Raw genomic sequence first — 60,948 nt, forward strand, 5'->3', positions numbered from 1 at the left:
GCCCACGTCATTGCAGTAATGTCTCTTGCCTGGGAGATCACTTCCCACCAGATTCTTGCATCGTCCCTCAGCATGTGAGTTGCACAGGCTACACTGTCATTTCATTCAACTCGCATGAAGTCTAGAATTGACCCCATCATGCTCATCCATTATTCTGCCTTCCATGGATCAGCACCCCCCTCAAACACTAGAGGATGTTGCTTCCGGAACCTTTCATACAATGGCTCCAGGTGATTGCCAGCTTCAGGAATAGCTACAATTGGTGCTAAAGGCTATTGAACATCTCTGATTAATGGCGTTGGCTAAGCTTGTTGTTGCCTCAGCTGTCTCAGTTCTCTTAACTCCTCGGCTTGTTTCCTCATGTCTTCTTGCATGGCCATAAATTGCGCCTCCAACCTTTGGTAGGCAATATGAGGATCTTCCTTGCACCTATTTCCCCCATCAGCTGGTGGAGGGTTGCCATTGTGGTTAGCTCGCAACTGGGCCTCACAACACGTTGGTCGTCAAGGTTGCGATTCACCCCAGCATTCCTTCGTACTGATCTCCTAGGAGCCATGGTTTCAACTCATTTCTGAAACCAACAGTGTGTCTTAGTGTAACTCTTTCAAATCGGAACCAAAACATACTTTAAATCCATCAAACAACTAATCTCCATTTATTCATAAAACCATAAATATCCTTAAACATCCATCATTCACCAAAGTTCACAACCCAAAAGTAAAAAAAACAAATCAATTAAAACCAATCCATTTACACGAAACGTCTACAACCACATCCTATGCATAGGAAAAGAACTTTTGAGCTTATCTAACAGCTCTACTGAAATTCCTTGATCAGATGGTTCATTGGACATTGCGAACCCTTGTTGTCTTACGAAGGCCTTAAGTGTACACTTGTACTTAGAACCTTCTTGAGCTCTGTCTTGTACGTGCTTCCACACTGCCTGAAGTTCTTCCTGGATCCTTCTTGAAGAAATCGTATCTCTGAATACTTCGTACTTCTTCTTGCAACTTAACAGTCCTCCTTCCCAGACCACATCTTGAATTCGCTTATTGACCGTCACACAATGGTCCACTAACTTTTTTATACTCCATTATGAAAAACATTGCATCCTTATCCTTCGTAACTTTTTTATCCTTCTTGCTAGCTTCCTTCGTTGAGTCTTGTTCAAATGACCCTTAGGAACTTTAAGCACACAAACCATGATATCTACTCTATACATGCAGATAAGGCACTAAAACACGTAAGTAAAATAGTCACATAACCAAAATAAACTCAAAGCTTATAGTGCGATAAGTCGAGCTTGTCTTCAGCGGCGAGAGTACATGTCAGGATATTCTATAGGAAATAAAACAATTGCTTTGATACCAACTGTAGCACCTCAATTTTTTAAAGCGTTAATTTGACAATAACAGTAATTAAGGTTTAAAATAAAAGTACTCTTTTATTTATAAAATCAATCATAAGCACAACTCAAACATTTAAAAAAAAATTGAAACTCCAGAGTTTTGTGGATTTCATAAATAAATAAATAAACAACTTAAAATTCCAATCCATAAAACTAAAATATCAAACTTGAAAATACTTAGTAAATTTCCAATGTAGGCTTGATCCTCTATGATCGTTAAATCCTCAACATGCACACCCTCCGCCAAAGCTTTCCAACTTATTGCCTAGTAATCACATCTTTTGTAACGACCCGACTTTTCTTAACTAGACCCACCGAACATGACTATGACTATCCGGGGTCAACTGGACCCTTACGGTCAACTTTGGTAAAAATCGGACGTTAAAAAGTAAATAAACTTTAGAGTAAGCTTTAGAAAATTTTACATTGGAGTACTTTGAAATAAAATAGTATTTGGATGGGATCCCATAGTTTTAAAACGAAATGTAGTTTAAACATAACTTAAGAAATAGTCTGTGGCCATAGGGCCTTCCTTAGGTAGAACTAATAAACATGAAATTGATAAAACTGTTTCTAGACTTAGCGGAAAACTTAAGAGAACCCTGACAACCCTGCAGGTCAGTTGTTTCACAGTATGCATACTTCAGACAGAATCCCCTCCAGCTCGTTGCACTGCTCCTTAAGCCTTGCCCTTACCTACACACACAGAGTAACTGATGAGCTATAACGCTCAGTAAGGAAGCTAGCTACAACTCATGATTCTACTATTCAAAACAAACTTTTCATAACAGAAATGCATATCTCAAAACTGCAAACTGAGCTACACGTCTAGCATATTCACATAAGTCAAAGTGCTGCGTAACATACTGAAAACATATAACTAAGCCATCATGTTATCTGTGGGGTTTTAATCCCAGTGTGGCCTCCACGGCCCAGAGCAACCTCACCTCCCGTACCAAAGGGGTACACTCCGCTAAAACACGATGACTCTACTGACTTGGCAGATAACCCCACTGTACGGCTGCATGGCGAATCCGCCCTCACAAGGCCTTGTACTGAGCCATCGAGTTATCTGTGGGGTCATGATCCCCGGGTGGCCTCCACGGCCTAGAGAATACTCACATCCCGTGCCAAAAGGGTAATCTCTGCTAAAACTCGATGACTTTACTGACTGGACGGCGAACCCCACTACACGGCTGCATGGGATCCACCCTCACAAGGTTTCCCTTGACAGTCATAAACATTGCACATACATTCATGATAACTTTACTGCACTAAGCACATTCAAACCCGATAGATGGGTACTATCATGCGCATCCAGCCATATAATCACACACATATATAGCATCTAGAATTTAACCAGCAATCTACAAACATGCAAACAATTCACTAGAATCACAACAAGTTAAGTTACTCTTGGTGTATACTTCCTTACCTCTTGTCCTTAGCTTTCGCGAATTATATCTTGGTGAGTATTTTCGATCGCGTTTAGACCCTATAATCATATTGGGACAATATGTCTTAGTTTATTCTTACTAAGATTCTAAAATATATGAGGGAAATTAAAAAAACAAAACTGAAATTCCCGACCCTGGCCCAAACCCGAGCCCACCTCTTGACCTTGAGACTTAAAATCAGTAATATTATACTTCCTAAAATATTTTCTAAGCCCTTGAAAATATTTCATAAGTTCTAAGCCACCAAATTTAATATTTGGAACTAATCCCCGAGCCTAGAATTTTCTTGAAGCTTAAGTAATAATTTCTTAGTCTTGCTCATAATTTATTAAACTTGGGTATTGCTTGGATAAATTTTCTAACTCCGACCCTCAAAAATCAGGTCTTAGATTTTGGAGTAACTAATCCCGAGCCCCGCGACAAAATTCTAAATTTTTGGGACCAACTACAATTTTTGGTCACTTTGGTTACAAATCTGTAACCATTTGTAACCAGTTGACATATGCACCCACATGCACGTGACCACCCCAACTTCCATCATCCTCACACACGTTCACCACCATGGCCAGCCGAACCTTGCTTGGACCCAAGGTTCCCCACCATGGCAGCCACGGCTTCAATCCCTACACCACCATGCCCATCCTTCGGCCACCACTACCTCCACCATCACCACCACCGGTCTACCTCCGTGACCACCAAAGTGGTATCCTCCCACGCACGGCCAGCCACGCTACCATCTCTAACCATCACCAAAACATCCCAAACCTCAAGATCACTCATTTTAAAACTATCCCCAATACCTTAATGAATGTTTCTAGTCCCAAAACACTAATTAAATCCATACAAAACAGCCAACAAATTCATAGCCAACCTAATAACATACACAGAAAATAATCGGTACCGTAAACTACGAAGGAAGTTCACGGATTTGTACCTCTTACTGTGGCTGGTTTCTTGGGGTTCCTTCTTCTCCCCACTTTAGTCCACAATGCTATGAACGTAACCAAACCATTTCACATGGATTTAGTATTCATAATCTAAGAGAAAAATCAACGCAAAGGTAGGTTCGGACTTACGTTTTTCTTCTGATTATTATTGTACCGAACTCCCTATAACACCCCCTTCTTTCTCTTGCTTTCTTCTACAATCAAAACAGAGGCTCTAAGGATGTGTCTAAAGCTTGTAACCCAAAGAAAACCAAAGAAAAACTCACCTTGACTTCTCCTTCTTGGACCCGAAACGGTCGTGCACTATAAGAATACAATGTTCTCTTTCTCCTATATCTTTCTCAGTTTCTTCTCTCAAGTTCGACAATGGTTGAAAGAGATAAGGAAGAAAGTGATTCTAATTCCCACCCTTCTAACCTCTAATAACTGCTGTGAATATTCAAAAAATTCCCACCAGCCGAACCTATGCATTTGTTCAGAAAATGCATTTCACTATATCTACAAAATAATTAAATAAAAACTATAGTGTAAATACCCAAAATGTCTCACTTTAGCTTAAATTTATGTTTATGATTTTATGTGAATCCTTTCAACATAAAATCACAACTTTAATCCCCTAAAATTCATCTTGAATTATTCATAGACTCTTGGTGAATAAGTCACAAAATCATATTCTAAAATGATTTTAAGATTTTATGTGGATTCCAAACACATAAAATCATATACTTAAACTCTTTGAACAAGATGTCCATCTTAGATTTATTTCACATATAAGTCCCCATACTATGGTCTAAAGCGATCAACTCACATTTCTTTAATTAAAATAATATTCACCAAATATTATTTTAATTATTATTCATACTCTTAAAAAAAATTAATTCACAGAATAATATTTACACAACACAATTAATAATAAAAAAAAAATTCGGGCTATTACATCTTTGCCTTCACCTACAGCACAAAGTAACCATGAGCCAAAGCCCAGCAAGAAGAGTTGTGTAGGACACAACCCCATAACCTTAACTGAGAATTTGAATCAATAACAGTAACGATAATATAACATAAATCAAAACTCATGAAAAGACGTAGTCCAAGTTGAGTAGGACAAGTATCGTATAACGTAAGCATGCATTTTCAACGTATCATAAGCATGCATCTTTGTAACGTAGACATGCATTTTAAACGTAAGCATGCCATACAATTATCACATACACATACTCAACACATAACCATAATTTCATATATGCTCATTAAACATAAACATTCACTAACAAAATCATGCATAACATAAACATATCACATAAATAGTTTCTACCATAGAGTATGTCAAGTGTACACCTTGCGTGTAGGTGTCCACTCTTCTTACCTCAAATGCAGTAGCAATCCACACACCCTAACGCGTTTCTTCAAGTATCCTCGGCGAGCCTAAACATAACATATAACATCAAAGCTTTAAAACCCTCAACCAAGCAAAAGCATAATTAGACCCACTAATATTCTTTTTAAACTAATTCATCCCCATATTATCCTTGAGCAAGTCTTAAAACCCATCTGCATAAAGTCCCAACAAATACAAGCTTATATCTAAAAGGTACATAAAATCCCAAAAAAAAACACATTTCTAGACAATTGGCGCGGTCGTGCCAGTGCCTAGGCATGGTCGCGCTCATAGAGCGTCAGGCCAAACTGGACAGGTAGCGCGGCCGCGCCAGGGCTAGGCACGATCGCGCTGGACGGGTAGTGCAATTGCGCTAGGCCCTTTTCTGGAAATCACAGATGTAACGCCCTGGTTACCCCAGAACAGTTACGGTGAACAGTGAACCGGAAATTTGACTCGCTACCCGAGACCTTTGGTTAAAAACGTGATCTAAGTGCTATTATCAGGTTAAGGTGAAAAACCAGTAAAAAGGAAAGGATATATTTCATTAAGTAAATAAACTGCTCATGAGCCTTTCAAAATGTTTACAAGTAGTTTGTAATACAAAAGAGTCACTACTGTTTCAAATTTACAGTCACCGCCGGCCTAAGCGGCAAAAATAGGGTAAACCCCTAGTCCCTCTGAGAACTCCTTGACCGTGGTGGCCAAGCGGCCCTCTATGTACACAACATCGCCCAAGCTCTCCACTCAGGGTTGGGTGAGCTTCTCTTTCCCTTTACCTGCACCACAAAGCACCCATGAGCCAAGGCCCAGCAAGAAAACACAATAAAGCATGATATAATATCAACAATGATCATAATAACCATTCAGGACTATCAGTCCAAACAAATAGGTGACAATAGCCAAAAGTCACAATAATGAGCATAGCTCCCTCTAGCCATGTGATGATAGGGTCACCAGGGCTTAACTGGTAAGTGATTCCTTCATAAGTTTGATCAGGACAGGTGCATGGTGATTGGTCACCAACATAACCTTCCTCTCGACTCTGGAGTCGTAACTATGGAAAACGTCCCCTAGCCATGTGACAATCAGTCACCGGGGTCATATACCTTGGCTAAGTACATCTGGTCTTAGACCAGGCAAGCGCTTATATGTTCTTCGACCTTAGGGTCGATCCCGCATTAATGCCATGGAGCCATTCAATGCATGTTCATCGACTTTAGAGTCGGTCCCTGACTAGTCAATGCCATAAACTAGTAATCAGCATTCACTAGCATCTAATATGCAATCCATGTCCACATATATCAACCAACATGCCCCAATATCAAACCATGCATGTCATATACCTATACAGGGTGCAGCTGTATTCATACACTGTTTTCTTACCTCTGGTTCGAGTGAGAAGTTATTATATGAACGACCCCTGAGAACGATCAACCTTTAAATTCCTTGATGGTCACCTGGTCATAACCAAACTATAGGATTCATCAATAAAAATGATAACTGAGGGTTCCCAAACCAAATCCCAGCCCCCGAGACGTCAAATACTACCCAACCGGGTACTAGGTCCAACCCCGAGGCCTAAGGTTTGAATTCCCAAGCTAAAAACCACATTTTGGCAAAATTGACCTTAAGGGCCACGGCCCTCCCCTGCTGCGCCACGGCGCGCCCTCAAACAGAGAGGGCTCTCCCCCTACCAGACACCAAGGGCCGCGGTGCCCAGCCCAGACCAGTAATACGCCCTCACACGAACCCAGTTTTTCCCCTGTGTTCTTTCCTCTCAAACCAGTCCTTCAAACCATCTCTAATCCTCCTCCAAACATACAATTAAACCCCCAAATAACACCCATAGCTCACCCTCATCAAATCCCAATCAAACCAACACAAAAACTCCCTTTGATTCCCACTTTCCACATCAAAAACCATGAATTGAAAACTAAAAGGGAAAACAGAGTAACACCTGAAACCAAAGACTAAAACTCACCTTGAAACCGGTTTTGGACCTCCCTTACAAGCTGAACCAAGCCATCAACCCAGCCTTTAAGTTTCCTTGGTTGAATCCCCACTTAGAACTCAAAACCCCAATGAAGGAAAAAGAGAAAGTTGATGCACGGGAAAGAAAAGGAAGCAAGTCTCTGTTTTTGTTCTGTTTAAGTCTACCACTTTCTACAGCCAACAGCCACTTGAGTCACATTTATCCACCCTTAAATGACCAAATTACCCTTGTGTCATCTAAAGCTTTACAAACTATTCTAGGGGTAAAATTGGTACATTTCGCTTAACCCGTTAATCATAATTAACGCTTCCCAATTCCCGCTAATCTCAATATCCTCCAACACCAATAATTCATATACCGTTACCCTAAAATCCCCAGTAACGCTATAACCATTAATATCACCCCGAGACTCACCCCGAGCCAATCCACATTATAATGTGGTCTCACAATATACCATTAACACGCAAACAAATATTCAATTATACCCTCAACGGGCCAAATTACCGAAACACCCCTGTAAACAAATGTGGACTCACATGCATGCATTTAACATCATATTATAATATAATTCTCATAAACATGCATAAACACATTTAATGGCATAATTAAACAGTTATGGCCCTCCCGACCTACTAATCCAGCCATTAACCATAATAGGGAATCCGGGGCATTACAACAGATGTGATTTTTAAACCTAGGAATCGACCCCAATCGCAAAACTTCGACCCTAAATCCACAAAACAGGAATCCTAACATGTTTCTAACCTCATAAATCCAGATATTATCATCTCTAAACCTATATTAAACATTCACCAACCCAGAAACAATAACAAAGTCTCAGAATTTCAAAAACATCAATTGACAAAAAAACTTTGAACAGAAGTTGAACACTTACAAATCAAGATTCAGCCACAAGAACTCAGATCCTTGCCGCCTATGAAATTCCTAGCCCTTCAATAGCCCAGACTGTTGATCTCCTTCAACCTCAAACCTTCACAAACTCATATCAAGAACGAGAGATTGTTCTTGTTCTTGGTCTATCGCCCAAAACCAGAGTATGAAAATCGTACGACATCTAAATCTATTTTCCTTATTGATTGATTTATTTAATCTGACTTAATTCGTGAAAAACCAAATGGCCTTTCTGTCCCTAACCTCAAATTTACCTTTAATGATCACTTAAGACCCTTATTGTAATTTCCAACCAAAACTAATAGTTTTAACTTTTGATAATTACACTTTCTATTATAAAACTCATAATTCTACTTTAGCCCTTAATACTCAACTTCGATTACACCTTGGTCCCTAACACTTGAAGAAACTAATGTGTGTGGATTGCTTGACAGAATACATAAATAAACATACATTATAATTTATGCATATCATAATTCTTATAATTAAACACATGATGTCATACAATTTACCATAATACTCTTACTAGTAAAAGCGGATATTACAGATGCACACCGCATCCCTGTAATGGTCCCACCTCTATGACCTACATTACGCATATAATGCCGATAATGACCTCAAGGCCGATAACAGTCTCTTGACCGATAAATCACAAACATCAATCAATCATTACCCACATTTATAACAATAAAATTTAATATAGAGCAAACATTTACTTTAAACAAATTCACAACATGTCATACCCGTGTTCGATAATCAAGAGCTCAAGCCTACACTCGATGCATGTGTCAGTTTTCTTACCTCAAGTCCTGAGCGATAAGGTGAAGCGACAACTAGCACGATCCTTTCCTCCCACGCTTTAAGATCGAGCCCAATTAAAAGCTTTAAGATCGAGCCCTAGGTCTCGGGACCTTGAATTCCACTAAATCTGGTAGTGGAATCATTCCCGAGCCCTCTACTCTGGGTTCCCAAAGCCCAAAACCAATATACCCTAAAAGTTGCTTTAGCATCGCGATGCCCCCTGACAGAGTCGTGGCCCCATAATGGACTGAAACGTGTCCTAGGAAAAACCTGCATTTTGAGTTGTGGCGCCCCCATCAAAGGGCCCCGGACCTCAACTAGGCAGGAGCCCCACGCCCAAAATCCCTGCACAGGCGCTGCAGCAAAGCTCACCAAGCATCGTGGTGCTAAGTCAGTTTGAGGCACCTCCTGCCTTGCTGAGTTCATGCGGGCCGTGACGCCCCAAGAACAGCACCGCAGCGCGATCCCGCAAACCCAAAATCCAATGATTTCAAAAATTGCAAACCGACCCAAAACCTTACCAAAACAGCATTCCAATCCATTTTTGACCACCAAACGACACTTACTTCTCAGATACTCAGCAAACAGCAACCAAAACTCTATAAAACATCCCCAAACTCAAAAATCCAACAATTCCCAAAAACACCAAAAAGGAAAACTAAAAGAGTTTCAACACCATAATATTACCTCTTAGAAAATGAATCCCTAGCTTAATCCCCTAGCTTGGCAGCTCCTAATCCTTAAGAACAAGCTTCAAAATCCCCAAAGGTTGGCACTAGACTTGATATTCTAGAGAGAATTCCTCAACACCTTAAAGTGAGCAAATAAGAAGGAGAGAGAGAGAGAGAGAAAGAATGTACGGGACAGAGCTAAGTGCTCAGCACTTAGCTTATTTCTTGTTCAAGGGTCCCAAAAAAAAACAAAATGCCCCAGCCTCTTAAGTCCCACACCAAAGCCCACAAGGACGTAAAAGTCATCTAACACCACTTCCCGCAAAACCTTAAACTACACTTAAAATTCCCAATTAAATCCACTAATCTTCCAAATAAATCTATTTTCTCCAATTACATCTCATACCCTCAATAATTCCCTCTAGTCCCTAGATTACCAAAATACCCCTAGTCTCACCCCGAGCCAAGTATTTAACCCCGTTGTGACTTTTCTGCCAAATTGCTCACTAGGATCGCCTCGTGCCGAATATCTCAAAATATATCCACATAATAATGTGGTCTCACTCATAAGCATAAATAATTAGAGATATACCCTCAGCGGGTCAAAATTACAAAAATGCCATTTTCAACAGAAACGGGCCTATAAGTACATTTAATACACTTAAACATGCATAAACAATCATATCATGATATAACTCATATAATCCACATCATCACATATTTATTTAATTAATTACCACATAATTACCGCATGTTCCCTCCTGACACGCTAACCAAGGCACTAAGCCTTATTAGGAATTTTGGGACATTACAAAAGTATAGTGTCAAAATGACGTGTTGTCATGATATGGTTATGGGTAGCAATTGTATGAGAATGGTTAGACTTTACAAGATTGTTCTAAGGATAAGGAATTGAATTATTTATGGGATTAAGTTTTTTTATGTACTTGAGAAATGACAAGAAAAGTATTAGGCAACCGATTTTGTCGTTATTGAGTGAATGGCCTAAGGTGATTCAGTATGGTAGACTGAGGATAAACGATAAGAAAAGACTTGTTATAGTAACTCATTGTCTTTGACTTGGGAGTTAGTAAGAGCCAACTTGTAAGTATTTAATGGATAAAATGTGTCAGGTGATGTTAAGAGGAAATTAGGCATGTGTATTATGTGGTGAGGCCACTATGTCCCATGTTGACCGAAATGGTTTAAGGATGGGCGTAATCCTTTATCACCCTACACTTATGGTGTGTTTTAGTATGTGTGTTATATGTGTTATTTATGGTTTTGCATGTATGCTTTTTGTTGTTGTACTACTAGCTTTTGTGTAGTTAGTTGGTAGATTCTTTTGTATGTTTGATTGTTGGTTGTCAATAATTTATGAAGTTATGTTGTGTTCGGATTAGCATGTCTTGGTCAGAGGAGTTAGCCAATTGAGGCAGAGAATGCAATCAATAGATCTTCCTTGAGGAAGAAAGGATGTTGTTTCGACATTGAGGGACTACTAGAGCTCTGAATGAAAGGTTGAATCATCTAAGGCGAGCTACTCCTCGAGCAAAGGTAGAGCATGATCAGAATGCCCTTGATATTATCCTAGCCACATAGACTATTGAATGTCACTCGTTACGATTTTAGATTCAATGATCTCCACTAATCGAGAAAGAGTCGAGTTGTTGGGAGATGAGGGATTGGTTGGCTAGATGGCAACCATGAACTAGTGACACAAGGACTAGCAGATTGGAGAAGGAAATCCTAATCGTGCATACGATAGACACAGAGGTTTTATCCATAAAGGATGTTGGTTCACACTTTGAAGCGGCACGAAAAGCGAATGGGAAGCCAACAAGTACTTGGTATAAGTATTTTCACATAAAGTTTAAGATGTAGTATTTAGTGAGCTCGGAGCTTTAATTGAAAGGTTCTGAGAGTAAGTTGGATGAACACATCGAGTAGGACTGCCATAGTCAGTTAACTCGAGACAAGAAATGAGCCAAGACTGATAAAGGATTTGGTGAAGATAGGGAACAAAGTTATTGATTAAATTCAGCCCTGCAGGAGAAGCTGAAAACTAGGATGTTGAAAAAAAAGGATAGAGTGGAAAGAGATTTAACTTTTAAAGGATACGACACGAATTTATGAGAACAAAGACGACCCAAAAGTTTGTTGACGATCAAGCAAAGATCGGATATGATATGAGGTAGTGGAAAGATTCCCATAACGATGGTAATTCTTTGTATTAAAGGAGTTCACGTGGTGAAAAGCGAGACTACCAACCAACAAATAATGACATTAAGTATGAAAGATGATTGGACACCTCTATTTTAAAAAGGATATAAGAACAAGGTAGAAGTTGAAACCTATAAAGAATGACAGATATAGAGTTAGATTGATAGAGATTTTGTTGGAAAACTATTCAGCGCATACAGCGAAAACTTTGCGTGGTGGGCCCATTGTTTGTTTATGAACAACAGAACAACAACAATAAAAAAAATCATTAATCATATAAACAATTTATATGACCAAGAAAACAATCCATAAACATTATCATACAATATTATTAATCATGCAACAAATATATATATATACAATATATTTATATTTATATAGAATATATAAACACAAAAAATTAAGAACATAAATTTTTACCTCTTGAAGTCTATTAAGTGTCGTTGAGTCTTTTCGTATTTTTATCGATCTTCCTATCCAAAGCTTTGAGCACTCAAACCACGATCTTCCGGAGTGTTCTCTACACCTCAAGCTATGTGGGCACATAGAGAACAAGGGTTTGTATTTTAGGAATCACAAGTATTTCTCAACACATGAGAACTTGGATTTTGGTCTGAGAATGGCTAGAATAAAGAAGAATAAAGAGAGAGCTTTTGTCTAACAAAAAACTCTGAGAACTATTCCAAATTGTCTCTGTATTGTTGTGTGTTTCTATGTTTATGTCTTGTGCATTTGTGTATCTTTCTCTTCTTCTTCTATATCATATATATAGAGATTTATATTACCTTATTATTCCTATTATTAATAGTAATATAATATAATATAATATAATGTAATAATGATAATAGGATTTGATTTAGGTAAATATCTAACTTACTAAATTTGAAAAAACTATTTTCAAATTATTAAATAATTAAATAAATAAAATAAAAACTACACAGATACAATTATTAGTCCTTGGACTGTGTCAGCCATGTAATGTTATTCCCTTTTCTGGGATTTTGCATTTTTCTTTTATTTAATCATTTAATTAAAATCAATTTCCCACAAAATAAGGTGTTAATCTTTTTAAGGAAAAGATGACAGCCATATTTCAAAATTTAAATTCAAATTAATGATCATCATTATCATCATCTTTCAAAATTCAATAAATCAAAAACTATTTTTGACTTACCAATTTTATTTTCTCCCACTCAAATAAAATAATTAATTTCAAAAAATTATTTATTTATTTATTTATATATATATATATATGAAATTCGAAAATTTATATATTTAAATTAATAAATCTATTTTTGAAATTAATAATTAATTATTCAACATCAATTATCATATAATTGCATATTTGACCCGAAGAATAAAACTCTTCTCAATTTACCAAATTATAGTTATACCCTTGTATCAACTCTAACCTTGATATGGTGTTAATAGAGCCACCCTAGAGACCTATGGACCTATAATATCAAGCTCCAATAAATATTACATTATTAATCAAAGCTCTTTGATTAAATAATCATATTTATTAATCTCATGATTACTCTACTAAAAATATGAGATTGAACTCTTGATAATTATAGACATATATTTACTGAGTACTTTATTAAGAATAAAGTGTCCATTGATATAATCATTACATACAGCATTAATCCTCTATTAATGGTTCATAATTAAAAGGGAATAAAATTACAGTTTTAACATTTTAGCTATATCTTGTTCCTAGAGTACCATTGACTTTACTAGTGAAGGTTGTGTCACAACAAGTTTGCGACGTGAACGCTCATAACCTTTTCAGTTCCAAAAGTCAACCCAATAGGGAACCATTATTCAATCTATAAGAAGATATAGATTCCATATCTGTTAAACTACGTCCCCATCCATATACATCATTGAGTCCCCAAAACAATTGTTCTTAGCCTGATCATTCTGACAAACCTTAATGCATGAATCAAAGGATCAGATGACATATATAGGAGTTCATAGTAATCTCAGGATTAAGATCATCGTGTATATGATCATCATTTGATTAATACTATGAAACAGTGCTTAAACAAGTATTAACAAAGCACATCTGGTCTAATTCTACATACTCTCAGCATGCAAAGTACCTCCACTAAAGCGTCCTACTACACTAGTAACCCGGATCTAGATCGCATGTATTCATAATACTAGTGGACCGTACTAGCAGTAATTATTCTAAAGATCCATAACTTTATTTTACTGTGAACTATTTAAGTTTATTATCTTTATCTCGATCATCCCATACCAATATGAGATTAAGACCACATATATAAACTTTGGAATTTTATGATATTCACTTAATATTATCATATAATATCGAGCATAGTCTATATATATAATAATTCAATTCAACTATTTATTTCATTTAAAATATTTGTCAACTACAATTTCTTTAAGGGTACTATTCCCAACAATCTCCCATTTGCCCTAAAGCAAATTGAGGCATCTCTTTTAATATGTCAGTCATATTCTCCTGACCGATTTTGTCTAACAAAGTCTTTGTAACAGTTTTGTAAGAAATTGTTTTGAAGTTATCTTCAAGATTATTACATCAATTATGTAAAATTGTCTTGTATTCAATGATATTTCATTTCATGTGCTTTACCCTCTCATGATTTCTAGTTCTTCTAGAATAGTTGTATCTCCATTGCTTTCGCAATGAGATACTAGTTGTTTATTCTACTCTGAAAACCCGTTCCAGAATGACAAAGATCTTAACTAAGTCAAATAGCCTATTTATCTGCTCGTAGCTATTATATATCGAATTTGTGGTAAAACATACTAATCTAAAATGTCTAGTACATTTCTAGACTAATGTGTCTCCTCCACAATTATGGAAGCAGATTCTGATATCAATCTTTGAAGATTTCTATCTGGTTTAAAATTAGTTCATCCTTTGGGATTTTAGGTCTCTGCCTAAAGGCACATACATATAATCACTATTATATTTAAGATACTCCAAAATTAAGTCCTTATAATTATTCAATGACTCAATCCATAATGGATTGATAACTGCTGACTATTCCCACCATTTAGCAAATGTCAATTCAAAAATATAACATTCAATACATTAAACAGTCTATAGGAATGCTTTCTCATGTCCTCTTTTCTAGTAAAAGAATAAATGTAAATTTATTATTTAGATAATACATCCTCCTTATCGGAAAGGCAAAAAGCCTTTCTTGGATTTTGTAAACCAAAAAATTTAAGCTTCTTATCTATATAAGTTGCTTCAAACAGAGCCTAAGGATTGTTCTTTCAATCTCTATATAATTGAATGTACATAACATTCTTGGCTTTTCTAAATCCAATATTTAGAAATGTTCAGCTAACCATTTATTTTCTATTGACGACATCTCTACATCATTCCCAATGATTATAACATTGTCCATATTAAGAATACAAATCACAACATAATCTTTCTAGTCGAGATCTTCAAATTATTTTGTCATGTCAGCCATTCCAGTAAAGACTACTTAGACATTCATTTAAATCAATCTCATAATCCATGCATAAAGCAGTGGACAAGAGTATGTAAACAGATTCAAGTTTAGTTACAGTAGAAGACATTTATTCCAAGTAATAAATTCTTCTGGCTGTTCATAGCCTTTGGCTATTAACTTAACTTTGAAAAGTTTGTACTTTCCTTTGTTCTCCTCTTCATCTTGAATATCTTGTTTCAAACTGAAGTTCAATGAACTTTAGTTGGATGTTCAAGAGTCCAGATGTCATAGAATTCCAAATTCCATTTCTTGATTCATGATGTTTCAACTATTGTTTTCTCCAAAAAAAATTCATTTCATATACTAGTATGTGAATGAAGTATAGTTAGATTGTGCTACACACAATTTAACTATCTTTACATTTGTAATGGAGTAGTTACTAACTAACGCTCCCACTCCCACTACAACTATGTTTTACAGAATTTGTGATATTCTTTGGTTTTATCATTGTTAATTATCATTAACTCTCTTACTTAACTTGTAGTCATTATTTCTAGTACAACTTAACTAGAAAATATAGTGATTATAATAATCATGCTTCATTAAAGTAGCATTTAAAGAGATACAAACTCTTTTGTAATCTCTTATGATTATTAAACTACTTCACTAAATGACTTCATGGAAAATTTTCAATTTTTCATTCACATAACCACTTGTGAATCCCAACTTCTAAGCCTTTGATGTTGTACAATTAACCATGTACAAAGTATAACAAGTGTTAAAATTATAGAAATAATAAAGACGATAATGACTACTCATTATCTATTTAATCTTATCTAATATGATTATATTCCATTTCCAAAATACTAATTATGCTTAGCATTCTAGTTGTATGTGAGTTGGGTTTGAATTCCAAGTTCACATGCAAACTACTTGAATTCCAAATTTGAGTTTAGACTTCCTTTTGATCAGATCAAACGAGTCTCTAAGTGACTTTACTTTGAATGTTGCATAAAAATTTCTATAATTTTTTTTTTTTTTTTTTTGCATTTGATCAAAGTTAAACATATCTAAAATAAATGTTAATCAAAGGATCCAATGACATATATAGTAGTTCATAGTAACCTCAGGATTAAGATCATCGTGTATAAGATCATCGTTTGATTTGTTTGATTAATACCATGAAACAGTGTTTAAACAAGTATTAACAAAGCATATCTGGTCCAGTTCTACATACTCTCAGCATGCAAAGTACCTCCACTAAAGTGTCCTACTACACTAGTAACATGAATCTAGATCACATGTATTCATAATACTAGTGGACCGTACTAGCAGTAATTAATCTAAAGATTCCATAACTTTATTTTACTGCGTACTATTTAAGTTTATTATCCTGATCTCGATCCTCCCATACCAATATGAGATTAAGACCACATAGATAAACTTTGGCATTTTCTGATATTCACTTAATATTATTATATGATATCAGACATAGTCTATATATATAATAATTCAATTCAATTATTTATTTCATTTAAAATATTTGTCAACTACAATTGCTTTAAGGGCACTATTCCCAATAGGTTTTACTTGGAGAGTACACCGACGAAAGTTTACCTACTATAAGCTCGTCAATAAGGACAACATATGTGTGTACAAACCTTACGAGGTTTTATAAGGAAATTGGACATATTGTATCTTGAAAAAAATGGTAAGAATGACAAGAAATGGCGAAACACTCACTAAAAAGAAGACAATGGACAATCACAGGTGAATGAAGCAGAATAGACAAGGACAACAACGGATTGACATAGGAGGAGAGATCAATACATAAAGCACAACGTGACAGCTTACTACATGACACGATTGATACGACAACACGAAGGATGCTCAAGAAATGGAGGCATCACTTTTTCACATGGCATGACGGAGGCTACGAACATATGGAAGGATTGCATCGAGATTTCACCACAGGCGACAAAGACACGAGGAACACATAACCGAAAAGAGCAAACAAAGACAAAGAAGCGTAAGGCATGGATGCAGGGACAATGGACAAAGAATTTTAAGGAGACGAGTTATAGATTAAGACACAGTGATGGCAAGTGTTTAGAAATCTGAGGCAATAGGAATATGCCCGGAGTATGATAAGGAGAAAGGAACTACGATTAGGGGAAATGAGAAAGATGTTAGTAAACCATGATATAAGAAGGAATATATTTTGGAAACAGTTTATACTTAGATAACATGGACTTCTAAGACACACTATTTGGATGAAGATGCAGTGGTTTTATGGATATGATGGACAGTATTTTCAAGGCATAGAGATATCTAAATCACTTCAGAGAATGGAGGTTGCTTGATAAATTATTTATATCTATATATATTTGAATATAAATAATTATAGATATAAACAAAGAAAATCTTTTTTTTTTTGTTTACTCCTGGGAAAAGGAAGAAGCAGAAAAATATAATAATTTGAATGACTCATAGGACCCAGCGTGGGGGAACTTGATTATGAAGTAACATGTAGGGATGTTAAAACTTGTGGAAGTATTAGAACGAGATCCAGATGGAGGAGGTGTAAGGATTTTCCAAAGGATTCAAAGTAACAAGATTCATTAGCGATAAGGATGGATGGATTTATGGATTAACGTGGTTCATTTTCGTAAAAAGACAATTGTGATGGATTGATTTCGAAATTGGAAACATTAGAAAAATGATTTAAGTCTTAAGGATTGTAGATTTGGATAGATCTATAAAAGATCTAACACTTTCTTCATGATTTGGGAAGAATTTTAAGAGTAAATGGATATAAAGATAAATGGGGGCTTAGACTTTCATTCTCAGACGGAAATAATAGTGAATGATAGACCCGCATTCAGAGGACCACAATGCAGAGTCAGCTATTGGATTGTATCAGACTATGGCATATGTCTGAATGAGTTTATATTACTGTTATAGCCAACAAGTGACAAATTTTGGACAACACCTTAAGCAGTGGGATAAAAAAGAGGATGTTACCCACTTGTTCAATAGGACACATCATAAATAAGGAATTCAGAAGGGTCAAAAGTATATGACTACTTTTAGGGTTAGTGGAAAAGCCAAACACATGGACTAAGTATTTGGATGTGAACAATTGAATTGTCAGACTTAAAAATTGAGAACAGGAAGCATGTATAAAGAAGGGTTGATAGGAAAAATGAGTATGGAATTATGAGCCTCAGGTGTTATTAAAAAGAATAAGTCAACATCTGACATTAGAAGACGCTTAAAATGGAAATTATGGGAAGATGTATTAGATACATTTTTTGGTGGCATGATCGAATTGTTAAGTGGTGGGGATTTAAGAGGATATAGGGTGCATGCCAATAAGAATTCTAGACGAAGAAGCATAGTATAAAGCATGTACATATGTGTTATGGATCCTAAGGAGTTGTGAAGAAAACTACCTAGAATATGAAAAAATGAATACATGGCAATAGTTATGGACTATGAAGTAGAACCAGTATAGATGGGTAACTACTAGAATGAATAAAAAGTGGCAGGAATATCAAGTGCCAAATAGTTGAAGGTAAAAGATGTTATATTATTTCATATAATATAATGTTAGATTAAATAATGTGACAAAATGTGATTTGTCACACCTTGTAACATATTATTGAGAGTCACAAAAATTGGACACATGTGTGTGCCAAAATGTGACATATTTTGGAGTACAAAAATCAGTTACAAATTTGTAACTCCCAAATATTACCCAATAATGTGTATATTGTATGTTACACATTTGAGATTGGATTTCACAAAGCCATTATGAAATATGGCTGTTGGAGACATGTTTTTAACTCCCATTAGGTGTTTGGAGGTTACAAAATCATGTGGGAAAAGATTTGGGACGTTTTGGAACGTTTTCGAAAAATGACATTTTATGCTGAAAATGGCCTGTGGCCGCGACCACTGACTTTCCCTAGCCGCGGCCTGGGGAACAGAGGCCAGTGACTATGACCACTGATAGTCCTGGCCGCGGCCAGTGAGGTTGACAGCCAAATTGTTTTTTCAGTTTTTTCCAATTTGAACGGTTCTAACATCCCAAGTAACTCCCAAATCTTCATTTAATTCCATAAACATCCAATTAAACATTGGTAACATCCATGGGGGTTGGTGGAATTTGAAATTCAAAGGGTATCTCAAAACTCTATATATAAGAGCCTAATGATCACTTGTAAGACAACTATATTTCTATCCATTACAACACTTGTCTAGAAATACACCAAAAGGCTTGATTATTCCAGAGAGTTATTTCCAATATTGAGAGAATCCCTTAGTGCTTGAGAAAGGGGGAAATAAACTTTTGGGCAAAGGTTGTAAACCTTGTTCAAGTTGGTGATCCCCAATGCTCATCACTTTGGTTGTGTGAGTGAGAGTGTTTTACCTTTTTGTTCTTGTTATTTCTTCTACCATTGCTTTTATATTCTATTCTTCTATTTTATCTTTACATATTTATTTGTATCTTTTGTTTTAGAGTTGTAATTCTTATCATTCTCTTCATCTATTTCTTTTCTACATCTATTTGTATTTTAAGTACTGAGTTATAATCTTATTTAATCAATTACCTTGTCTATTGTATTTTTTGCATAGAGTTGTAATAGTATTTCTTATTTTCCATTGAGACAACACAAATATCTCTAACAATCAAAAGCTTATAACCCTTGTTTGTTTCAGTGGAAGGAGAAATCATAGAGATCTTGTGAAAAGATGGTAAGATAAGGTAATATTATTCTTTGTTTCTCTTAGAAGATCTAGTGGCTCTCATGTGATGATAAAAATAAGGAAACTTATATGAATAAGTGTGTAGTTGTTAACATCTTAACACAATATGGATACATTGTGACATAGTTGACACATTATTTAATGAAAGTTAATGTGTGATCCTTAGAAGTGAACTTTTGACATGATTTTCATAATATAGGGATTATAAAAACTTTCATAATATAGGGATTATAAAAACTTATATGTATATTCTATAGGTGAGATAGCATTGCATTGATATGAAAATAATATTTTGAGATTTTATAAAGCATGATAATTTGGTAGTTTTGACATGCTTATATATTGATGTTGTGAATCAATAGATTAAATCAATATGTGGATATGATAATTATTGTATGATATTTGTGATATACTTAAAATTAATTATGTAATTTAAAAGGCATGTTAATATGATAGACATATGTTGACAAATTATGTGAATATACATTGAGACATAATTATGTTAATCTATAAAAATATATTGATGTGAATTATCATGATTTTATGGTTTGCCATATAATATGATAATTAATGTGATTAGTAACTATTTATTTGGTAAATAATAAAAAAATATTTGAGAATTTAATTTTCTCATTTGAAAGATGAGCATCTCATTTTATGAGATAAGAAAAGATGAACCTAAGAGGGTTACATATTTTAATGATTGTGTTTTTCTATTGCAAGAGAAATGGATAAAGGTGGATCCAAAACTTGAGATAGCATATTGTCCAATAGACTTAGAGTCTAAAGTGTGGTCAAACGAAATATATTTGAGAATTATTTAGTGACAATAATTCTTAAATATTCAATGTCTCAATGAGGAGACATTTCAAAATTGGAGAAGCAATTTTGAATCTTTACACCAATGATGAATAAAAGAGAATTTTATTCATCTTGGTTAAAGATGGTGATATGTTTAAATTAATCTCAATGAGGAGATAATTTTAAACTAAAACATAAGAAATTAAAGTGTTTTAATAAATCAATGAGGATTTATTTTCTTTGATTTAAAGTGTTTAAAAATTTGACATCTTCAAATTGATTTTGATGAAAAAATCAATGGATGTAAAATTGGTATTTTCAAAATAATCTCAAAGAGACTCTTACGAAATACACAAAAGTTGTTTAAGTGGTTTTGAGATTATTTAGACAACTAAAAGTGAAAATTAGTGATTATTTGTTTGAGAAATTTTCACATGACATTTGTGTTAACATATTTTATTTTGTGAAATATATAAAAGAAAAAAACTAAGTGAAAGTTACTTTCAAAGAAGTGTGTCTTGCTTTAGCAAGTAAATAACTCAAGATAAACATTGAGGTTTTTATCTTGATCTATTGAGAGTTGATCATGTGGCTTAAAGGACTCATGGCGAACTTTGAGAATTATAAGTCTAGATTTATCTTTGAGGATAAAGGACTTAATAGAAATGAAGAGATTTTTATTTTAAAGTGATATTTTATTATCACTGTGTGAGAAATGTGGGTGTGATGCTCTAAAGTTAATCAATTTATTTTGTTGATGATAATTGATTAATTTGTTTATCCTATCAAATAGGTGATTTGGAATTCCACATTCTAAATCACATTGCCTATATGTGTATAGAATGGATAAATCTAGACATGCTTGGTGTCTAAATTTACCGTTTGTAATATTTTGATTCAAGAAGGAATCAATTTAAAACATAAAGAATAATTTTAGAAAAAAAGAGGTTTCTAGAATTAATATTCAGGGAAAATGTTTATCTTGGATATTGAAGTATAAAATAGTGGGGGTGCTGACTGTGGTCAAACTCACTATTTTAAAGAGGTAACTATTTTAATCAAACTATAGCTAGCAACAAAGTTTGAATAAAATAATGAGAGTGTTTAAGTATGCATACATGAGAAAAGAAATGATCCAAATGGAATCATTTCTACATCTCAAGGGATGGGACTTAGACTCCCTAAAGAGATTCACGATTGATGGTAACCTATCTTAATACTAGTAATCAAACTAGTATTAGGTTCAATATGTAATAACAAGGCAATCAAGTGAATAGTAGTAGTACTCAAATTTTGTCCCATCTAAGATATGAGTACTAGTGTGTTACCAAAATGAGGGTTAAAACTGAAAGGTTTTTTAATAGAACTCGGTCTTGAAAAGACAAGTATTTTAGGGTAACAAAATACTATAAGAGTTCTCCCTATATAGACTTAGGGGTGCTGCCGCCCCTCATGAGAATTGAGAGTCATTCTCAAGAAAAGCCTATGAATGGAATGTGCACATGGGCATTAACAGTGCAAAAGCGAGACATTGATGTCTCAAGTGAACATATCAAAAGTGTGTATGTGTGTGTTATCACCGGTTTGTTATCAAGGGATAGTGGTTCAATGCTTCGGCAACCAAAATTTCAACAATCTTTGTGATAATTACACTAAGGTAAAATTCAAGTCGAAAGACATTTTGCTTTATGCACCAATGCAAATGTTTCTATAAAAGAGTGATTATTTAATCAAGTGGGGGAATATTATATTTTAATATAATGTTTGATTGATTAAATAAGTGTTACAAAAAGTGATTATTTAATCTAGTGGGGGAATATTATATTATTTCATATAATATAAAGTTAGATTAAATAATGTGACAAAATGAGATTTGTCACACCTTGTAACATATTATTGAGAGTCACAAAAATTGGACACGTGTGTGTGCCAAAATGTGACATATTTTGGAGTACAAAAATCAGTTACAAATTTGTAACTCCCAAATATTACCCAATAATGTGTATATTGTATGTTACACATTTGATATTGGATTTCACAAAGCCATTATGAAATGTGGCTGTTGGAGACATGTTTTTAACTCCCATTAGGTGTTTGGAGGTTAAAAAATCATGTGGGAAAAGATTTGGGACTTTTTGGAACGTTTTGGAAAAATGACATTTTGTGCTGAAAATGGCCTGTGACCGCGGCCACTGACTTTCCCTGGCCGCGGCCTGGGGGACAAAGGCCAGTGGCCGCGGCCACTGATAGTCCTGGCCATGGCCAGTGAGGCTGATAGCCAAATTGGTTTTCAATTTTTCCAATTTAAACGGTTCTAACATCCTAAGTAACTCCCAAATCTCCATTTTAACGCCATAAACATCCAATTAAACATTGGTAACAACCATGGGTGTTGGTGGAATTTGAAATTCAAAGGGTATCTCAAAACTCTATATATAGGAGCCTAATGCTCACTTGTAAGACAACTCTATTTCTATCCACTAGAGCACTTGGCTAGAAATACACCAAAAGGCTTGATTATTCCAGATAGCTATTTTCAATATTGAGAGAATCTCTTAGTGCTTGAGATAGGGAGAAATAAGCTTTTGGGCAAATGTTGTAAACCTTGTCAAGTTGGTGATCCCCAATGCTCTTCACTTCCGTTGTGTGAGTGAGAGTGTTTTACCTTTTTGTTCTTGTTATTTCTTCTACCATTGCTTTTATATTCTATTCTTCTATTTTATCTTTACATATTTATTTGTATCTTTAGTTTTAGAGTTGTAATTCTTATCATTCTCTTCATCTATTTCTTTTCTACATCTATTTGTATTTTAAGTATTGAGTTATAATCTTATTTAATTAATTACCACGTCTATTGTATTTTTGCATAGAGTTGTAATAGTATTTCTTATTTTCCATTGAGACAACACAAATATCTCTAACAAAAGAAGGGTTAAAGTGGTCAGAATCTGATGAAAGGGTGGTGTAAACCCAAAAATGGATACAAGTATAAGTTGTTTATTGAATGCGGCTATAGTGCTTAACCAAGATGATTCATGATGATCGTAAGAAGTGGGTGACAAGGAAATGTTGAACGATTAACGACTCTCAAGGAGGTGAGAACCTTGTGACGATATGGTAACATGAATTTCAAGGACAAAATTCCTTTTCAAGGAGAGGATATTTGTAATATCCGTCTTTTCGTTTCATGGGTATTTTGGTAATTTTGTCCTGTGAGGGCAATTTGGCAATTTAATACTCATGAGGGGAATTTTTTTAACTTTATGAAATTATGTATTATGTGATTATATGAATATGTTTATGTGATATTAATATCAGTGTCGTAAGATATTTTACATTGGAAAATACCGAAAGTGCTCGAGATATGTGTTAAAGTGACGAATCACGGTTTCCTTCAAGTGTTGGGGGCTTTATTGTCAAGAATTATTGAAACAAGGGTCATAATAGAATAAAAATAACTTATGGGGAATAAATTAATTATGGATTATGAAAACTAATAGTTTGGTGGAGAATTACTAAAAAGGGTTTAGTAAAATTGTTAGAATAACTTAAATCAAGGGTAAGATGGTAATTTGGCGATAATGAAACATTATAAATAGAAAGTGAAAGACTAGGGTTAGGGTTAGACTCACAATTTGAATTTTGTGGCTGTTCTACACATGATAAAAGGAGAAAACTCTCTCTCTCTCTCTCTCTCTAGATTAGGGTTCAAGATCTAAGGAAGAAAAATGGTGAGGATCTCTTCATATATGTATGGATCACTAGGAACATCGTGTGGGGGCTCATTTAGGATGCTTTGGGAGAATATTTTCAAGGCTTAGGTTGTTGCACATGATCTTGGTAAAAACTTCTCACACTTTTAATATTTCTTTTGATAGTTCTTGAAGCTTTGAGTTATGTTAATGGTGAATTTGATTAGAAAGCATGATAGGTCGGGATGATTGGTTTTATATGCATGTTAGAGACTAGGTTATTAATATATAATGGTTAGAAACACGCTAGGGTTGAATTTATTAAGTTATGATTGCTAGTTTTGAAAATTGGAAAGATAGCTTGGGGAAGAAGAAGTTCTATTGCAAGAGATTGTTAGAGTTATGGAGTTAGGGCTGCTCATTAATTTTTTCTATTATATTAATCTCTAAGAATTGTATGATGATGTAGAGGGATTCAAGACGAGAAAAACGCAAAAGAATCGTTCAAATCATATTTAAATTGAGAGAGCTATGAATGTTCGAAGAAAAGTCACAATCTGGAATTTCTACTTCGAGCGCATCCATGCCCAAGGGGTAGCACAACCGCGCTACATGCCTAGAAAACATATTTTTTCCTCATTTTTATGGTTTTGGTTGGGTCTTTGATGGTATAGTTTAAGGGTTTTCTGTTTGGAGATTTTAAGACTTTCTTAAGGACACTTTAAGGGTGATTAGGTCTTAGAAAGTATGAGATTAGTTCATGACATTTGGTTAAGTTATGAGTCTCTAAATGATATATGTTGTATGTTTTGGATTTAAGACTCAGCAAGGCACTTGAAGGGAGGTGATTTTTTCACTGCTGGACTTAAGGTAAGAAGAGTGGACACCTGCACGCAGGGTGTACGCTCGACGTACTTAAGTGTGGTAAACTTTATATGTTATATTATAATTATGTGATAAGATATGCTACGAATTATGTTAGTAATTACGTTATAAATTATGTTATAAGCTATGCTATGGATTATATTATGAGTTATGCTATGAATTATGATATAAATTATGTTATGAGTTACATTAGGAATTATGTTATGAGTTGTGCTATGAGCTATGTTATGGTTTATGCATGTTGTGTGTAACTATGTTATATTTGAATATGTTGTATGTCTATGTGGCATGCTTACGTTATGAAAATGCATGCTTACGCTAATTCGTGCTTAGTTGCACAACTGGCCAGAACGACACCAGTTATATGTATGGATTGAATATGTTACGCTAGGATAGGTTATGTTACAATATATTTATTGTATGCTATGTTTACGTTATGGTATAGTTAGGTTTTGTTAGGTTATATTATGCTATAATTATGTTACGATGTGATAGTGTCGGTTATGGAACTTTGTATGTTAATGTATCGACTATGAGTAGTTTGTGTTTTAGGCTGTGATGATATGAATTAGTTTATGTCTATGTTTTATGTTTTATTGTTGGACTTAGGGGATTGTGCCATATATAGCTCTTCTTGCTGGACATTAGCTCACGGGTACTTTGTGTTGCAGGTAAATGCATAAACGTAATAGATGAGGCGATGAGTTGAAGCAGACTTGGTCAGATGTGTGCATGTCGTGAACAGTTGACCTGGGGTCAAAGGGGTTGCTACTTATGCATGGTTTTAAAAATCTTCAAGTCATGGCTATATGTTGATGTTTAATAGCTTGTATTTTTACCTACAATATGCATGTAAAAGATGGTTTATTTTAACTAACGAGATCTCGAGTTGCATGTTTTGTAAAAGATATTTAATTCATGTTGTTTTCAAATGAGATTCGATAAATGTTTTATTTTCTGAAAGAAATTTATGAATATATTAATTTACTTAAATATAGATTATTTACTAAACTAATTAGATTTACGTTGGGTCGTTACATCGATTGTTAAGGAATTCTAAAATAGAGTAAGTGTTGTGCGATCTGCAACACCCCAATAAAAATATGTAAATAAGACTTTAACAAAATGTTTTATTGAAATCAAATTCCTTCTTAATCATAAACATATGTTGTTCTTCCGTAGAAACATAAAATAATAAATGGTTATAGGCTCTAAACATTGAGTCCCTAAGTTCAAATATTATTAGAAAATACTTTCTAAAATAAAAAGGGGATCATTATATGCCTACAATGTAACGCCCTGGATAACCAAGACAGTTACACTGTGTAGTTGAAATAGTGCAAGACTTGCTACTCAAGTCATTTGATTAAAAACGTGATCCTAAGGTCAACCATCAGATTAAGGTTAAGAGATTTTGAATGTAAACAGTTAATTTCCATTAAAACAGATGTTTAAGACATGGGATCCCCAAAAAAAAAAAAAAGGGTACAAGTGATAGTTACAATCCTCGACAGTTTTAATACAAACAACAGCTACTCTAATGGAAAAATACAAATTTTAGGCCTTTATCCATGTACGTTCCCTCGACCGTGGCGGTCGAGCAGCTGACTATGTACACTCCACCCCTAGACCTCTCCAAATCATGGTTGTTCCAGCTTCCCTTTGCCTTTACCTGCACCACGTAGCACCCATGAGCCAAGGCCCAACAAGAAAACCGAAAATAGCAAACATATGTAGCAATAAGAACATTCAATCAAGCTTAACTCATTCAAACATAAAACAGAACATGAATATCCAACTAATCAATGATAAACACATAATCTCAAGTTCTCTAATAATCAAGGTTGGCACACTTAGGCCGAGCCCCCTAATGATCTTTCTAGGCCCAGCTCGCTTAGGCCGGGTTGCGCTCAGTTCACTTACAGTCAGCCCTGACTCCCTTAGGCCAATCATTCTTGTGTATCGCATCAATCTTACAAACACATAGTACAAGTAATCAATAATTGGGAATCTCGGTCCCATTCACAACTACATAGGGGTACAGTTTTCTAACCTTGAATTCTGAGCGGAGGATATAAAATGGTCCTGAGCACGATCCTCAGTCCTGAGCCTTGGCGATAAACCTAGTCACATTTGCCAATGGGTAATCATTAATTTCTAATCCAAATAAATACCTAGGAGATAAAAACTAGCCTTCAGGACCTCGATTTCTAATAAACAGGGTAGTAGAAATTATCCTGAGCGCCTAAGTTCGAACCCCCGAGCCTTACCAAAACTAGAACCCATTCTTAAGCAAAATCCCCTAGGCGGGCCGCGACCTGCCCCTAAGGGTCGCGACTTGCCACCAAGTCAGAGGCTAAACCCCCAAGCCTTAAGGGGAGGTGGGCTGCAACTTGCCTCCTAAGGTCGCGACACGCCCTCAAAACAGAAAGCCACCCAGGGCGTTCTGGGCATGCGAGCCGCAGCTCCCCTGAGCTAGGTCGCGGCACGCCCCCTCATACCCAAAATCTCTAGGTTTCCTCCTCTCAACCCAAACCAAGCTTAGCTACATGTTTAAGACTTTTAATCACCCAATTTAAACACCAAAACCACAGGAATAATACTAAAGCAAACACCCCAATTCAACAACAATTTATTACCCTAAAACTCAGTCTAATTCCTCCCAAATAAGCAGAATTTATTAATGCAACTAGGGACAAGAACTTACATCAATTGCTTGTAGAATTCCCACAAGCTTCAGCCTCCTACTCTTGAGCTTAAACCCCCAAATTTCCCAGCTTCAGCTCACCTTTTCCCCTTCAATTCCCTTCCAAAAATTTATGCCTCAAGCTTAAGTTCTTCTGCCCTTTTTTTCCTTAGCTTCAAAGTGTAAAGAGAGGAAGAGTGAGAGTGAGAGAGAGAGGTGAGGGAGAGCTAATAGTTTCTACCACTTTCTGGCTAATCCTAAGTGTTTTTTGAGTATATCATTTGCTTAACAAAAGACTATTTTGCCCTTTAAGCCTATTAATCTTCTAAGGGTAAAATGGTCATTACGCTCCCAATTCCCGCTAATTCCTCAAGTGTTCGTACTATTAACCAATTAACCCCGTCATTTCCAATCAATCACCAAATATTTATCCCATATCTAATAAATCCCAAAATATCCTCTAAATTCCCAAAAATACCCCAGGCTCCCCCCGAGCTGGGTATTAAATCCCGATGTGACTATTTTACTAAACCGCTCACTAAGACCGTCTCGAGCCATATACTGCAAATATATCCACATAATAATGTGGTCTCAACAATTTATCACATATAATCACATTTATGCCCTCAACGGGCCAAAATTACAAATATGCCCTTATAAGTTATAAAGGGCCCACCTGTATATCTAATACTCGTAAACATGCATATCACATATTCATATAATCATGTTAATAATGCATACCACGTAATCATGCATTTGAACAATTAAACATACATATAAAACAATTATGCCCTCTCGGCACACTAATCAAGGCCCTAAGTCTTATTAGAAATTTTTTGTCGTTACATACAACTTGCGACCTTCAGATCCATGACATACACATTACTGATAGAATTCCTCCAACTCATTAATTCAAATGAACCCATGCCCTTACTCAGTACAAAGTATACCAATAAGCTAGATCCCAGTAAAAAAACATTGGGTGTCACACAGATAACTAATCACCACCGTCCCAACCTTACATCTATGACTAGGGTCACAACTTATAACCTAGTTAGGTAACATAAAAACATTCATATATGTATGGTTGAAGGATTCAGTATTCATATAGGTAACGCTCACTTTACGACTCTCATAGTCAAAGCATTTGTATCTATAGGACCATCTTAGTGCATCGAAATTTAGCGAATTTCAAATGTCTAGATTAAAAGAAAAAAAACAAACAAAATCAATAATCAAGCACAAATGTGTTTGAAATATGTACTTAATTTTTTTTTTTTTTGTAAATTTAAATTTTGAATTATTATAAACATAAAAAAAAGAATAAATAACATTTTTTCACCTGAACTATGACCACTATATATTTGTGCCCCAGAATGATTCACAATGTTAAAAATTCTCCCCACTATACACGTTAGTGAAATATAAGACTTCTGTTAGATTCCGTCCTAGGTGGCTCACCGATTGATGATGTAGCATTTTGTCTGTTGATGTGGCAATGCCATGTAATGCCCTGGATAACCAAGACCGTTACACTGTGTGTTTAAAATAGTGTCAGACTTGTTAATCAAGTCGTTTGAACATAAATGTGTTTTCTAAAGTTAACTGATGCGTTAGGGTTAAAAGATTTTGATCATAAACGGTTAATTTTCATTAAAACAAATGTTTGATATATGGGATCCCAAAAACAGGGTTTACATGACAAGTACAACCCTCAAAGACTGATACAACAAAAGCCAGTTTAATGACAAAATATAGTTTAGAGCTCTATTTCCTATAAGTTCCTTCGGCCGTGGCGGTTGAGCAGCTGACAATGTACAATTCGCCCCCAGAGCTCTCCAACTCATGGTTGGTCCAACTTTCCTTTGCCTTTACCTGCACCACGTGGCACCCGTGAGCCAAGGTCCAGCAAGAAACCCATAAACAACAAGCATAAATAGCAACACAAGTATATAATCAATTTCAATACAATTAGTTCAACTAATCAGCAGATTACAGATATAAAGCTCGACAATGATAAACATATACTTTCAACTTATATTTTGATCAGTAATACAAGCAATTAGGTATCGGCACCCTTAGGCCGAGCCTTTTGGATATTTAACTGATCTTAGCTTGCTTAGACCGAGCTGCGTTCAGTATGCTTATCATCAGCCCCGGCACCCTTAGGTCGTACTGTTATATTACATACAACATCCATACAATTACACAATATACACGTTCAATTACAGGGAACCTTAGTCCCAAACATAACCACATTGGTGAGTTTTCTTACCTCGAATCCCGAGCGATGGATAAAGAACGGTTCTGAGCACGATCCTCAATCCTGAGCCTTCACGATAATCCTAGTCACAAGAAATGATGGATAATTTATCAAATTCTAATCCAATTAAACATTTTGGAAACCAATACTAGCCTCTAGAACCTCAAATTCTACTAAGCCGGGTAGTAGAATTCATCCCAAGCGCTTAGATTTGAATCCCCGAGTTTCCCTGAGCCTAAATGTAATGACCCAACTAATTCTAAGACTTTGGACCATTAAAACTACTATACATAGACACTATTTTCGAGAAAACATACATAAGAAACATTCACAAACTTCATTAAAAACTCGTAAATTTTATAATACATAAATTCGGGGTGTGGGATCCCATTGTTTAAAAATAAAACATAACTTTAAACTTAAATTAAATTGTTTACAAAACTAAATGCGGAAAAATACATAAAGAAAACATAATAAAATGATTAAAATAACATTGTCCTCGAATCGTTCACGCACTCCATCGAATCCATTCTTCCTCAATACACAAGCCAAGCTACCACAAATCCTTACACCGCCATATCTATTTTCCTTGTAATGACCCAACTTATTCTAGACTTTGGACCATTAATAACTACTATACATAGACACTAATCTTTAAGAAAACATACATACGAAATAATCATAACTTCATTAAAACTGTAAAACAAAAGTTAAAATACATAAAATTCATAGTAGGATATGGGATCCCATTGTTTTGAAAATAAAACATAACATAACTTAAATCTTAAATAAAATGGTTACAATATTAAGTGCGGAAATACATAGAAATCATAATTAAAAGACTTAAACAACTTCTTCCTCGAATCATTCGCGCAGTCCACCGATTCCATTCTCCCTCAATACACAATCCCAAGCTGCCAAGAATCTTCCCCCCGCCATACTATTTTCTTGCACGTATAAAACATAAAGGAATGAGCCTAATGCCCAGCAAGGAAAATCTACTACAAGCATGAAACATAATCATACACATAAACTATGAACATACTATAACACATATATCATAATTCTAACCCATGTACATGGTGACTATTGGGGTTTGCTAACTAAGCAACTATAAGCCTCAAACTACAATGAGGTTTGCTAGTTAAGCAACTATAAGCCCTAAAAACATAAAAGTGTTGGGGTTTGCTATATAGCTACTATAAGCCCCAAACATAAATATATCATAACACATAAAATCATACTATAGCATAATCATAACAAATTAAAATCATAGCACATATCACATAGGAACTATCCTATTTTCCTTACCAAAATACCGGGATGATGAGAACAAGGTCGGGATTTTGGAACACTCCTAAAAACCATTAATAGAGAGGTGAGTATTCTAAAAGAAAAGAAAAGAATGAACTAAACCATCGGGAAGATACTTACCAACAAGAATCTAAGTTCAAAGAACTTAGATGCCTAACCAAGAATAAAGAATACTGAGTCAGGATTTGAGTAGAGAAAACTATAAGAACTAATGAAACAATACTGAAAGGAACTAGACTTAGGAATACCTTGGATGCTTCTATGACCGAACTACACCTCGAAACCAAAATACACTACAAACCTTACTTCCCAAGTGTTTATTAAGCTTATAATGATAAAGCTTATAACCCCAACCCAAGTGTTTAATACTCTAAAGTAAACCTAACAGCTTGTAGGCTCTGAACTCAGCTTGAAGAATGAAGAAATGGCTGGGTACTAGTTCCTATTTATAGAGTTCAAGAATGAAAAGATCTTCATTTAGCTTGAATAAAATAATGGCTTTTTAATTGAAAAACATTTGAATATTCGTTCAGCAAAGGCTGAATACTCGGTCAAAAAGATTATGGCTTATCAAGAGGTTAAGGATTAAAATGAGCTCGGTTTCAAAATCATTTGAAAATGCAGCCCTAGAATTGATATATCGCCTACCATAGGCGATATATCGCCTGGGCTCATAATCCTGAGGCTCGTCAAAATGTTCGTGCGAAGTTACGTTTTTTTCGTATCCCCGTGTGACGATATATCGCCCCCTAGAGCTGCGATATATCGGCATACGCTGAAATATTATACACGTAATTACACTTTTTCAGCCTAATTTGAATTGAGTAAACAGCCTTGACTAAGTCCTTTAACGATTTCAAAGCTGGTGGTAGACTCTAGGATTTTCAAATATTGTTTTTAATAAACTATTCCTAAAAAAATACTTAATTTATCATTAAACATACACATGACAAGTGTTAATATCTTATTGGGTTTATCTAAACCTTATAGTATAATAAATATCACCTTCATAATCAGTCATATTAATCAAACCTTAGGTTATAATTAATATTCTTAAACTATAGGTTAAACTTATAAAATCTACAAGTGTTGCTACGAGTGTCCAACTAAGCCCCGGCTTGAACCAAAATCCACAGTCAAAAATATACTACAACTATTACTATTACTACTACTATCTAACTAGCTAAGTAAAGTTCTTGGACTCTACAATTCTCCCCTACTAAAAAGAATTTTGTCCTCGAAATTTACTTACCAAATATTTCTGGATACCGGCCTCGCATGTCTTCCTCCAACTCCCATGTTGCCTCCTATTCAGTACTATTACTCCATAGGACTTTGACTATCGGAATACTCTTGGACTGTAACTGCTTCATCCCTCTATCTAGGATGCTAACCGGTCGTTCCTCGTAACTCAAGTCTTTCTGGAGTGCTATCGTATCGTACTTGAGGACATGAGATGGGTCTGACACATACTTGCGTAGCATTGAGATGTGGAACACGTTGTGGCTATCTGCTAGGCCTGGCGGTAGGGGTAATCTATACGCAACTGCTCCCACTTTGTCCAATATCTCAAAAGGACCTATAAATCGGGGACTAAGCTTGCCTTTCTTCCCAAACCACTTCACACCTTTCATAGGAGATATCTTTAAGAAGACTTGATCTCCGACTTTGAATTCCACATCGCGTTGTTTGGCATCCGCATAACTTTTCTGACAGCTTTGAGTAGCAAACATACGCTGTCTAATTAGCGCTACTGCTTCTTGAGCTTTTCTAATAGCTTCGGGACCAAGAAGCTGCCTTTCTCCTACCTCGTTCCAGTGTAGCGGCGATCGACACCTTCTTCCATAAAGTAACTAATAAGGTGCCATCCCGATCGTTGACTGGTAGCTATTATTGTAGGATAACTCTATCAGCGGTAAGTTCTTATTCCATGATCCTCTGAAATCAAGTACACAAGCGCGTAGCATATCCTCTAAAATCTGTATCGAACGCTCGGACTGACCTTCTGTCTAAAGATGAAAAGCTGTACTAAGACTTAACTTAGAACCCATGGCTTGCTGTAAACTTCCCCAAAATCTCGATGTAAACACCGATCCTCTATCCGACACTATTGTCTTGGGGGTTCCATGCAACCTTACTATCTCTTGGACATAGATGTCTGCATATTGTTCCGTCGTGTATGAAGTCTTAACAGGCAGGAAATGAGCGGACTTGGTTAGTCTATCTATTACTACCCAAGTTGAATCATGATGTTTACTTGTTTGTGGCAAACCTGTCACGAAGTCCATAACTATATCATCCCACTTCCATTCTGGTACGCTAAGCGGTTGCAATTAAGCCTGCAGACCGCTGATGCTCTGCTTTCACTTGCTAGCATACTAGACACTTAGACACAAACTCTGCTATGTCCTTCTTCATCCCTAGCCACCAATAGATTGCCTTGATGTCGTGAGTCATCTTGGTCGACCCTGGGTGAACTGAGCACGGAGAACTGTGCGCTTCTTCTAGAATCGCCATCTTAATCCCTTGATTATCTGGCACGCATACTCAATCCTTATATCTCAATAATCCTTGACTTGATATTGAGAAATCTATGGCCTTGCCTTCTTTGACTGCATCCATATGTGCCGCTAGTGTGTCGTCATGCCCTTGCACAATCCGTATATCTTCTAACAGATTTGACTGGATAGACAAATTATCTAGCTTACCGACAACTATTTCTATTACGGCACTGATCAGCTCCTACTGCAGCGGCTTTCCCATTTCGGCTAGTGCTGCTAAACTTCCATAACTCTTCCTACTTAGTGCATCGGCAACTATGTTTGCCTTTCCCGGGAGGTATAGTATTTTGCATTCGTAATCCTTTACTAGCTCTAACCACCTGCGCTGCCTCATATTGAGTTCCTTCTGAGTGAAGAAGTACTTTAAACTTTTGTGGTCCATATAAATCTCGCATCGTTCTCCATAAAGATAATGGCACCAGATTTTCAACGCAAAGACCACCACTGCCAACTCCATATCGTGAGTTGGATAGTGTTGCTCGTACTCCTTCAGCTGCCTTGAGGCGCAGGCTATCACCTTGTCATTCTGCATCAGCACGCAACCCAACCCTTGCTTCGACGCATCACAGTAGACTACAAACTTGTCGTTGGGTGTCGGTACACAGAGTACTAGTGCTGAGCATAGCTTGTCCTTAAGCAACTAGAAGCTTTCTTCACATCTATCATTCCAGCTGAATCTTTGATGTTTCTGGGTCAGGTTGGTGAGCAGAGTGGCTATCTTAGAAAAGCCCTCTACGAACCTCCTATAATAACTTGCTAATCCCAGAAAGCTTCTTACTTCGGATGCGTTCTTCGGTCTTGGCCAATCCTTCACGGCCTCTACCTTTGATGGGTCTACTGCAACTCTATCCTTGGATATAATGTGCCCAAGGAACGCCACTTGCGAAAGCTAAAGCTCGTATTTCTTGAACTTGGCGTAGAGTTGATGCTCCTTTAGTCGCAATAGGATTAACCTCAAATGTTCCTCGTGCTCGACTTCGTCCTTGGAGTATACTAAGATGTCGTCGATGAATACTACGACGAATTTATCTAAGTAGTCCTTGAAGACCCTATTCATTAAGTCCATAAATGCGGCTAGTGCGTTGGTAAGACCAAAAGACATAATAAGAACTCGTCATGCGCATAACGAGTTCTAAAAGCTGTCTTAGGAATATCCTCTCCTCGCACCTTGAGCTGATGGTACCCGAACCGTAAATCAATCTTTGAAAATACGGTCGCACCTCGGAGTTGATCAAACAAGTCGTCAATCCGGGGTAGCGGGTACTTATTCTTAATCGTTACCTTATTCAGCTCACGGTAGTCTATGCACATCCGCATGCTTCCGTCCTTTTTCTTCATAAATAGCACCGGTGCTCCCCATGGCGAATGGCTCAGTCTAATGAAACCCAAATCTAGGAGTTCTTGTAGATGCGTCTTTAACTCCTTGAGTTATGTAGGTGCCATCTGGTATGGTGCCTTGGAGATAGGCTCGGTTCCCGGTACTAATTCTATCATGAAGTCAATTTCCCGAGTCGGCGGCAACCCTGGTAAGTCATCGGGAAATACTTCTGGGAATTCTTGTACAATGCGGACGTCTCCAACTTTAAGCGGTGTTTCCTTTACTATGTCTGTGATGCTGGCTAAGAATGCTTGACATCCTTTTTCCATCATCCTTTGAGCTTTGAGAGATGATATTAGCGGTGTGCGTAATCCTGAAACTTGTCACATGAAGCATAGTCTCTGGCCGTCAGGAGTCTCGAACGTCACTTTCTTGCGTTTGCAGTTGATGGTTGCGCCATGCCGTGCTAGCCAGTCCATGCCTAGTATCACGTCAAAGTCCTTGATCTCCAGTTCTATCAGGTCTCCTTCTAATTCTATGTCCTCAATCTTGATCGGTATGCCTCGTACTATCCGTGATGATAGAACTACTTTGCCCAAAGGCAACTCGGTTACAAACCTAGTTCTAAATTTTTCACAAGGTTTGTCTAGTTTTTCTATCATTCCTAACGAGATATAAAAATGAGTGTGTAACGCCCTACCTCCTTAGAGCCGTTACCAAGTGTGTTTAAAATCGTGCTTTCAACTCGCTAATCGAGGTTTTAATTCAAAACGTGTAACTAAGCCATAATTAAAAAGAAAACATTAGAGAAAGTAGTTTTTCATAGCTAATCATAAAAGTTTACACTTGGGATCCCAAAATATAGTTTAGAAAATATTTACAATACAAAACTGATCAGAGTCGACTAAACGACAAAATCTAAGTTCATTTACAAGCATCTCCCAAAATCCCCTAGCTGCGACAGCCAGGCTGGCCGGACATGTACACGCCGCCTCACACCAGCTGCGCTCATGGTTGGTTGATCTTCTCTTTACCCTTACCTGCACCACAGAGTATCTGTGAGCCGAAGCCCAGCAAGAAAACCCATAACAGATAACATATGCAATACACGAATCAAACATATAAACAGGCCACCAATAGCTAAACACATACGGCCTAGCCGTCCCAGGCGTTTACCAAGCCCTGGGTTCGCGGACCACGCCGTAAGGATATCCCAAGTATCCTATTAGGGACTCGCCCTGGCAACTCGCACCCCACGTGCTCAACGCCGCTCCTGGCCTCTTGCCGTTCTCGGCCTTGCACTCATCGTGCTTGACGCCGTTCCCGGCCCCACGCCGTTCCCGGTCTACACCGTTCCCGGCTTTTGCCGATCACACATATAATATCAAACACGATATGGCAACAAGCACAGAATTCAAACATAAACAGATAAAGAGCCATGCTCTGCAATTCTAACATATAAGGCTCGGCCCTGCATATCATTTCCATTCAACACATTGGGCTCAGCCCTGCACACAAGCTCTATGGAAAAAGGGGTTTTCTTACCTGAGTTTCGAGCTTCCTGAGCACCGATGCCCCGAGCACAGTCCGCTAACGTGAGCCTCGCCGAAATCCTAGTCACAACACATAACGATATCCGACCATCAAATTCTAACCCAACAAATAATCTCAAACCATAACCCTAACCTCCGGGACCTTGACTTCTATCAATCTGAATGATAAAATCCATCCCGAGCCTTACCCTTTAAGTTCCCAAGTCAAAAATATCATTAAAATCCTCACTGACACTAAGGGTCGCGACCCCTTCCACTAGAGCCGCGGCTAGCCTCAAAACAGAGGCTAGCTCTCCACTGACCCCTACGCGGGCCGCGGCGCGCCCTGCAAGCGTCGTGGCGCGCTTAAATTCCCTCAGCCTCCCATGGCTGCGCGCGCATGCGGGCCGCGGCACACCCCTCCTAGGGCCGCGGCGCTATACAGCGAACCCAGATTTTCCATCAGTTTTTCATCCTTTCTTCAAGCCAATTCCCACCAAAGCTAAGCCAATAATCCCAGATAATAATACCTTCATTTCAGCTCAATATTAACACCAAAACTCAACAGAATTCTACTCCAAAATACAACTAAAACACCCAAGAACAGCCTAAATTCTATCCACATGCAAAGCTTAAAACTTGGCTGAAACTTGAACATAACTTCCATGGAAAACTTACCTCTTGCTGAATTCAAACCCCTGATGATGAACCTTAATCCACAAGCCTTAAGCTTCTGAGTTAGCACAGCTGAATCCCTTGCTTATGCTAGCTTGCACCAAGAATTCCCTATGAGTTTCCTCTTGAGTTTTTACCTTAGAGAGTGTAAGAGAAAGGAAAGAAAAAGCTAACTTCAGTTCTAGGAAAGTATGGGTCGGTTTCTCAAGGTTTCTAAACAGTTCCTTTCTTTTATTGTTTTATATAACTTAAGTCTAAAGGTTACCTCAAGGCTCGGGGTACCAAAGCGTCCCCGAGGGCAAAAATGGTAAATTCCCCAAATATTCCCGCCTAGGCATTCTATCCTCAAATATATCTCCAAATATTTATTTCTATGTCCCGATAATCCCATAGCTCAACTAATACCCGAATTACCCCCCAACTTGCCCCGAGTCCGAATCTCAACCCCGTTGTGACTCTCTGGCTAACTGCTCCCCAGGACTGTCTCGGATCGTGCTGTACTGACATATCACACATATACAACATATATTTCATTTATCACATTTATGCCCCCAATATCCAAACGGGGCCCACACGCACATTTAACTCAATTAAACATGCATCATAATCATATATACACATAAATTCAGATATAAGCAAATTAAATCACTTATTGCCCTCCAGGCACACTAATCAAGGCCCTAAGCCCGATTAGCAAATTCGGGTCGTTACAGAGAGGCTCCCGAATCAAATAATACAGAACATATATTATTGAGGATAGAAACCTGACCTGTGACCGCTTTATTGCTAGCATCAGCTTCTCCTTGGGTTAAGGCAAAAACCCTGGCAGGAACCATCTTATCTTCCTTTTTCCCTTCTGTCTTGAGCTGAGGACATTCTTTCTTCCGGTGTCCTTCTTGACCACAATTGTAACATCCCTTGGTGTTTACCCGGCATTCACCAGGATGTTTCTTCTGGCACTTAGTGCACTGCGGGTACTCTACATAACCTGACCTACTGCCTCCATTGTTGGTCCTTTCCCTTTTATCGCTATCGGACTGCTTATTATCAAAATGCCTTCTTTTCTGACCGTTATTGTTGTTGCTAGACTGATTGTTGTTGTTGTGATGGTTGTTGTTCTAACTAGTCTGAGGTTGATTCTGCTGTCTAGGCTCAAGCTTACTTGCTTCTTCTTTACTATCGTTAGCCTACAGCCTTTCTACTTCTATTGTCGTCTCTAGAACGTCGGCATAAGTAGTATTTCCTGGGTTGCTAACTTAACCCCTAGCTCAATCTTCGGTCGAAGTCCACTAACGAACTTAGACACCCTCAGATAGTCAGTTGGAACCATTTCCGGTGCGAACTTAGCCAAACGGTCGAACTGCCGAGCATACTCTGCCACTGATAAACTTCTTTGCTTCAATCCAGCGAACTCCTCAACTCTTGAAGTGAGCACAGCTGAATTATAGTACTATTTGTGGAACAGCTCCATAAATTGAGTCCAACTCATGGTGGCAACATCATGTGTCTGCTGAACTAAGTCCCACCATATCCTGGCATCCTTCTTGAGCAGAGACGAAACGCAGGATATGCGGTCTGCGTTGCCTAGATTCATGTGTGTCAGGATTGGCTCCACGTTTCTTAGCCACTCTTCTGCCTCGAAGGGGTCTGTAGTCCCTTCAAAGTTTGGAGTGTGTTGCTTACGGAATCGCTCATAAACTGGCTCCATATGCTGAACTGGATATGGCGCATAGTTTGCCACTGGCCATCCCCCATATGGACCAACTTGTTGGGGTGCTAAGGCCATTTTTTGTGGTTGTAGTTGCAGCGGAGGCAGAGGCAGAGGCTGAGTCTGAGGCTGAGCCTGTTGTCGCTATTGCTGCAATAGTTCCTCGACTTATTGTCGCAGTCTGGCGATCTACGTAGCATTGTCAACTGGCAGTTTTGGAAGTGCATTGCGGCTGGCAGCAACACACACTCCCCTTCTGCGAACCTGAGGGGCTTCATTGTTCACCAGAGCAGCGTTGGAGACATTTCCGTTGGTGCGAGCAGATCTTCAGAGTGACATCGCAGCAGAGTTCCAACAGTTGAGAGAAACATGTCAGAACTTTGCCCTAATAGGCTCTAAGGGAAAACTTAATCTAAACAAACATAACTCAGACCTATTAATTATGACTTCTTATGAAAATTATATAAGCCTTCTTTATTATTAGAGTGGGTTTCTATAATTAGAAAAATAAGCCATCTTTATTATTTTCTAAGTCTGTTTCTAATCATCGTTGTTCCAAAGTTAACCATATTGAGGGAGGGCTGGGATCAATAAAATCGTTCCCACTACTATGGCCCCCTAACTCTCAATATAGGAACTTGATTCATTGATTTGTATCCACCCTCACCGAACTTAGTCATTATTTATTTTATTTATTATTTATTATGATTGCAAAAGAAAATCAAACTCATACATGATAACAAAATAACCATGATATTAATTTGGAAAAGAAAGTTTTCACTATTTACAACCATAAAAGAAAAAAAATAATAAATTAAAACAAACAATGAAACTAATTATTCTAAAAATCGGGATCTTCTATATCCGATCCTTCATCTAGCATATCATCATTTAACTCCACATAGTCCTCATTATCATGTGCCTCAAAATGCCCTCGAGGAAGGTTCGTAAAAATTCTATGATTTTGCTCATTTGTAAACTGAAATTCCATTTTTGAAGTGAACCTAATTAAGAGAAAATAATATCTCATTGCTACCGGCAATTCATCTTCATCATCCATTGTTTCCCATATTTCCTCTAAGGCTACAATTACAGTATGATAATCTCTAAATAGTCTAATTACTAAAACGCATTGCTTCGTTGCTCTCATCATGATCTGCTTAGATTCTTGGAGGTGACCTATTTCTCTGTGGAACAAAAGCAGCCTCCGAGTGATTCTTTCTAGCACTCCTACGGTGTTTCTCGGTTCTCTAATTCTTTTTAAAGCCTTAATGGCTCGGATATCCTCATAAGTTAATGCTCCGTTCATTCTTAACTGAAAACATAAAGACTAAAATCGTTAGCTATACATATAAACATAATAACTATAACTCAAACACTTACTTGGCGGTCAGATTCGGAGCTTTGAGTGTGTGTATCGAGGAGAACTTCATGCGAATGAACCATTGCTCTGATACCAACTGTAATGACCCAAGTTATTCTAGACTTTGGACCATTAATAACTATTATACATAGACACTAATCTTTAAGAAAACATACATATGAAATAATCATAACTTCATTAAAATTGTAAAACAAAAGTTAAATTACATAAAATTCATAGTAGGATATGGGATCCCATTGTTTTGAAAATAAAACATAACATAACTTAAATCTTAAATAAAATGGTTACAGTATTAAGTGCGGAAATACATAGAAATCATAATTAAAAGACTTAAACAACTTCTTCCTTGAATCGTTCGCGCAGTCCACCGATTCCATTCTCCCTCAATACACAATCCCAAGCTGCCAAGAATCTTCCCGCCGCCATTCTATTTTCCTACACATATAAAACATAAAGGAATGAGCCTAATGCCCAGCAAGGAAAATCTACTACAAGCATGAAACATAATCATACACATAAACTATGAACATATATCATATACTATAACACATATATCATAATTCTAACCCATGTACATGGTGACTATTGGGGTTTGCTAACTAAGCAACTATAAGCCTCAAACTACAATGAGGTTTGCTAGTTAAGCAACTATAAGCCCCAAAAACATAAAAGTGTTGGGGTTTGCTATATAGCTACTATAAGCCCCAAACATAAATATATCATAACACATAAAATCATACTATAGCATAATCATAACATATTAAAATCATAGCACATATCACTAGGAACTATCATATTTTCCTTACCAAAATACCGGGATGATGAGAACAAGGTCGGGATTTTGGAACACTCCTAAAAACCATTAATAGAGAGATGAGTATTCTAAAAGAAAAGAAAAGAAAAGAATGAACTAAACCATCGGGAAGATACTTACCAACAAGAATCTAAGTTCAAAGAACTTAGATGCCTAACAAAGAATAAAGAATACTGAGTTAGGATTTGAGTAGAGAAAACTATAAAAACTAATGAAACAATACTGAAAGGAACTAGAATTAGGAATACCTTGGATGCTTCTATGACCGAACTACACCTCAAAACCAAAATACACTACAAACCTTACTTCCCAAGTGTTTATTAAGCTTATAATGATAAAGCTTATAACCCTAACCCAAGTGTTTAGCACTCTAAAGTAAACCTAACAGCTTGTAGGCTCTGAACTCAGCTTGAAGAATGAAGAAATGGCTGGGTACTAGGTCCTATTTATAGAGTTCAAGAATGAAAAGATCTTCATTTAGCTTGAATAAAATAATGGCTTTTTAATTGAAAAACATTTGAATATTCGTTCAGCAGAGGCTGAAGACTCGGTCAAAAAGATTATGGCTTATCAAGAGGTTAAGGATTAAAATGAGCTCGGTTTCAAAATCATTTGAAAATGCAGCCCTAGAACCGATATATCGCCTACCATAGGCGATATATCGCCTGGGCTCATAATCCCGAGGCTCGTCAAAATGTTCGTGAGAAGTTATGTTTTTTTCGTATCCCCATGTGGCGATATATCGCCCCCTAGAGCTGCGATATATCGGCATACGCTGAAATATTATACACGTAATTACACTTTTTCAGCCTAATTTGAATTGAGTAAACAGCTTTGACTAAGTCCTTTAACGATTTCAAAGCTGGTGGCAGACTCTAGGATTTTCAAATATTGTTCTTAATAAACTATTCCTAAAAAATACTTAATTTCTCATTAAACATACACATGACAAATGTTAATATCTTATTGGGTTTATCTAAACCTTATAGTATAATAACTATCATCTTCATAATCAGTCATATTAATCAAACCTTAGGTTATAATTAATATTCTTAAACTATAGGTTAAACTTATAAAATCTACAAGTGTTGCTACGAGTGTCCAACTAAGTCCCGGCTTGAACCAAAATCCACAGTCAAAAATATACTACAACTATTACTATTACTACTACTATCTAACTAGCTAAGTAAAGTTCTTGGACTCTACATTCCTGCATACATAAAAATAAAGGAATGAGCCTAATGCCCAGCAAGGATAATCTACTAATAACATAAAACATATACATAAACTATATCATGAACATACACTATAAACATATGTCATATACTACAATGGTCATTATACTACTTGGGGCTTGTTAACTGAACAAGTCATATGCCCAATAGATTGATGGGGATTGCTAGCCAAGCAAGTCATATGCCCATAATTTACTGGGGCTTGTTAGTTATACAAGTCATATGCCCAAGGTCTATAAACATAATGTAAACATAACATAACATAACATAAACATAAACATAACATATCATAAAAACATATAAAATTCTATCCTATTTTCCTTACCAAAATCAGGATATGAGAACAAGGACGGGATTTGGAACACTCCTAAAACCAACAATAAGAATAGTGAGTATTTCTAAAGAAAGAGATGCAAAGAAATGAACTAAACCACCAAAAGGAGACTTGCCGAAAAGAAACCTTAAGTTCAAAGAACTTAAATACCTAACCAAGAATTGAAAACAATGAGTTAGGATCTGAATGAAAACTAAAGAAAATTAAAGGAAACTACAGAAACATACAGAAATGAACTTAAGATTAGGAATACCTTTGGATGTACTAGCACCGAACTATACCTCGATATAGAAAAACACACTACTTATCTTACTTTCCAAGTGTTTATAATGCTTAAAATGATAAAGCTTATATCCCAACCCAAGTGTTTATCACTCTATAATAACCCTAGCAGCTTGAAGTCTCTGAACACAACTTGAAGAATGAAAGAATAGGCTGGGTACTAGGTCCTATTTATAGAGTTCAAAGAGTGAAAAGATCTTCTTTTAGCTTGAATAAAATAATGAATATTAATTGAAAAATATTTGAATATTCGTTCAACAGAGGCTTAAGACTCAGTCAAAATGTTCAGAGGCTGGTCAAGAGGTTAAGGAATGAATTGAGCCCGGTTTCAAAAACGTTTGAAAATATGGCCCTAGGGCCAATATATCGCTCATTGTAGGCGATATATCGCCTGGGCTTATGACCCGAGTGCTCGTCGTTTCGTTTGTTCGAAGTTCACGTGTTTTTCGTATTCCCCGTGTGGCGATACATCGGGTCCTAGGCTGCGATATATCGGCATACGTGAATATATTAAACACGTAATTGCACATTTTCAGCATAATTGAATTGATTAATTAGGTTTGACTGGGTAATACGAGATTCCAGCAAATTTTGGAAGGGTCTAGAGCTTCTATAAACTTCTATTTTTGAATTATCCACTACAAATGCTTAAATCCTCAAATAAACAAGACTATGACAAATGTCATGCTCTTAATGGTCTTGGGAGGTTCTATAGTTTTCTAGAACTTTCTTTTATTTAAACTATATTTAAATCCTTAAATAAACATGCACACGACAAGTGTCATGATCTTATTAATTCTATCTAAACCTTATAGTATAATAAATAACATCTTTATAATCGGCTATATTAATCAAACCTTATGTTATAATTAATATTCTTAAACTATAGGTTAAACTTATAAAATCTATAAGTGTTGCTATGAGTGTTCAACTAAGTCCCGGCTTGAACCAAAATCCACAGTACTAAACATACTATAACTCCTACTAGCTATTACTACTACTACTATTATCTAACTAGCTAAGTAAAATTCTGGGACTCTACAATTCTCCCCTACTACCAAGAATTTCGTCTCCGAAATTTAATTACCAAACAAATTCGAATACCGAGCTTGCATGTCCTCCTCCAACTCCCACGTTGCCTCCCGTTCAAAACTACTACTCCATAGGACTTTGACTATCGGAATACTTTTGGACTGCAACTGTTTCATCCCTCTATCTAGAATGCTAACCAGTCGTTCCTCGTAACTCAAGTCTTTATGGAGTGTTATCGTATCGTACTTGAGGACGTGAGATGGGTCTGACACATACTTACACAACATTGAGATGTGGAACACATTGTGACTATCTGCTAATGCTGGCAGTAGGGCTAATCAATATGCAACTGCTCTCAGTTTGTCAAATATCTCAAAAAGATCTATAAACCGGGGACTAAGCTTGTCTTTCTTCCCAAACCGCCTCACACCTTTCATAGGAGATATCTTTAAGAAGACTTGATCTCCGACTTTGAATTCCACATCACGCTGCTTGGCATCCGCATAACTTTTCTGACGGCTTTGAGCAGCGAGCATGCGCTTTCTAATCAGCGCTACGGCTTCCTGAGCTTTTCTAACAGCTTCGGGACCAAGAAGCTGCCTTTCTCCTACCTCGTCCCAATGCAATGACGATCGACACCTTCTTCCATAAAGTAACTCATAAGGCGCCATCCCGATCATTGACTGGTAGCTATTGTTGTAGGAGAACTCTATTAGCGGCAAGCACTTACTCTATGATCCTCCAAAATCAAGTACACAAGTGCGCAACATATCTTCTAAAATCTGTATGGTATGCTCAGATTGACCGTTAGTCTGAGGATGAAATGTTGTACTAAGACTTAACTTAGTACCCATGGCTTGCTGTAAGCTTCCCCAAAATCTTGATGTAAACACTGATCCTCTATCGGACACTATAGTCTTATGGATTCCATGTAGTCTAACTATTTCTCGGACAAAAACATCTGCGTACTGATCTGTGATATACGTAGTCTTGACAGGCAGGAAATGAGATGACTTGGTTAGTCTATCTATTTCTACCCAAGTCGAGTCGTGCTGCTTACTTGTTCATGACAAACTCGTCATGAAATCCATCGCTATGTCGTCCCATTTCCATTCTGGTATGCTAAGTGGTTGTAATAAGCCTATAGGCCGCTAATGTTCTGCTTTCACTTGCTGGCATATTAAACATTTAGACACAAATTCCGCTATATCCTTCTTCATTCCTGGCCACCAATATATTGCCTTGATGTTGTGAGTCATCTTGGTCAACCCTGGGTGAACTGAGTATGGGGTACCGTGCGCTTCTTCTAAGATCTTCATCTTAATCCTTTGATCATTTGGCACGCATACCTGATCCTTATATCTCAATAATCCTTGACCTGATATTGAGAAATCTGTGGCCTTCCCTTCTCTAACTGCATCCATATGTGCTACTAATGTGTCATCATGCCCTTGCCTAATCTGTATATCTTCTAACATACTTGACTGGATCGACAAGTTAGCCAGCTTACCGATGACTACTTCTATTCCAGCATTGATCAGCTCCTGATGTAGCGGCTTTTCTATTCCGGCTAGTGCTGCTAAACTTCCATAACTCTTCCTACTTAGCACATCAGCAACTACATTTGCCATTCCCGGGTGGTATAGGATTTCGCAGTCATAATCCTTTACTAGTTCTAACCACCTACGCTGCCTCATGTTGAGCTCCTTCCGAGTGGAGAAATACTTTAAGCTTTTGTGGTTCGTATAATGGCGCCAGATTTTCAACGCAAATACCACCGCTGCCAACTCCATATTGTGTGTTGGATAGCGTTGCTCATACTCCTTCAGCTGCCTTGAGGCGTAGGCTATCACCTTGTCATTCTGCATTAGCACTCAACCCAACTCTTGCTTCAACGCATCACAGTAGACTACAAACTTGTCGTTGGGTGTCGGTACACAAAGTACTGGTGCTGAGCATAGCTTATCCTTAAGCAACTGGAAGCTCTCTTCACACTTATCAGTCAAGTTGAACCTTTGCTGTTTCCGGGTCAAGTTGGTGAGCGGAATGGCTATCTTATAAAATCCCTCTACAAACCTCTGGTAATAACCTGCTAATCCCAGAAAGCTTCTTACTTTTGATGCATTCTTTGGTCTTGGCCAATCCTTCACAGCCTCTACCTTAGATGGGTCTACTGCAACTCCGTCCTTGGATACAATGTGCCCGAGGAATGCCACTTGCGAAAGCCAAAATTCGCACTTCTTGACTTGGCGTAGAGTTGATGCTCCTTTATTTGAAACAAGACCAACCTTAAATGCTCCTCGTGCTCGTTTGCATCCCTTGAGTACATCAAGATATCATCGATGATCACTACGACGAATTTATCCAAGTAGTCCTTAAAGACCATATTCATTAAATCCATAAATGTGGCTAGAGCGTTGGTAAGACCGAAAGACATAACTAAAAACTCGTAATGCCCATAACGAGTTCTAAAGACTGTCTTGGGAATATCCTCTTCCCGTACCTTGAGCTGATGATACCCAGACCGTAAATCGATCTTTGAAAACACGGTCGCTCCTCGGAGTTGATCAAACAAGTCGTCAATCCGAGGTAGCGGGTACTTATTCTTAATCGTCACCTTATTCAGCTCACGGTAATCTATGCACATCCACATACTTCCGTCCTTCTTCTTCACAAATAGAACCGGTGCTCCCCATGGAGAATGGCTTGGTCTAATGATACCCAAGTCTAGGAGTTCTTGTAGCTGCGTCTTTAACTCCTTGAGTTCGGTAGGTGCCATTCGGTATGGTGCCTTGGAGATAGGCTCGGTGCCCGGTACTAGTTCGATTGTGAAGTCAATTTCCCGAGTCGGTGGCAACCCTGGTAAGTCGTCAGGAAATACTTTTGGGAATTCTTTTACAATGTGAATATCTCCAACCTTAAGTGGTGTTTCCTTTACCACATCTGTGACATTGGCTAAGAATGCTTGACATCCTTTTTCTATCATCCTCTGGGCTTTGAGAGATGGTATAAGCAGTGTGCGTAGTCCTGAAACTTTTCCCATAAAGCAGTCTCTGGCCGTCAGGATTCTCGAACGTCACTTTGTTGCGTCTGTAGTCGATGGTTGCGCCATGCCTTGCTAGCCAGTCCATGCCTAGTATTACATCGAAGTCTTTGATTTGCAGTTCTATCAGGTCTCCTTCTAATTCTATGTCCTCAATCTTGATCAGTATGCCTCGTACTATCCGTGATGATAGAACTACTTTGCCCGAAGGCAACTTTATTACAAACCTAGTTCTAAATCTTTCACAAGGTTTGTCTAGTTTTTCTATCATTCCTAACGAGATATACGAATGAGTGACTCCCGAATCAAATAATACAGAACATACATTATTTAGGATAGAAACCTGACCTGTGACCACTTTATTGCTAGCATCAGCTTCTCCTTGGGTTAAGGCAAATACCCTGGAAGAAACTGATAACTCTATGATATAGAGTTATTTATTTGACTTTTACACTTAATTATGCATAAAAAGAGTGATGATTTAGTGTTTGTTTGTTAATTTTAAGTTGTTATCTATTTATATAATTAGTTTATCTAATATTGGAGTCTTACAATGTTTTGGGTTTAAATTGAAATTAAATAACTAATCTTGTTCTAGTTTTCTATGTAAAAAGGGAATCAAGCGATCCATGAAAGGATTGAAGAAGAAAAATTGGAAGTTTGGTTTGGAAGTAAAAGCTTAAACTTTTCAGATTGTTAAAATTCATGCTGCAGCATGCTGGAGCTCGCTTACTGACGTGGAAAATTAAAGCCAGCTGTGTCATTTTCTTTAAATTCATGCCAAGGTGGCAGGGGTCCAACAGTGGCGCCAACTGGAGTGTTTTGGAAAGAAAGGTGGCCCAAATTAGTGGGCCTAAGTGGAGAAAAAGAAGGTGGGCTGTCTAATTTTGGAGGCATCATTCTTTATACCCTAATTAGGAGAAAGAGAGTACCAGCTGTATCTGTGAGGGTGGCAGCCATTGAAGACTTATCATTAGAAAGAAAAAAAAAGTACAGAAAAGAAAAGAAGGAAAAAAAAGGAAGTACATCCATTGATGGAGAACGAGAAGGACAAGAAGGATTCACACATTATATATATTGGATTTGTCTTAATTCTTCTTCTTTAATTTTTGTATTTTCTAATTTCGAATAGCTATTTTAGAACCCATGAATATCAATTTTCTATTTTAGATTTTTTATACTAATTTGACTATGAGCTAAGCTTTTTGAGACTTGAATGGTTAAAGAACCCTATGTCATAGTTATTAAAGTTTAAATGCATACTTACGTAAATTCGCCATTGTTCATTCAAGTGTTGTTCATGATTATTGTTTGTTGTTGTTTGGCCAACAATGACAAATTATTAAGCTAGATTTAATTCTAGAAAGGTTGAATGTAGTAGTTTGTACTTGAATGATGCAAGAGCATAACCATTGTTAGGTTGTTCATAGTGAGTAGAATAGGAGTATTTTACTGACCTTGCATAACTTTTGAAAATTGGTGCTTGTATTTGTGTTCTTAAGTCTCATTTGATATAGGAATATATTTAATTGGATGGTAGAACTATATTCACGAGTTTTGGAAAAATCTGGTGAGCCTATTGGGAATTCTAGTTAACACTGGTGCGATTTGCTAAATTTAATGCTATAGCATTCTGGGCAGTTTTTGACATGGGGGATTTAACTATTCAAGTCCAATTTTTCCATTGATAATTCTTCTTGCTGTTATTTCTCTAGAAATTGTGGTTACTTTTAAGCATATTTTAATTTCTTCTATTTTATTTTAGTTTCAACTACTACTAAATTCAGTTCTTAAAATTTCTAAGTTGCAAGTAATTGGTGTTTACATTAAACTTTTTAATAACAATCCCTGTGGAGACAATTCACTTATCATTGTATTACTTGTGTTGGACTGTGTATACTTGCGCATATAATTTCCGCAACAAGTTTTTGGCGCCGTTGCCGGGGATTGAAATTTAAATTTGTGTAATACCAATTATTTTGCAATTTATTTTTCTGTGTTGTTCTAATCTTGTTTGCTCAGTTTTGTGAATTTTTGGTAATACTCTAGTGCATGAACGAGCAAGAAGACCTTGAACTAGCTCCTATTGACCCCGAAATTGAACGCACTTTTAGAAGAAGGAGAAGGGAACAAAGGGGTCAAAATCGTTTCAATATGGCTGATGAGATTGAAGGGGTTGGGGATGCCCATAATATTGATAACGTCATTGCTTTGGCCGATGATAGAGAGAGGGCCATAAGGGAGTATGCTGCCCCTATGTTTAATGAGCTCAATCCGGGCATTGTGAGTCCCGAAATCCAAGCAGCCCAATTTGAGTTAAAGCCTGTCATGTTCCAAATGCTCCAAATGGTTGGTCAATTTAGTGGGCTGCCAACGGAAGATCCTCATCTCCACCTTCGTTCACTTTTGGAGGTGAGCGATTCTTTCAAGCTATAAGGAGTAAGTGAAGAGGCCCTAAGGTTGAAGTTGTTCCTGTTCTCTTTGAGGGATCGAGCTAGAGCTTGGCTCAACACCTTTCCTCCCGACTCGGTAACTACATGGAATGAGTTGGCTGAAAAATTCTTGATGAAGTACTTTCCTCCTACCAAGAATGTCAAGTTTCGCAATGAAATCATGTCTTTTCAGCAGTTAGAAGATGAATCTTTTTGTGAAGCTTGGGAGAGATTTAAGGAATTGTTGAGGAAGTGCCCGCACCATGGGATTCCACATTGTATACAAATGGAAACATTCTATAATGGGCTCAATTCTTCCACTCGCATGGTGTTGGATGCTTTAGCTGATGGGGTTATTCTCTCTAAGTCCTACAATGAAGCCTATGAGATTTTGGAAAGTATTGCTAGCAACAATTATCAATGGTCCAATGCTAGAGCCTCAACAAGTCGAAAAGTAGCAGGTGTACTTGAAGTGGATGCATTGACCGCTTTGACTGCTCAAGTTTCATCAATGACTAACTTTCTCAAGAACATGAGTTTGGGGGGAATGGTACAACCAGCTACTATGGGACAAGTTTCCAATGTGTCTTGTGTCTATTGTGGAGATGGACACACTTTTGAGAGTTGTCCTTCAAATCCCGCCTCGATTTGCTATGTGGGGAATCAAAATGCCAACCGTAACAACCCATATTCAAACTCTTATAATCCGGGGTGGAGGCAACATCCAAATTTCTCATGGGGGGTCAAGGAGCTAGTTCAAGAGAAGCACCAATGCAAAACAAGCCAACATATCCGCCAAGGTTTTCTCAACAACCACCAAGAGTGCAACAACCTCCTCCTCCTCAAGTATCTCAATCAAGCTCTTTGGAGAGTTTAATGAAAGAATATATGACCAGGAATGATGCTGTGATTCAGAGCCAAGCAGCCTCCTTGAGAAACCTTGAGATTAAAATGGGGCAATTGGCTAATGAATTGAGGAATAGGCCGCAAGGCACCTTGCCTAATGACACCAAAAATCCAAGGAGGGATGGCAAAGAGCAGTGCAAAGTGGTGACTTTGAGGAATGGGAAAAATCTGGAGTTAAATGGGGAGAAAGATAAGCGAAAAAATGAGCCCACTTCAATCCAAATTGGTGAAGAGAAGAGTGAAAAGTCAGCAAGTTCAGCTGTTGAATTTACCCAGAATGCTACAGCATCCGTTCAGCAATCTGCAGTAGAAAAGTGTTTGAGCGAGCCACCTCCACCATTTCCTCAAAGATTCCAAAAACAGCAACAAGATGGCCAATTTCGAAGGTTCTTAGACGTTTTGAAGCAACTCCATATCAACATACCACTAGTGGAGACCTTGGAGCAAATGCCTAATTATGTGAAGTTCTTGAAGGATATTTTGACAAAGAAGAGGAGGCTTGGTGAATTTGGAACGGTTGCTTTGACTGAAGGTTGTACTGCTATTTTGAAGAATAAAATTCCTCCAAAGTTGAAGGATCCAGGCAGTTTCACAATTCCAATTTCTATTGGGGGACGAGAAGTTGGTAAAGCTCTTTGTGATTTGGGAGCTAGTATTAATTTGATGCCCATGTCCATTTTTAAGAAGTTGGGAATTGGAGAAGCTAGGCCAACTACACTCACCTTGCAATTGGTTGACCGTTCTATGGTGCATCCAGAGGGAAAGATTGAAGACGTCCTAGTACAAGTTGACAAGTTCATTTTTCCGGCAGATTTCATTATTCTTGACTATGAGGAAGATAAAGATGTATCGATCATTTTAGGGAGACCATTTCTTTCCACCGGGAGGACGTTGATAGATGTTGAAAAATGAGAGCTCACCATTCAAGTTCAAGATGAACAAGTCACATTCAAGGTTTTTAATCCTATACGCTCTCCTAATGAAGTTGAAGCTTGTTTGGCCATAAGTGCTTCTAACTTCAAGTTGATTGAAAAGATGCATGGAAAGTATAGCAATGGAGTCAAGAAAAAGGTCCCTTTTGAAGAAATTGAGAAAGGTGGGGAGCCATGGATAAGTAAGGAAAAAAAACCATCTCATTCTCCAAAGCTACCGAAGAAAAGGAAGAAGAAAAAGAAACATAGTATAAATCCTCAATCACAAATGTTGGAAGTTGGGAATAGAGTGTTTTTCTAAAACTCTCTAGTGAAATCAAGGTGTGATGGTGGGTTCTTAGTGAGCAAGGTGTTTCCCAATGGTGTAGTGGAATTATATGATGAGCATTTGGGAAGAGCATATAAGGTAACAAGGAAAGAAGCAAAGTTTGGGGGAAGCGAGGTTGAGCAATACCAAACCTCGGTTTCCTTGAAAGATCCTTAAAAAAATGAAGTTTGGGTTGCCATGGCTTTTGGAGGATTCATTTGTAAAGCAACTCAAAGAAAGAAAGAATAAAAATGCATTGAAGTCTAGGGTGAGCAATGTTTTAAGTTTGGGGGTGTGATAACTCTATGATATAGAGTTATTTATTTGACTTTTACACTTAATTATGCATAAAAAGAGTGATGATTTGGTGTTTGTTTGTTAATTTTAAGTTGTTATCTATCTATATATAATTAGTTGATCTAATATTGGAGTCTTACAATGTTTTGGGTTTAAATTGAAATTAAATAACTAATCTTGTTCTAGTTTTCTATGTAAAAAGGGAATCAAGCGATCCATGAAAGGATTGAAGAAGAAAAATTGGAATTTTGGTTTGGAAGCAAAAGCTTAAACTTTCCGGATTGCTAAAACTCATGCTGCAGCATGCTGGAGCTCGCTTGCTGATGTGGAAAATTAAAGCCAGCTATGTCATTTTCTTTAATTTCATGCCAAGGTGGCAGGGGTCCAACAGTGGCGCCAGCTGGAGTGTTTTGGACAGAAAGGTGGTCCAAATTAGTGGGCCTAAGTGGAGAAAAAGAAGGTGGGCTGTCTAATTTTGGAGGCATCATTCTTTATACCCTAATTAGGAGAAAGAGAGGACCAGCCGTATCTGTGAGGGTGGCAGCCATTGAAGACTTATCATCAGAAAAGAAAAAAAAAGTACAGAAAAAAAAGAAGGAAAAAAAAAAGGAAGTGCAACCTTTGAAGGAGAACAAGAAGGACAAGAAGGATTCACACATTATATATATTGGATTTGTCTTAATTCTTCTTCTTTAATTTTTGTATTTTCTAATTTCGAATAGCTATTTTAGAACCCATGAATATCAATTTTCTATTTCAGATTTTTTATACTAATTTAGCTATGAGCTAAGCTTTTTGAGACTTGAATGGTTAAAGAACCCTATGTCATAGCTATTAAAGTTTAAATGCATACTTACGTAAATTCACCATTGTTCATTCAAGTGTTGTTCATGATTATTGTTTGTTGTTGTTTGGCCAACAATGACAGATTATTAAGCTAGATTTAATTCTGGAAAGGTTGAATGTAGTAGTTTGTACTTGAATGATGCAAGAGCATAACCATTGTTAGGTTGTTCTTAGTGAGTAGAATAGGAGTATTTTACTGACCTTGCATAACTTTTGAGAATTGGTGCTTGTATTTGTGTTCTTAAGTCTCATTTGATATAGGAATATATTTAATTGGATGGTAGAACTATATTCACGAGTTTTGGAAAAATCTGGTGAGCCTATTGGGAATTCTAGTTAACACTGGTGCGATTTGCTAAATTTAATGCTATAGCATTTTGGGCTGTTTTTGACATAGGGGGATTTAACTATTCAAGTCCAATTTTTCCATTAATAATTCTTCTTGTTGTTATTTCTCTAGAAATTGTGGTTACTTTTAAGCATATTTTAATTTCTTCCATTTTATTTTAGTTTCAACTACTACTAAATTCAGTTCTTAAAATTTCTAAGTTGCAAGTAATTGGTGTTTACATTAAACTTTTTAATAACAATCTCTGTGGAGACGATTCACTTATCATTGTATTACTTGTGTTGGACTGTGTATACTTGAGCATATAATTTCCGCAACAGGAACCATCTTGTCTTCCCTTTTCCCCTCTGGCTTGTGCTGGGGACATTCTCTCTTCCAGTGTCCTTCCTGACCATAGTTGTAGCATCCCTTGGTGTTTGCCCGCCATTCACCATGATGTTTCTTTTGGCACTTAGCACATTGCGGGTATTCTACATAACCCGGCCTATTACTTCCATTGTTCGTCCGTGCCCTTTTATCTTTGTCAGACTGCTTGTTGTCACGATGCTTTCTTTTCTTACCATTATTGTTATTGGACTGATTGCTGTTGTTGTTGTGGTTGTTTCGATCATTTTGAGGTTGACTTGGTTGTTTAGGCTCAGGCTTATTGGCCTCCTCTTTACTAACATTCGCCTGTAGCCTTTCTACTTCTATTGCCGTTTCTAGAACATCGGCATAGGTAGTATTTCTCGGCTTTGCTAGCTTAACCCCTAGCTCAATCTTCGGTCGAAGTCCTCTAATGAACTTGGTCACCCTCAAAAAGTCAGTTGGAACCATTTCCGATGCAAACTTGGCTAATCGGTCGAACTGCCGAGCATATTCTGCCACTGATAAACTCCCTTGCTTCAGACCAGCGAACTCCACGACTCTTGAAGCGATGACTACCGAATTGTAGTGCTTTTTGTGGAACAGTTCCACAACTCAAGTCCAAGTCATGGTGGCGACATCGTGAGTCTGCTAAACTAAATCCCACCATATTCTAGCATCTTTCTTTAGCAAAGACGAAAAGCAGGATATGCAGTCTGCGTTGCCGAGATTCATGTGCGTCAGGATTGGCTCCACATTTCTGAGCCATTCTTCCACCTCAAAGGGGTCTCTTGTCCCTTCAAAGTTTGGAGTATGTTGCTTACGAAATTGCTCATAAACTGGCTCCATGTGCTGAGCTGGGTATGGCGCATAGTTCGCCATTGGCCATACCCCATATGGACCAACTTGATGGGGTGCTGGGACCATTTGCTAAGGTTGTGGTCGCGGTGGAGGCGGAGGTTGAGTCTGAGGCTGAGCCCGTTGTCACTGTTGTTGCAGTAATTTCTCAACTTGTTGTCGCAGTCTGGCAATTTCTGCAGTGTTGTCAACCGGCGGCGACGCACTTCGGTTGGCAGTAGCACGCATTCTCCTTCTGCGAACTGGAGGGGCTTCATTGCTCTTAGGAGTGGCATTGGAGACATTGGCATTGGTGCGAGTAGATCTTCCTAGCGACATCTTCAGCGAAGTTCTAACAGTTAAGAAAACATGTTAGAACTTACCCTAATAGGCTCTAAGGCAAAAACTTAATCTAAGCAAACATAACTCAGACCTATTAATTTATGATTTCTTATGAAAAGAATTATATAAGCCTTCTTTTATCATTAGAGTGTGTTTCTATACTTAGAAAAATAAGCTATCTTTATTATTTTCTAAGTTTGTTTCTAATCATCCTATATGATTTAATTCTCAGGCTCGAAACTTATCGTTGTTCCAAAGTTAACCATATTAAGGGAGGGCTGGGATCAGAAATATTGTTCCCACTACTATGGCCCCCTAACTCTCAATATGGAACTCAATCCATTGATTTGTATCCACCCTCACCGAACTTAGTCATTATTTATTATGATTGCAAAAAAAATCAAACTCATACATGTCATCAAAATAACATTGATATTTATTTGGAAAAAAAAAGTTTTTCACTAAGTACAATCATAAAAGAAAATAAATAATAAATAAAATAAATAAAGAAACTAATCTATTCTAAAATTCGGGATCTTCTACATCTGATCCTTTATCTAACATATCATCGTCTATTTCTTCATAGTCATCATTATCTTGAGCCTCAAAATGCCCTCGAGGAAGATTCATAAAAATTCTATGCTTTTGCTCATTTGTGAATTGGAACTCCATCTTAGAGGTGAATCTAAGTATGAGAAAGTAATATCTCATAGCTACTGGTAATTCATCTTCATCATCTATCGTCTCCCATATGTCTTCTAAGGTTGCAATTATAGTAGAATAATCTTTAAAAAGTCTAATCACTAAAACATATTGCTCTGTAGCTCTCATCATGATTTGCTTAGTTTCTTGGAGGTAACCTATCTCCCTGTGGAATAAGAGTAATCTTCGAGTGATTCTTTCTAGCACTCCTACGGTGTTTTTTGGCTCTCTAATTCTTTTCAAGGCCTTAATGGCTTGGATATCCTCATAAGTTAATGCTCCATTCATTCTTAACTGAAAACATAAGGCTAAAACGTTAGCTAAACACATAAACATAATAACTATCACATAAAAACTTACATTGGCGGTTAGATTCAGAGCTTGAGCGTGTGTATCAAGGAGAACTTCATGCAAATGAACCATTGCTCTAATACCAACTGTAATGACTCAACTAATTCTAAGACTTTGGACCATTAAAACTACTATACATAGACACTATTTTCGAGAAAACATACATAAGAAACATTCACAAACTTTATTAAAAACTCTAAAGTAAATGTTGAAATACATAAATTCGGGGTGTGAGATCCCATTGTTTAAAAATAAAACATAACTTTAAACTTAAATGAAATTGTTTACAAAACTAAATGCGGGAAAATACATAAAGAAAACATAATCAAATGATTAAAATAACATTGTCCTCGAATCGTTCACGCAGTCCATCGAATCCATTCTTTCTCAATACACAAGCCAAGCTACCACGAATCCTTCCACCGCCATATCTATTTTCCTGCATACATAAAAATAAAGGAATGAGCCTAATGCCCAGCAAGGATAATCTACTAATAACATAAAACATATACATAAACTATATCATGAACATATACTATAAACATATGTCATATACTACAATGGCCATTATACTACTTGGGGCTTGTTAACTAAACAAGTCATATGCCCAATAAATTGATGGGGCTTGCTAGCCAAGCAAGTCATATGCCCATAATTTACTGGGGCTTGTTAGTTATACAAGTCATATGCCCAAGGTCTATAAACATAATGTAAACATAACATAACATAACATAACATAAACATAAACATAAACATAACATATCATAAAAACATATAAAATTCTATCCTATTTTCCTTACCAAAACCGGGATATGAGAACAAGGACGGGATTTGGAACACTCCTAAAACCAACAATAAGAATAGTGAGTATTTCTAAAGAAAGAGATGCAAGGAAATGAACTAAACCACCAAAAGGAGACTTACCGAAAAGAAACCTTAAGTTCAAAGAACTTAAATACCTAACCAAGAATTGAAAACAATGAGTTAGGATCTGAATGAAAACTAAAGGAAGCTACAGAAATGAACTTAAGATTAGGAATACCTTTGGATGTACTAGCACCGAACTATACCTTGATATAGAAAAACACACTATTTATCTTACTTTCCAAGTGTTTATAAAGCTTAAAATGATAAAGCTTATATCCCAACCTAAGTGTTTATCACTCTATAATAACCCTAGCAGCTTGAAGGCTCTGAACACAGCTTGAAGAATGAAAGAATAGGCTGGGTACTAGGTCCTATTTATAAAGTTCAAGGAGTGAAAAGATCATCTTTTAGCTTGAATAAAATAATGAATATTAATTGAAAAATATTTGAATATTCGTTCAACAAAGGCTTAAGACTCGATCAAAATGTTCAGAGGCTGGTCAAGAGGTTAAGGAATGAATTGAGCCCGGTTTCAAAAACGTTTGAAAATATGGCCCTAGGGCCGATATATCGCCCATTGTAGGCGATATATCGCTTGGGCTTATGACCCGAGTGCTCATTGTTTCATTTGTGCGAAGTTCACGTGTTTTTCGTATTCCCCGTGTGACGATACATTGGCTCCTAGGCTGCGACATATCGGCATACGTGAATATATTAAACACGTAATTGCACATTTTCAGCATAATTGAATTGATTAATCAGGTTTGACTGGGTAATACGAGATTCCAGCAAGTTCTGGAAGGGTCTAGAGCTTCTAGAAACTTCTATTTTTGAATTATCCACTTATAATGCTTAAATCCTCAAATAAACAAGACTATGACAAATGTAATGCTCTTAATGGTCTTGGAAGGTTCTATAGTTTTCTAGATCTTTCTTTTATTTAAACTATAGTTAAATCTTAAATAAACATGCACACAACAAGTGTCATTATCTTATTAATTCTATCTAAACCTTATAGTATAATAAATAACATCTTTATAATCAGCTATATTAATCAAACCTTATGTTATAATTAATATTCTTAAATTATAGGTTAAACTTATAAAATCTATAAGTGTTGCTACGAGTGTTCAACTAAGTCCCAACTTGAACCAAAATCCACAGTACTAAACATACTATAACTACTACTACTATTATCTAACTAGCTAAGTAAAATTCTAGGACTCTGCACTAAAAACCTTAGCTTCCCTTTATTTTCCATTTAGGGTCGCGACTTGCCCTATAGGGCCGCGACCCGCCCCTTAGACAGAGGCAAGGCCCTCCCTGCTGGAGGACATGGGCCGCGACTTGCACCCCCTTGGGTCGCGGTGTGCCTGGGCAAATTAGAGGCATCCCAGCCTCTTCAAGCACGTGGGCCGTGACGCCTGAAGAACATAGTCGCGGCCCGAGCCCCCAATCCCATAAAATCCACCTCTTTCCAACATTTTTCCTCGAGCCTAAACATCAAAATTCAACCCCAATTACCAGCCAAACTTAGATTTAAGTCCAAAATTCTTAACCTAATAGCCTAAACATCATATCTAGCCTATAAACAATTTCTTACTCTCCTCAAATACCTAAATTCAGCCTTGGATCCCATTTTCATGCAAGCTCTAAGTTCTCACTATAACACAACATAATTCAACAATTACAACTTGAAACCTTACCTCAGCTTGCAGCTTGAATCCCCTAGCTATACTCTCTCTACTTCTAGACTCAGTTTCCCAGATTTCCAACTCAAACTCAGCTCAATTTCCTGGCTTTTTTCTCCTTCAAGCTTCTAAGTTCCCCTTAGTTCTAGAGGGAGGAAGAGAAATTGTGTATATGATAGAGTGAGAGAGATTAAGTGTATTCCTACTTACTCTGGTAGTTTTCTAAAACCTTAGCTGATCATACACCTTAGCCAAAAAGACCAAAATACCCCTCATGACAACTCAGCCCTCTAATTACCCCTAGGGGTAACATGGTCATTTCCCGATTCCCGCTAATTCCTCGAGTATTCCTACCATTTGCCAATTAATCCTGTCATGCCCAACTTTCTCATTACGCAATAAACCCCAAAATATCCCCCAAGTCCCAAAATACCCCTAAGATCACCCCGAGCCGGGTATTAAATCCTGTTGTGACTATTTCACTAATCCCCTCACTAGGATCGCCTCGAGCCGTGTACTACAAATATGTGCACATAATAATGTGGTCTCTACCATTTAACACACATAATCACATTTATGCCCTTAACGAGCCAAAACTAAAGATATGCCCTTATAAACAATAAAGGGCCCACATGCATATCTAATAATCATAAACATGCATATAATATATTCACATCATCATATATATCATGCATGGCACATAATTACACATTTAAATCACGTAATCACACACATATCTAATTGTGCCCTCTCGACACGTTAATCAAGGCACTAAACCCTATTAGCATTGTTTTGTCGTTACAACTATCCTCTCCTACTAAGAATTTCGTCCTCAAAATTTACCTGCATAACTCGGGATACTGATCCCGCATAGATGATTCTAGTTCCCAGATCGCTTCCTCGACCTTGCTATTCCGCCATAATACTTTGACTAAAGGAATCATCTTGTTCCTCAAAACCTTATATTTTCTGTCTAAAATCTTAATTGGTCGTTCCTCGTACGATAAATCGGTCTGTAGCTCTAGACCCTCATATCCCAAAACATGAGTCGCATCTGAGATGTACTTCCGAAGCATAGAGATGTGGAATACATCATGAACTCCTGATAATGATGGTGACAGAGCCAATCTATAGGCTACCTGCCCGATCCTCTCCAGGATCTCAAAAGGTCTTATGAATCTAGGGCTCAGCTTACCCTTTTTCCCAAACCTCCCCACCCCTCGTAATGGTGAAACTCGCAGAAACACGTGATCCCCTACCTCGAACTCCACGTCCTGACGCTTAGGATCAGCATAGCTTTTCTGTCTGCTCTGCGAAGCAAGCATTCGAGCTCGGATCTTCTCAACAACTTCATTAGTCTTCTGAACCATCTCCGATCCAAAATACCTCATTTCCCCCATCTCATCCCAATGAATGGGGGATCTACATCTCCTTCCATACAACATCTCGTATGGAGCTACTCCAATCGTTGATTGATAACCATTATTGTACGAAAACTCAATCAATAGGAGGTACTTACTCCAAGACCCCTCGAAGTCTAACACACATGCTCTAAGCATGTCCTCTAGTATTTGAATTGTCCTCTCAGACTGTCCATCTGTCTGAGGATGAAAGGCTATACTGAACTTTAGCTGAGCTCCTATAGCCTTCTGCAAACCACCCCAAAATTTGGAGGTAAATATGTGATCCCGGTTCGATACTATAGATTTAGGCACCCCATGGAGACGCACAATCTCTCTGACATATAACTCTGCGTACTGATCCACAGTATAGTTCGTCTTCACTGGTAGAAAGTGAGCTGACTTGGTGTATCTGTCTACTATCACCCACACCGAGTCATGTAGCCCCACTATCCTGGGTACCTCCCACAGAATCCATGGTAATGTCTTCCCATTTCCACTCGGGAATACCTAAAGGCTGTAGCAACCCCGTTGGTCACAGATGCTCAACCTTCACCTACTGATACGTTAAACACTTGGCCACGTATTCAACTACGTCCTTCTTCATCCCAAGCCACCAATATAAAGCCCATAGATCCTGATACATTTTCGTGGTGCCTAGATGGAGTGAGTATGGTGTAGTATGGGATTTATCAAGTATCTCTCGTCTAATGCCCATATCTATCGGAACACAAATCCAATCTTTGCTCATCTTTGAA

General features: G+C 37.2%; 1 protein-coding gene and 1 non-coding gene across 2 annotated transcripts; one reads left to right on the forward strand and one right to left on the reverse strand.

The window, feature by feature from the left end:
• Nucleotides 1-50,181: 50,181 nt before the first annotated feature.
• Nucleotides 50,182-50,288, reverse strand: LOC133833614 (small nucleolar RNA R71). Its single transcript, XR_009892985.1, has one exon. It is a non-coding gene; the product is annotated as a small nucleolar RNA R71 (small nucleolar RNA).
• Nucleotides 50,289-50,343: 55 nt separating this feature from the next.
• Nucleotides 50,344-52,157, forward strand: LOC133832069 (uncharacterized). The gene is made up of 4 exons (XM_062262457.1): nt 50,344-50,864; nt 50,915-51,549; nt 51,682-51,770; nt 51,879-52,157. Exons 1-4 carry the CDS (start codon nt 50,344-50,346, stop codon nt 52,155-52,157), a joined length of 1,524 nt encoding a protein of 507 aa, XP_062118441.1.
• Nucleotides 52,158-60,948: the final 8,791 nt, after the last annotated feature.

Source organism: Humulus lupulus, chromosome 4 (genome assembly GCF_963169125.1).
Source record: "Humulus lupulus chromosome 4, drHumLupu1.1, whole genome shotgun sequence".
Classification (NCBI taxonomy): Eukaryota; Viridiplantae; Streptophyta; class Magnoliopsida; order Rosales; family Cannabaceae; genus Humulus; species Humulus lupulus.

Bases quoted from the DNA above. Each gene is read 5' to 3' on its own strand.
- LOC133832069 (XM_062262457.1), top strand. From the start codon at position 50,344: ATGGTGTTGGATGCTTTAGCTGATGGGGTTATTCTCTCTAAGTCCTAC. The intron at 50,865-50,914 runs GTATCTCAATCA...ATATATGACCAG, and splicing joins AACAACCTCCTCCTCCTCAA to GAATGATGCTGTGATTCAGA. The intron at 51,550-51,681 runs GTAAAGCTCTTT...TGGTGCATCCAG, and splicing joins TATTGGGGGACGAGAAGTTG to AGGGAAAGATTGAAGACGTC.